This window comes from Molothrus aeneus, chromosome 28 (assembly GCF_037042795.1).
Source record: "Molothrus aeneus isolate 106 chromosome 28, BPBGC_Maene_1.0, whole genome shotgun sequence".
In the NCBI taxonomy this organism is placed as follows: domain Eukaryota; kingdom Metazoa; phylum Chordata; class Aves; order Passeriformes; family Icteridae; genus Molothrus; species Molothrus aeneus.
Window position 1 is genome coordinate 5,140,529 of NC_089673.1, and position 67,906 is coordinate 5,208,434.

At 49.4% G+C, this 67,906-nt stretch overlaps 5 protein-coding genes across 6 annotated transcripts; all 5 read left to right on the top strand.

Annotated features, from left to right (window-relative positions):
• Positions 1–9,284: 9,284 nt before the first annotated feature.
• On the top strand, positions 9,285–15,862 carry HOXB9 (homeobox B9). Its single transcript, XM_066566683.1, has 2 exons — positions 9,285–9,699; positions 15,627–15,862. Exons 1-2 carry the CDS (start codon positions 9,285–9,287, stop codon positions 15,860–15,862), a joined length of 651 nt encoding a protein of 216 aa, XP_066422780.1.
• An 11,599-nt stretch (positions 15,863–27,461) lies between these two features.
• HOXB8 (homeobox B8) lies at positions 27,462–28,847 on the top strand. Of its 2 annotated transcripts, none has more exons than XM_066566981.1 (2): positions 27,462–27,882; positions 28,540–28,847. In XM_066566981.1, exons 1-2 carry the CDS (start codon positions 27,462–27,464, stop codon positions 28,845–28,847), a joined length of 729 nt encoding a protein of 242 aa, XP_066423078.1. The 2 variants fall into 2 exon arrangements, with proteins under 2 accessions (XP_066423078.1, XP_066423079.1); XM_066566982.1 differs by having other exon boundaries at positions 28,543–28,847.
• Positions 28,848–31,421: 2,574 nt separating this feature from the next.
• Positions 31,422–35,480, top strand: HOXB7 (homeobox B7). The gene is made up of 2 exons (XM_066566983.1): positions 31,422–31,821; positions 35,227–35,480. The coding sequence occupies exons 1-2, from the start codon at positions 31,422–31,424 to the stop codon at positions 35,478–35,480; spliced, it is 654 nt and encodes a 217-aa protein (XP_066423080.1).
• Positions 35,481–48,873: 13,393 nt separating this feature from the next.
• Positions 48,874–52,823, top strand: HOXB6 (homeobox B6). The gene is made up of 2 exons (XM_066566944.1): positions 48,874–49,294; positions 52,564–52,823. Exons 1-2 carry the CDS (start codon positions 48,874–48,876, stop codon positions 52,821–52,823), a joined length of 681 nt encoding a protein of 226 aa, XP_066423041.1.
• A 3,281-nt stretch (positions 52,824–56,104) lies between these two features.
• HOXB5 (homeobox B5) lies at positions 56,105–57,872 on the top strand. The gene is made up of 2 exons (XM_066566942.1): positions 56,105–56,654; positions 57,625–57,872. Exons 1-2 carry the CDS (start codon positions 56,105–56,107, stop codon positions 57,870–57,872), a joined length of 798 nt encoding a protein of 265 aa, XP_066423039.1.
• The last annotated feature ends 10,034 nt before the right edge of the window (positions 57,873–67,906 follow it).

Here is a 67,906-nt window from a genome sequence, read left to right on the forward strand (position 1 = left end):
AGAGGGAGGGGAGGGCGGGGAACCGGCCCAGAACGGGGGTCCCGAACAACAAACCCCAATTTATTCCCCATTTTCCCTTCCCGAACTCCCCCGCCCTCCCACAAACCCGAATTTATTTATTTGTTCCCCATTTTCCCTTCCCGAACTCCCCCGCCCTCCAACAAACCCGAATTTATTTATTTGTTCCCCATTTTCCTTTCCCGAACTCCCCCGCCTTCCACAAACCCGAATTTATTTCTTTATTCCCCATTTTCCCTTCCCAAACTCCCTCAAGCTCCCACAAACCCGACTTTATTTCTTTTTTTCCCCATTTTCCCTTCCCAAACTCACACAAGCTCCAACAAACCCGAATTTATTTCCCCTTTTATCCCTTCCCAAACTCCCCCACCCTCCCACAAACCCGACTTTATTTCTTTATTCCCCATTTTCCTTTCCCAAACTCACCCACCCTCCCACAAACCCGACTTTATTCCCCATTTTCCTTTCCCAAACTCCCTCAATCTCCCACAAACCCGAATTTATTCCCCATTTTCCCTTCCCAAACTCACCCACCCTCCCACAAACCCGAATTTATTTCTTTATTTCCCATTTTTCTTTTCCCAAACTCACACAAGCTCCAACAAACCCGATTTTATTCCCCATTTTCCTTTTCCAATCTCCCCCACCCTCCCACAAACCCGACTTTATTTCTTTATTTCCCCATTTTCCCCTTCCCGAACTCACCCACGCTCCCACTCCCCAGGGGCGCGGATCCCGAGCGTTTTACGAACTGCCGAGGTTAAAAAATCTCATTTAAAATCGGGGTTTTTTTAGGTTTTTTTAGTTTTTTTTTTCCTCTTTTTTTCAAGCCAGGCTAAACTTTGGCTCCTTGGAAAATCGCCCACATGTGCAAGTTGGTTTTGCTTCTCCTCGGCCAAGGAATTCCCGCCCTCCTTCTCCTCCCTCCTTCTCCCTCCCTCCTTCGGGTTTCGAGCAGCCGCGCTCAGAGCCGGCGCAGGAAATGGCCAAGGCCACAAAAAATCGGATTTCGGGCTTTTTCCCCCCAAAGTTTTACCCCTCGGGAGGGAATTTCAGGCTTTTTTACCCCTCGGGAGGGAATTTCGCGTGTCGGGAAGGGGAGAGCCCCTGACTGAAGTTTCTTTCAGAGCCTCTCAAATGCTTAAATTTATTCATTAATTATGGTGGGGTTTGAATTCTGCTTCCTGACCCTTAAAAACCAAAAAAAAAAAAACCCCAAAAAAGCCCCAAAATTTGCTCGTTGTTGCGATTATAATGATAATATTGGGATGTTTAATACAATTTAAAATAAACGTTTTGGGGCTGAGTTATCAGGGATTTATCTCCACACACGAGAAGTTCACCCTCAGATTTTTATAATGATAATATTGGGATGTTTAATACAATTTAAAATAAACCTTTTGGGGCTGAGTTATCAGGGATTTATCTCCACAGATGTGAAGTTCACCCTCAGATTTTTATAATGATAATATTGGGATGTTTAATTTAAAATAAACGTTTTGGGGCTGAGTTATCAGGGATTTTATCTCCACAGATGTGAAGTTCACCCTCAGGTTTTATCCTCCCTTATCAGCTCCCAAACCCAAACCGGGCCAGGAAAAACCCTGAAATCACTCAGGTGGCCTAAAATCCTGAGAAATGCCCCCAAAATCCTGCCCCGGCTGCGCTTCAGGGCGGGGGGAAACCCAGATCTGCTCTGGAGCTCAGGAGGCGAAAGCGGCCGGGAGAAGTCGCCAGATTTAATAAAAAATAACCCAAAAAAAGCCCTTTAAAAAGAGGTTTAAAGGCGTTTCCGGGAAGAGGCAGCTGCGATTGCTCCTTCCTGAACCCAAAGTTTGTAAATTAACGAAAGGCTCGGGCCGAAAGTCGGAATATTTCAGGAATATTTCAGGAATATTTCAGGAATATTTCAGGAATATTTCAGGAATATTTCGTGTTTGGCAGCCGGGAAATGCCAAATCTGCCCGCCCAGGAGGGGCTTTGGGAGCCGGGAATTCCTGGGCAAAATTTTCCTTCTCTGCAGAGCCGAGAGAGAGAAATGGAACGGGAGAGAGAGAAATGGAATGGGAGAGAGGGAATTGGAATGGGAGAAAGGGAATTGGAATGGGAGAGAGGGAATTGGAATGGGAGAGAGAGAATTGGAACGGGAGAGAGGGAATTGGAATGGGAAAAAGGGAATTGGAATGGGAGATAAAGAATTGGAATGGGAGAGAGAGAATTGGAATGGGAGAAAGGGAATTGGAGTAAGAGATAAGGAATTGGAATCAGAGATAAAGAATTGGAATAAGAGAAAAAGAATTGGAATAAGAGAAAAAGAATTGGAATCAGAGAAAGGGAATTGGAATAAGAGAGAGAATTGGAATGGGAGAAAGAGAATTGGAATCAGAGATAAAGAACTGGAATCAGAGATAAGGAATTGGACTCGGAGCCCGGCCCCAGAATGTCCCGAATTTTCCCTCCCAGCCAAATCCGCCCTGCGCTGACTCAGCAAAGCCCGGGAGAAGTTTCCGCTCCGGATTTTATTTTATTTTATTTTATTTTATTTTATTTTATTTTATTTTATTTTATTTTATTTTATTTTATTTTATTTTATTTTATTTTATTTTATTTTATTTTATTTTATTTTATTTTATTTATTTTTAATCTTTTCCCTCTTCCTCTTCCCTCCCACACCTCGCGCTCACATCACAGTGAACCCCATTTTCGAGCCCAGCCAAACTCGCCTTTCCTGCCTCGTTTCTCCCCAAAATTCCGACTTTCCCACGCCGCTCCTTGAGTTTCCCTCCTCCAATTTTTTTTTTGCTTTGCGAGCCGAGCCTCTGATCCCATTTCTGACGGCTTTTAACGAAGGATTTCAAACCCAGGCCTCCGAGGCACCGCCTGCCCCCAGCCCCTCCCAGAAAAAGGTTAAAAAAGCGACGAAAATGGTAAAAAAGCGATGAAAATATTAAAAACCCAACTCCAGGAGGCGCGGACACCTCGGCAGGAGCGAGCGCCGATGGATTTCCCGGATTTCCTTGCGAGCTTTGGAGTTTCCCACCCGCGGGAGCCGAACCCCGCTCGGTTTCTCTCGCCAGGCCCTTCCTGGTGCGATTCATTCGCTCCACAACGCGGCTCCCTTATTTATGGGAGGGGTTTTATTATTGTCATTATTTTTATTAGTATTATGATTTATTTTTGCCTTGCCGGGGATGTATTTATTGCAGGTGAGACGGGGCCGGGCGCAGAACAGGTGTTCGCCTTCAGTTTGCCCCCAGTAATTCAATTTTTCTCGTTTTCGACGCCATTTATCCATCAGCTGGGTGAACACCGCCGAGTTCCAACCTTAAATCTGATTTTTTTTAAATTTATTTATTTTTAATTTTTTTTTTTTTTTTTTTTGCCCAGTTCTCACAGCGTTTGAGGATTTCCCCCCGAATCTCTTGGCGGAACGGCCGGGTTTGATTATTTATAAAATAATAATAATAGTAATAGTAATAGTAATAGTAATAGTAATAGTAATAGTAATAATAATAATAATAATAATAATAATAATAATAATAATAATATAAATATAAATATAAATATAAATATAAATATAAATATAAATATAATAAATATAATATATAATATATATAATATATATAAATAATAGTAATAGTAATAGTAATAATAGTAATAGTAATAATAATAATAATAATAATAATAATAATAATAATAATAATAATAATAATAATAATAATAATAATAATAATAATAATTTCTGAGGGGCGATAAAAGCCCAGGAATGTGACAGCCTCAGCCGCCCGCTCGTATTTCACCCCGGTCACACGCGGGGCTCTCCCTCCCCAAAGCTGCTGTAAAACGGGAAGGGGGAAATAAAAAAAAAATAAAATTAAGAAAAAAATGAAAATAAAATTCAGGTAGAAAAGTTGGAAAATTCAGGGCAGCGGGTTTTGGGATTAATTATTGATTAGTTATTGATTAATTATTATTTTGGAATAATCCCTGGAAAGGAGAGGGGGCCTCGCGGGTCGCTCACCTGGGGACGTTCCCCTCTCGGCTGGGCCCCAGAGTGTCCCCAAAGTGTCCCCAAAGTGTCCCCAAAGTGTCCCCATAGTGTCCCACAGTGTCCCCAAATTGTCCCCAGAATGTCCCAAAGTGTCCCCAAGATGTCCCCAAAGTGTCCCCAAAGTGTCCCCAAATTGTCCCCAATTTGTTCACAAATTGTCCCCAAAGTGTCCCCAAATTGTCCCAAAGTGTCCCCAAAGTGTCCCCAGATTGTCCCCAAAGTGTCCCCAAATTGTTCACAAAGTGTCCCCAAAGTGTCCCCATAGTGTCCCACAGTGTCCCCAAATTGTCCCCAGAATGTCCCAAAGTGTCCCCAAATTGTTCACAAAGTGTCCCCAGAATGTCCCAAAGTGTCCCCAAATTGTCCCCAAAGTGTCCCCACAGTGTCCCCAAATTGTCCCCAAAATGTCCCCACAGTGTCCCCACAGTGTCCCCACAGTGTCCCCAAATTGCCCCCAGAATGTCCAAATTGCCCCCAAATTTCCCCACAGTGCCCCCAAAGTGTCCCCAAATTGTCCCCAAATTGTCCCCAAAGTGTCCCCAGAGCTGACCCCGGAGCCCGCGGCCGGAGCTGCCAAAAATGAGATCAACCCCAAATTTCCCAAATTTCCCAAATTTCCCACATTTCCCACATTTCCCACATTTCCCACATTTCCCACATTCCGGCCGTTCCGCCCCGGCTCTCCCTCCCCTCACCCCGGATTTATTTCAGTTTTTAACCCAACGAGCCCCAAAATCGCCTCTTTTAGAGGAAATCTGGGCAGGGGGAACGCTCAGCTTTGGGGTGGGGGCTCTTCATCACCTTCATCATCATCATCATCATCATCACCATCATCATCATCACCGGAACACCTCAGGCACCTCAGCTCGCTCCGAGAGGCCGGAAAAGGCGAAAATGCGAATTTTCCCTCATTTTAGCGCAGGATTATTCCGGGCCTGGAAATGAAAATTTCTGTGCTGATTTATCCTTGGAAATGAAGATTTTTGTGCTGATTTTTCCTCAGAAATTGAGATTTCTGTGCCGATTTACCCTCAGAAATGGAGATTTCTGTGATTTATCCCGGCGGAAAATCTCGCCTGAAACAGCCCCGGCTGTGGGGTGAGAGGGGAAGGGAATAAAGGAGGCAAATTGAGCCCAAACGCAGGAAAAAAATGCTTTAAAAAATAAAATTATTTTCATTTTATTTTCCCCGGGGTCATGGGCAGCACCTTTCCCTTCAACCTCTGGAAATAAATGGATTTTTCCCCTCATGGTTTGGGAGCAACGGGGAGTAAAAAATGCCCTGAAATCTCAGGTTTTGGGGGAAAAATATGGGAAAAACAATGAGAGGCAAATTGAGCGCGACTGTGATGGCCCAAATCGGGAAAATCACTTTTAAAAAATATTTTTATTTTTATTTTATTTTCTCCAGGCTGCGGGCAGCACTTTTCCCTTCACCCAACATTTACGAGGCCACAGAACCCCTGGAAATAAATCGATTTATCCTCAGGGTTTGGGAGCACCAGAGAGTAAAAAAAAAACCACTCCAAAATCTCAGGTTTTGGGGGAAAAAAATTGAAAAAAAAAAGAGAGGCAAATGGAGCCCAGCTGTTAGAGCCCAAATCCAGGAAAATCACTTTTCATTTTATTTTTATCTTATTTTATTTTCCCCGGATCATGGGCAGCACTTTTCCCTCCACCCAGCATTTACGAGGCCGCAGAACCCCTGGAAATAAATCGATTTATTCCGGATTTAGGAGCACCGGGGAGTTCAAAACCTCCCCGAAATTCCAGATTTTGGGGGGAAAAAAATGGAAAAAAAGAAAAGAGCGAGGCGGGGGTGGCCTTGGCCACGGGGTCCCTTTTTTCCCCTTTTTTTTTTTTCCTTTTTTCCCCCTTTTTGTTTCCCTTTTTTTTTTCTTTTTTTTTCCCTTTTTTTCCCCTTTTTTCCCCCTTTTTTCCCCCCTTTTTTTTCCCCCTTTTTTTCCCTGTTTTTTTTTTCTTTTTTCCCCTTTTTTTTCCCTTTTTCCCCCCTTTTTTTCCTTTTCCCCCCTTTTTTTCCCTTTCCCCTCCTTTTTTCCCCCTTTTATCCCCCTTTTTTCCCCTTTTTTTCCCCTTTTTCCCCATTTTTCCCCCTTTTTTTCCCTCTTCCCCGGGCAATAAATCCGCGGCTATAAAAATCAAAGCTGCCCAATGTAAATTTGACGGAACTCTCGCAGCGTCTCGAGTTTGGGGCATCCCGGAACAAAGCTCAGCCTTTTAGGGCCTCGTAAACTCCGGGCAAAGCTCCCGAATTTCAGCCGGGCCCAGGGGAATTTTCCCGGCTTTTGTCCCTCCCCGGGGACATTTCCGAGTTTTAAATTTATTTCCCGCAAAATCCCAGCCCGAGGAAGGCGCTGGGGCTGCTTTGGGTTGAAATATTTGAAATTTTATTCACGGGAATATTTGAAATTTCGTATTCTTTTTCGGCGTGTTGGGCATCCCTCCTCCCGCGCCAGACGGTTCATTATTTATAATTATTTATAATTATTTATAATTATTTATCATTATTTATCATTATTTATCATTATTTATCATTATTTAGAATTATTTATCATTATTTAGAATTATTTAGAATTACTTAAAATTATTTGGAATTATTTAGAATTATTTGGAATTATTTAAAATTATTTAGAATTATTTAGAATTAATCATTTAGAATTATTTGGAATTATTTAGAATTATTTAGAATTAATTATTTAGAATGATTTGGAATTATTTAGAATTATTTAGAATTAATTATTTAGAATGATTTGGAATTATTCAGAATTATTTAAAATTAATTATTTAGAATTATTTGGAATTATTCAGAATTATTTAGAATTAATTATTTAGAATTATTTGGAATTATTCAGAATTATTTAGAATTAATTATTTGGAATTATTTAGAATTATTCAGAATTATTTAGAATTAATTATTTGGAATTATTTAGAATTATTTAGAATTAATTATTTGGAATTATTTAGAATTATTCAGAATTATTCAGAATTATTTAGAATTAATTACTTAGAGTTATTTAGAATTATTTGGAATTATTTGGAATTATTCAGAATTATTCAGAATTAATGATTTAGCATGATTTAGAATTATTTGGAATTATTTGGAATTATTTAAAATTATTTAGAATTCATTATTTATAATTATTTTTATCGCCCTCCCCAGCGCTCCGGGCGCGGTTTTGCTCCCCCAAAAATGCGAATTTTTGCTCTTTTTTTACCTCGCTGTGCGAGCATGAGGAAATCGCGGCCGGGAGGGGGCTGGGGGCTGTTTGTGTTTTTGTGTTTATTCCTTTTTTTATTATTTATTTCTTATTTTTTTCCCTCCCTGCGGTTCTGCGGAGCCCGAAATGAAGAAACGCCTTTCATCTCTATTCCCCCGCGCTCCTCGCTAAAGGCGGAGCCCTTTGGGCGCATCGGCACCGAAAATAAATAAATAAATAAATAAATATGTATTAAAAAAAAAAAAAATCCATTCCAAAAAAATCCCAAATCCCACCCCCATCCCCTCCTCCCGGAGCCCTCCCCGCGGGCCGGGCGAGAGGGAGGAGAGAAAAAAGCGGAAAAAAATCCAAATATCCAATAACCAATCCCCAAATACCCGCCTCGAGCTCCGCTTTGCTGCTCTGAGACGAGTCTTCATTTTTTCATTTATTTATTTATTTTTATTTAATTATCTTTATTTAATTATTTAATTTTATTTAATTATTTAATTTTATTTATTTATTTATTTATCTATTTATTTATTTATTTATTTATTTAATTTATTGTTGCTGTTGTTGCGGCGCTCCTGACGCGAACCAGCGCGGCCCCGACGCGGAATGCGGGGGCGGGTGACGGCGGCGCGCAGCCCCCGCGGCCCCGGTGATTGATTTACGCGCAGCCCCCGCGGCCCCGGTGATTTACGCGCAGCCCGGGCGCTTTATCAGGCGCGGGGAGAAAACTTCGGGCGCTCATTGCAGCGGCAGCCGCGCTCCGCAGCCCCCGCGGCGGCGGCACCTCCCGGGCTGGACACGGGCAAGGAGCGCGGAGCTGGGGCCGCCGCTCGCCCTCCGTATCCCTGCTCTTCATTATTTAATTCTTATTTCTCAATTCCTTTATTTCCCAATTCCTTTATTTCCCAATTCCTTTATTTCCCAATTCCTTTATTTCTCAATTTTTTATTTTTCCTTTTTTTTTATTTTTCCTTTTTTTTTATTTCTCCATTTTTTTATTTCTCCATTTTTTATTTCTCCATTTTTTATTTCTCCATTTTTTTATTTCTCCATTTTTTATTTCTCCATTTTTTTATTTCTCCTTTTTTTATTTCTCCAATTTTTTTTATTTCTCCATTTGTTTATTTCTCCATTTTTATTTCTCCATTTTTTTATTTCTCCATTTTTTTTATTTCTCCATTTCTTTAGTTCTCCATTTTTTTATTTTTCCCCATTTTTTCAGTTGTCCGGTTTTTTTAGTTTTCATTTCTTCTAAAATAATTTTTTTTAATGTATGTTTTAATTTTTTTTCCCTTTAATTTTTTTCTTTTGATTTTATGGTTTCTTCTTTTGTAATTTTATGGGGTGTTTTTATTTTAGGGTTTCTTGTCTTTTCATTCTAGGGTTCCTTTCCTCTTAATTCTAGGGTCTGTTTTTTTTTATTTAGGGTCTGTGTTGTTTTTTTTTTTAATTTTATGGTTTCTTTTCTTTTCATTTTAGGGTCTATTTTTTTAATTTTATGGTTTATTTTCTTTTAATTTTATGATTTCTTTTCTTTTCATTTTATGATTTCTTTTCTTTCAAATTTACGGTTTCTTTTCTTTTAAATTTACGGTTTCTTTTCTTTTCATTTGATGCTTTCTTTTCTTTAAATGTTAGGGTTTCTTTCCTTTAAATTTTAGGATTTATTTTCTTTTCATTTTAGAATTTCTTTTCATTTGATGCTTTCTTTTAATTTTAGGATTTCTTTTCTTTTAATTTTATGTTCCCTTTTCCTTAAATTTTAGGATTCCTTTTCTTTTGAATTTTACGCTTTCTTTTCTTTGAATTTCACGCTTTCTTTTTGAATTTTAAGAGCTTTTAATTTCAATTTTAGGGGGTTATATATATATTTTTTTTTTAATTTTTTTTTTAATTTTAAGCCGTTTTTCCCCCCATTTCCCCCCCCCCTCCCCATTTCCAATTTTCCCCCAAGCGCCGCCCCGCGCTCCGTACGATGCCTCACGATGTCCATCTCTGGCACCCTCAGCAATTATTATGTCGACTCCATCATAAGCCACGAGAGCGACGATTCCCCCTCCCCTAAATTCGCCCCCGCTCCGTTCGCGGCCCCCCGAGCCCCCGGCGAGCCCCTGGAGTTCCCCTCGTGCAGTTTCCAGCCCAAACCGGCCCCGTTCGCGCCCTCCTGGGCCCCGCTCGCCGCCCCCGCCGCCTTCCCCGCCTTCCTCCCGCAGCCCTGGCTGGAGCCCGGCTCCGCTAAGCCCGAGCCGCCGCTAGGCCGAGCTTTGGACGGGCCTAAGGGCGGCTTCGCCTTGGAGCAGCCCAGGGAAGCGCCGGGCATCGCCCCCAATCAAAGGCGAGGAGGCTTCGAGGATCGTAAAGTTGGCGAAGGAAGCGAAGACAAAGAGGGCCGAGATCAAAGTAAGTGATAAAAGTGAGGAAGCGGCGCAATAAAACTGGAAATAAATAATAATAAAAAAATAAAAAAATAAAAAAAAAATAAAAGGGATAATGGGGGGTGGGATGGGGATGGGGGAAAGTTGAAAATGGGGGCTTGGGAGGGAGGGGAAGGAGAGGAAAAGCTCAGCTGGAGGGGAGGGGAGGGGCAGGGGGGAGAGGAGGGCGAGGAAATCAAAATAAAATCGGAATTTGGAGCCGCCCGGAGCGCGAGTGCGGAGAGGAGAGAGCGCGGGAGGGACTGAGGCGCCCGGCGGCGGAAAACGCTGGAAAACGCAGGAAAATGGGGGGAAATGGGGGGAAAGGGGAGGAAAAAGGGAGGAATTTACGCGGTCGCGGGCGGAGGGGCAGCGGGCAGCGCGGAAACGCCGCGGGGGCGGAGAGAGAGAGAGAGAGAAAAGGGGGAAAGAAATGGAGGAAAAGAAAAAATTGACGGGAAAAAGTTCCCCGGGAGGGGAGCGCGGAAAGTCCGCGGGGGAGAAAAGAGAGCGAGAAAAAAGGGGGGAAATGGGAAAAAAGAGGAAAAATCCCCGGGGAAAAGTTCCCCGAGAGGGGAGCGCAGGAACTCCGCGGGGCCGGAGAGGGAGAGAGAAAAAGCGGAAAATAAAAAAGGGGGAGGAAAAGAGGAAAAAATCCCCAGGAAAAAGTTCCCTGGGAGGGAAGCGCGGAAACGGCGCGGGCGCGGAAAGCGAGAGAGAAAAAAGGGGGGGAAAAATGGGGAAAAAGAGGAAAAATGGCCAGGAAAGTGTTGACGGCGGAGGCTCCGCGCTCTGCCGCGCCGCGGAGTTCGTTCATTTATTTGTGCCGTTAATTGTTTGCTCATTAGCGGGTACGAATATCTCAGAGTCGCGCTCCTTCCCTGCTTTAAAAAAAAAACCCCAAAATACAAGCGGAGAAGGAGGGAGGGGGTGTCGGAGTTAATTAGCTTTTATATCAGCTTTTATATCGCTTTTATATCGCTTTTATATCGCTTTTATATCGCTTTTATATCGCTTTTATATCGCTTTTATATCGCTTTTATATCGCTTTTATATCGCTTTTATATCAGCTTTTATATCTGTTTTATATCAGTTTTATATCAGCTTTTATTCGTGGTTTAGTCCGACTGGGGAGACGCTGAGACTCCAGCCCGGGTTTTTTCCGCTAGAAATGTTTCAAATATTTAAAAGAATCCTAATCCTGGGCCCGGGGGGTGCTCGATGCCATTCACATTATTCAATTGTTATTTTTAATGATAATTTTTGCCTCGGCGCGGGGCAGCGGCGGCGTTGTCACCTCCCGCTGGCACCTGGTGCTGCTCCAAGGTGACCCCGGGCTGGTTTTACCCTCCCGGCAAAGCTTTTTTCCACAAAAACCCGATTTTTTTCCATTAAAACCCCGAATTTTTCCATTAAAAACTCGAATTTTCCCATTAAAACCCTGAATTTTTCCATTAAAAACCCCGAATTTTCCCATGAAAAACCCAATGTTTTTCCATTAAAACCCCGAATTTTCCCATTAAAAACCCAATGTTTTCCCATTAAGACCCCGAATTTTCCCATTAAGACCCCGAATTTTCCCATTAAGACCCCGAATTTTTCCATTAAAAACTCGAATTTTCCCATTAAAACCCCGAATTTTCCCATTAAAAACTCGAATTTTCCCATTAAAACCCCGAATTTTCCCATTAAAAACCTGAATTTTCCCATTAAAACCCCGAAATTTTCCATTAAAAACTCGAATTTTTCCATTAAAACCCCGAATTTTCCCATTAAAACCGCGAACTTTCCCATTAAAAACCCGAATTGTCCCAGCCTGCCAAAGCAGCAGCGCCCGGCCGGCTGGAAATTCCCATTTTTTCCTCCCTTCAAATGAACTTTTTCCCCTTATAAAAACACGGAATATTCTCTGCCCCCGTCGCGGTTTCCTCCCGTGCTCTTGCAGGACGTTCCAGTGGCGCTGCTTTCTTTTTTCCCTGTTGGTTGTTGTTGTTGTTTTTAAATTTCCTTTTCATTTATTTTCCTTTTCCCCTCTCAATGAACTCGCCCGCGGTCACCAGAAGTAAAAAAATAAAAATCCTTTTCTGCTGTGCTGGGCAGGGATCCAGAGCAAACCCCGGCCCATCGGGCCAAACAAAACACCCGAAAATGGAACTTTTTGTCCCAAAATAATCGCTCTCAGCGTGGGCGCTCCGTTTCCCTGCGGGTTTTTTATGCTTTCAATAATAATTCCATCCCGGCCCGGCCTCCAGGGCTGTTTTGCAGCCAGCCCTGATTCCGATTTTCCCAATTATTTCCCTTTTTTTTTTTGGTTGTTGTTGTTGTTTCTCCCCGATGAGTCCCTGCCTGGAAGTTCATTTTTTTTACTGGATTTTAAAGAAAAAAAAAAAAAAAACAACAAACCCAAAATAAAAGAAATGCCAGGGACCTCTCCCCCCATTCTCTTTCCTGCCCGGGGATTTGCGAGCAGCGAAGGAAGAAAAATCCATTTTAACGACCCCAAAATGCCCCGACCCCGCCGGTCTGGAGCGCGGCCATTAAAGGATGGCGAGCAGGATTAACAATATCAATTATTAACAGCTTTCCTCCTCTTTAATTATTAATTCTGCTTATTAGCTCCACTCAATTCCGGCGAGGAAACGGCCCCGCGAAACTCGGAAGGGGCAGGACTCGCACGGGAAGGTTCAGGGCTTGAGATTTTATATTTTTTTTTTTTAATTGGAAATGTCCAATATATTGAATTTTTTCGCAGCGTCCCGAGGCGCGTGTGGGGCTGTTTGTGGCGGCCCAGGAATTTCTGCGCGGGTTTTTGGCTCCAGCCGGAATTCCGGGCCAGAAAAGGGAATAAAAGGGAATAAAAGAAGGGAATAAAAGGGAATAAAAGGAGGGAATAAAAGGGAATAAAAGAAGGGAATAAAAGGGAATTTGTGCCGTGGCCAGAGCCCCGCGCGTTCCTCCCCGCCCGTCACCGATATTTGCACGTGATTAGCGAAAATCCCAATATTTACCCTAAAACCACTTCGCTTTCGGGTGCGATTTTCGCCGCCTCGGCCTCTGCCAGCGGGGCGGGTTTCGCTCCCAGCATTTCGCGCGTCCCTCCCCTCCCGCCGAGGAAAAAATTCCCCAAAAATCCCGAAAAAAATGCAAATTTTTTATTCCGCCATTCCCACGCAGCTTCTCCCACCGGCGAGCGTGGCAGGCAGGCCTTGATTTATTTCTCCTTTTAATTATTTTATTTATCTATTTATTTCTTTTTAATAGCATTTATTTATTTATTTATTTATTTATTTCCACGTCTTTATCTTCAAGTTTATTTCTTTTGTGAACTCGTTTCTTTTACTTTAAATGTTATTTGCTTTTCCTTAGTTGCAGTATGATCTAATTAAAAAAATAATTGCCATTTTTGTTTTAAAAAATTTATTTATTTATTTATTTTACTTTTATTTTTATTTTTATTTATTTGGGTTTTTTTGGCTGCATTTCCAGCCCTGCCCAGGTCTCTGGCTCGGGCAGCAGCTCCCAGAGGGTGTTGGTGGCAGCCAGAGAGGGATTTTGGGCCAGATTGTGCCAAAAAAAAATTTAAAAAATTAAAAAAAAATTAAAAATTGCCAGGATTTATTCAGGAAAAGCCCCTCCAGATCTGCCCTCCCTGCGTGATGGGGCTGGAGGAGCAAACCCTGGGGAAATGGGGAGAAAAGGGAATTTTTGGGGTCGGTTTGTTTGTGGGGAATGTGGGGGGGCCTGGGGCAGGGTGAGGCTCCAAAACCTGGAGAAATGAACCCAAAACCTGGAGAAATGAACCCAAAAACCCCGGGGAAATGAACCCAAAAACCCCGGGGAAATGAACCCCAAAACCCCGGGGAAATGAACCCAAAAACCCCGGGGAAAAGAACCCAAAACCTGGAGAAAAGAACCCCAAAACCCCGGGGACATGAACCCGAAACCTGGAGAAAAGAACCCAAAAACCCTGGGGAAAAGAACCCAAAACCTGGAGAAATGAACCCAAAAACCCCGGGGACATGAACCCAAAACCTGGAGAAATTCACCCAAAAACCCCGGGGTGCACCCCAAACCCACAGAAATTTGCCCCAAACCCCTCGGGGTGCACCCAAAACCCAGAGAAATGAACTCAAAATCCACAGAAATTCACCCAAAAGCCTCTGGGGTGAGACCTCAAACACCTCGGGGATGCACCCAAATCCCCCAGGAATGAACCCCAAACCCTCGAGGTGCACCCAAAAACCGGCAGAAATTCACCCAAAACTCACAAAAATTCACCCAAAACTCTCCGGGATGCACCCAAAACCCGCAGAAATGAACCCAAAAACCTTGGAGTGCACCCAAACCTCCCAGGGATGCACCCAAACCCTGCAGAACTTCACCCAAAACCCGCAGAAATGAACCCAAAACCCGCAGAAATGAACCCAAAACCCGCAGAAATTCCCCCAAAGCACTCGGGGTTCAGCCCGAATTTGGGGTGCGGGCACAGCGCCCCTCCCCCATCCCCCTGTGCCCCCAATCCCGACCCCCCCAATTCCCCCCACCCCGGGTGGATTTTGGGGATTTTGGGGATTTTTTGGGTTTGGTTTTTTTCAGTTATTTTTTGAGGGGTTTTGGAGTTTTTTAAAGTGTTTTTATTTCCAGGGGGTTTTTTGGGCCTGGGGTTGGGTTTTCCCGTTAGTTTCTTGTTTGTTTATTTGCAGGTTTTTGGGTTTTTTTGAGGTGTTTTGGTTTAGTTTGGTTTGGTTCGCTTGGGTTTGGTTTCAGTTTTAATTTGGGTTTGGTTTTTTGTTTGGTTGGGTTGGTTTGGGTTGGGTTGGTTGGGTTGGTTTAGGTTGGTTTGGGTTGGATTGGTTTGATTTGATTTGGTTTGGTTGGTTTGGGTTTGATTGGGTTGGGATGGTTGGTTTAGTTTGGTTGGTTTGGGTTGGGTTTGGTTTCAGTTTTAATTTGGGTTTGGTTTTTGTTTGGTTTGGTTGGTTTCATTTGGGTTTGTTTGGTTGGGTTGGTTTGGGTTTGTTTGGTTTGGGTTGGGTTGGTTTGGTTGGGTTGGGTTGGTTTGGGTTGGTTGGTTTGGTTTGGGTTTGGTTGGGTTGGGTTGGTTGGTTTAGGTTGTTTTGGGTTGGTTTAGGTTGGTTTGGTTGGGTTGGGTTGGGTTGGGTGGGTTTGATTTGATTTGGTTTGGTTGGTTTGGGTTGGTTTGGTTGGGTTGGTTTGGTTGTTTTGGGTTGGTTTGGGTTGGTTGGGTTTGGTTGGGTTTGTTTGGGTTGGTTTGGGATGGTTGGTTGGGTTTGGTTGGGTTGGTTTGGGTTGGTTTGGGTTGGTTGGGTTTGGGTTGGGTTGTTTTGGTTGGTTTGTGTTGGGTTGGTTGGGTTGGGTTGGGTTGGTTTGATTTGATTTGGTTTGGTTGGGTTGGGTTGGTTGGTTTAGGTTGGTTTGGTTTGGGTTGGGTTTGGTTGGTTTGGGTTGGTTGGGTTTGGTTGGGTTGGTTTGGGTTGTTTTGGGTTGTTTGGGTTGTTTTGGTTTGGTTTGGATGTTTTGGGTTGTTTTGGTTGGTTCGGTTTGGTTTAGTTTGGTTTGGTTGGTTTGGGTTGTTTTGGTTGTTTTGGGTTGTTTGGTTTGGTTTGGTTGGGTTGGTTTGGTTTGATTTAGTTTGGTTTGAATGTTTTGGGTTGTTTTGGGTTGTTTTGGTTGGTTTGGTTGGTTTGGGTTGTTTTGGGTTGTTTTGCTTGCTTGCTTTGTTTTTTGTTCTATTCCCTTTTATTTAATCTTTTTTATTTCATTCATTACCCCCCAACCCCCCCCCCACCACCTCCCTTTAAAAACCCCTACAAAACCCCCCCCAAAACCCCCCAAAACTCTAATTCCTCCCTTTCCCCCCCATTTTTTGGGGGGAAATCTCCCCTTTTCCAGCCAACCCCGCCGCCAGCTGGCTGCAGGCGCGCTCCTCGCGCAAGAAGCGCTGCCCGTACAGCAAATTCCAGACGCTGGAGCTGGAGAAGGAATTCCTGTTCAACATGTACCTGAGCCGCGAGCGGCGGCACGAGGTGGCGCGGCTGCTCAACCTCAGCGAGCGCCAGGTCAAGATCTGGTTCCAGAACCGCCGCATGAAGATGAAGAAGATGAACAAGGAGCAGGGCAAGGAGTGACCGGGACAGGCAGCGCCACCCCAAGACCGGAGATTTCCTCCAAACCACCCCAAAAGCGACACTGGATCCTCCCCCGCGCTGTTCTGGCTGAAATTTTGTTTTCCCTCTTTTAAAAATCTCTTTTTTCGTCTTTCGGAGCAACTCAGCCCAAAGTGTGGAGCAAGGAGTGACCGGGACAGGCAGCGCCACCCCAAGATCAGAGATTTTCCTCCAAACCGCCCCAAAAGCGGCGCTGGATCCTCCCCCAGTCTGTTGTTCCACCTGAAATTTTGTTTTCTTCTTTTAAAAAAATCTCTTTATTCATCTTTTGGAGCAACTCAGCCCAAAGTGCGGAGCAAGCGGGACAAGGAGCAGCGGGAGAGGCAGCGCCACCCCAAGACCGGAGATTTCCTCCAAACTGCCCCAAAAGTGGCACTGGATCCTCCCCCAGTCCGTTGTTCCAGCTGAAATTTTGTTTTCTTCTTTTAAAAAATCTCTTTATTCATCTTTCGGAGCAACTCAGCCCAAAGTGCAGAGCAAGGAGTGACCAGGACAGGCAGCGTCCCCCAAGATCGCAGATTTTCCTCCAAACTGCCCCAAAAGCGGCGCTGGATCCTCCCCCAGTCCGTTGTTCCGGCTGAAATTTTGTTTTCTTCTTTTAAAAATCTCTTTTTTTGTCTTTTGGAGCAACTCAGCCCAAAGTGCGGAGCAAGCGGGGCAAGGAGCAGCGGGAGAGGCAGCGCCACCCCAAGATCGCAGATTTTCCTCCAAACCGCCCCAAAAGCGGCGCTGGATCCTCCCCCGCGCTGTTCCAGCTGAAATTCGGGTTCTTTTCCTCTTTAGAAAATCTCTTTTCGCTTCAGCCCGGAGCGCGGCTCCTTCTGGGCCATGGAGTGACGGGACACAGAGGCAGCGGCCCCAAAATCTCCGCGTTTTTCCCCAAAAGCGGCGCCGGATCCTCGCCCGGTCCCAGCTCGGCTGTTCCGGCTGAAATTTTGCCGATTTTAAAGATTTCAATCTCTTTTCGTCTTTTGGAGCAACTCAGCCCAAAGCGCGGCTCCTTTTTGGGGCAGGGAGGATGGGACGCGGAGGCGGCAGCCCCAAATCTCCGCGGTTTTCCCCCAAACTGCCCCAAAAGCGGCGCCGGATCCTCCCCCCAGTCCCAGCTCGGCTGTTCCGGCTGAAATTTCCATTATTTGAAATATTTCAAACTCTTTTCGCCTTCTGGGGGTGACTCAGCCCAAAGCGCGGCTCCGAGAGAGGCAAAAGAGGAGGAGGAAGCGGCAGCGCCCCCAAATCTCCGCGGTTTTCCCCCAAAAGCAGCGCTGGATCCTCGCCCGGCCCCAGCCCCGCTGTTCCAGACGCAATTCTGGTTGTTTTCCTCTTGAAAAAAATCCCTTTCCGTCTTTTGGAGCAACTCAGCCCAAAGCGCGGCTCCTCTTTGGGGCAGGGAGTGAGAGGAGCCGAGGGCAGCGCCCCCAAATCTCCGCGGTTTTGCCCCAAACTGCCCCAAAAGCGGCGCCGGATCCTCCCCCCAGTCCCAGCTCGGCTGTTCCGGCTGAAATTTTGGTTCTTTTCCTCTTTAGAAAAATCTCTTTTCGCTTCAGCCCAAAGCTCAGCTCCTTCTGGGGCAGGGAGTGACGGGACACAGAGGCAGAGCCCCCAAATCTCCGCGTTTTTCCCCAAAAGCGGCGCCGGATCCTCCCCCAGTCCCAGCTCGGCTGTTCCAGCTGAAATTTTGCTGGTTTTTAAATTTTTCAATCTCTTTTCACCTTGCGGAGGTAACTCAGCCCAAAGCGCGGCTCTTTTTGGGGCAAGGAGTGACGGACACAGAGGCGGCGGCCCCAAATCTCCGCGTTTTTCCCCCAAACCGCCCCAAAAGCAGCGCCAGGTCCTCCCCCTGTCCCAGCTTTGCCGCTGTGCCTGAAATTTTGCTGATTTTCATTTTTTTTAACTCTTTTTCTTCTCCCGGTGCAACTCAGCCCAAAGCGCGGCTCCTTTTGGGGCCAAGAGTGAGAGAGGCAGCGCCCCCAAACCCCAGCGTTTTTCTGGAAACCACCCCAAAAGCGGCGCCGGATCCTCCCCCGGTCCCAGCTCGGCTGTTCCGGCTGAAATTTTCTGCATTTTAAACATTTAAATCTCTTTTCTCCTTTTGGTGCAACCAAGCCCAAAGCTCAGCTCCTTTTTGGGGTTCATTTCCCTCTCCTCGTTTCCTTTTTGGGGTGTATTTCCCTCTCCTCGTTTCCTTTCCCTTTTTGGGGTCCATTTCCCTCCCCTTGTTTCCTTTTCGGGGCTCATTTCCCTTTCCTTGCTTCCTTTTTGGGGCTCATTTCCCTTTCCTTGTTTCCTTTCCCTTTTTGGGGCTCATTTCCCTTCCCTTGTTTCCTTTTTGGGGCTCATTTCCCTCCCCTTGTTTCCTTTTTGGGGTGTATTTCCCTTTCCTTCTTTCCTTTCCCTTTTTGGGGCTCATTTCCCTTTCCTTCTTTCCTTTTTGGGGTTCATTTCCCTTCCCTTGTTTCCTTTTCCTTTTTGGGGTTCGTTTCCCTTCCCTTGTTTCCTTTTTGGGGCTCATTTCCCTCTCCTCGTTTCCTTTCCCTTTTTGGGGCTCATTTCCCTTCCCTTGCTTCCTTTTCCTTTTTGGGGCTCGTTTCTCTTTCCTTCTTTCCTTTTTGCCTTTTCTCCCCCTTTTTTTCCCCTCCCCAGTGCCGGACCAACTTTTCCCCTTTTTTATTGAATTTTCCCCCCAAAAAATAATAACAAAATAAACCAACCCGGACCCCAACCCGGCCACCCCCAAACCTCGCCGTTCTCTCTTTCCCCCGCAAACATTTTTGTGTTTTTTCCCCCAAATCCCCCAGCCCGAACCCTCCCAGACGCTCCCGGGGTGCCCGAGCCCCCAGACGCTTTAATTAAACTCCTGCAAGTCAGACACATTCATTAAGGCCGCCTTTAATTACACCCAACAAATCATTTACAGCTCCGGCCCGCGCCGGCCGCTCCCTGACAGCCCCAGTTTGGGGTCCCCCCCTTTTTTTTCCCCATTTTTCAGCTCTTTTTGCAATGCAGAATTTGAATTATTTGAATTATTTGAATTATTTGAATTATTCGGCGGGATTTGGATTCCGGCCGCGCTTTTGGAGGGAACTGGGACTCGGTGGAAAAGTTTTTGGTGGGTTTTTATTTTGGGGCAGAAGCGCCTGGATTTGGGTGTTTTGTGCAAAAAAAAATAAAAATAGAGAGGGAGAGAAAGGGGGGAGTGTGGGGCACCCCCCGAGCCCTGGAAATGATCGAGGAGGGAAAGGAAAGGGCGGAAGAGCCCCCGGCAACTTCCCCCGAACTTTTCAGAGAGGAGGAAAACCGGGATTTTCTGGTTTAAAAATTAAAATAAAAACCCCAACAGCAAAAAAAAAAAGGAACAAAACAGACAAAAAAAAGGAACAAAACAGACAAAGAAAAAGAGAAACAAAACAAAAACCACACACAAAAAAAAATATTGAAAATAAACTACCTTAGTGGAGCTTTCAGGGAGGGCCCGGCCGTTGGTAGCGCTCGATATTTATAATTTATTGAGGAATTTGGGGACTTTGTCCCGGAGCTGCTGCAGAGATGAAAGCGCCAACCCCAGCCCGGCTTTTTTTTTGTTTTATTTTTTATTTTTTAATTCTCATTTTTCAATCCCTGAACTCGCCGCGCGCTGGGCCCGGCGGGGCCCCGAGGGCGCTTTCGGGGGCTCCCAGCGCGGATTTCCCGAGGTTTCTCCGTCCTCATCCTCGCCCATCCAGGGCGGGGTTTGGGGTTGGTTTTGGGCTCTTTTTGGGGTGGGTTTGGGGTTCGGGGAGGGCAGGGGGGGTTTAGGGCTCGGTTCCGTGTGGGTGTTTGTGACCCGTGTTCGTGCTCGTGTTTCTGTCTGTGCTGTGGCTTTTGGATTCCTATTTTGAATAAATTTTTTTTTTTTTGGTAAATTTTTAAAAGAAAAGGAAAAAAAAAAAAAGTTTTTTGAAGAGTTCTGCGGTTGGCAGTGGCTGGAAAAAAAAAAAAAAAAACCGAAAAAAAAAATTTTAAAAAATCGAAATCAACTCCTCCAGTTGGCTCCGTGCGCGGAATTCGGACTCTGAGGCTTTCGAGGGGTTCCGGGCTGGGGAGAGGGGGCGAAAAAAGCAGGAAAAAGCCCCAAATTTGTGCATTTGTGCCGCAGTTTAGCGGGAGGAACCAGCCCGAATCTGTTCCCTCGCTCCGGGGAAGTTTTATCAGCGGGGCCGGGGCAGCAGCGATTGCGAAACGGCCCCGGGTTTGCAGCTCTGGAAACCGCTCCTGCTCCTTTTCTTTTTTCTGGGTTTTTTCCTGGTTTTTTTCCTGTTTTTTTCTCTATTTTTTCCTTCCCCTCCCTCCGCCACCCCCAGGTAAAACCCGCGGAGCTGCGCGGAAATTTCCGCCCCTCCAAAGCCTCTCAAAAAGGGTTAAAAAACCTCCCCCAAAAAACCTCCCAAAAACTGAAATTATCTCCCCCCATCGAAAGGAAAGCAGAGCTGAAGGGTTTCGGGCAATTCTCCCCAAATTTGTTTCGTTTTTGGGGTTTTTTTTGGGGTTTTTCTCGTGTAAAACTTTCCAGCCCCGAGCTGCTCCCAAATTTAACCCTCCCGCTGCCGGAGGGGCTGCGGCTCCACCCAACTTCGCTCCGGCTTTCAAACCCAGCCGCAAAAATAAAATAAAATTTCAATTTCCGAGGCGTTTGAGCTGCGGCCGGCGGGGAGGTTTCTCTAAATGCTGATTTATTAAAATAATAATTAAAAAAAAAAAAAGGGATTAAATGAATCCAAACGGGCGGGAGACGCGGTTTGAGCCGGGCGGGATTTCCCGGGTGGGTTCGGTTCCCCTCGCGTCCCCAGCGGAGCCCGAATTTGCCCAAATCCTCCTCGTTTTCATTTCCAGACGCGTTTTCCGCGAGTTCCTCGATGTTTTCGCGACCCCATCGGCCACGGGGATTTAGGAGCGGGTTTTGCTCACTTTCCTTAGAGTCGTGCTGAAGAGCGGATATTTTTAAGATGATGAGGTTCTTTGAGAATAGAGTGGAAGATGGTAGCTGATTTTATTAGGAAATACTCTTAAAAAAAAAAAAAAAAAAAAGAGAAAATGTTGGAAAATTTTTGTTTGTTTTCTGTAGCATCAGCCCGGATGTATTTTCCAGAGATGTTTTAATGCTCCAGAATAAAAACCGGTTTTAGAACAACGAGCCGCGCTCTGTCTTTGTGTTCCTCACCCCAAAGCCCGGGATTATTCCCGCCGTGGTTTTTCCTCCTTTTCATTTTTGGGTTCAGATCGCCGAAATTCAGCCCAGGAGAAGCGGAGACAATTCCAGAACGATCCCGCTCGGGAGCAGCGAGCGTTTGCTGGCTCCCACCCAAACTCGCTGCGCCCCGAATGTTCCCGAATCGAAATTGTTGATTTGATCTTGAATTCCGGCACCCGAGGCTGGGGCCGCCTTTCCCCCCTTTTCGCGGTTTAATCAATTTTTATATTTTTATTTTTGGAGCTTTCCTCTCTTTATTCCCGCCCCAGCCTGTGTGGAAAAGGCTCAGCCTGGATTTTCTGCCTTTCCTCGCTTTATTCGCCTCTCGCCCACGGAAAAGCTTTTCCCGAAAAGATTAAAAAACCCCCAAAAAACCCCCAAAAAGCCCCAAACCCCCCCCAAAACCCCAGCGCGTCTCCCCGCTCGGCGTCACCTCGGCTTTGACGCGCGGTTCCTTTTCCAGGGGCGATTCCTGCGATTCCCTCCCGAAATTCCTTTGACCTCGCTCACGGAGCCCCGCCAGTGCCCGGAGAGCGGTTTTATATTAAAAACCAATTAAAATAATAACAACGATTTAAAAGCGCCCGACAAGCCCCGCTGGCCCCGCAGGAAACGGGGAGCGAGGAGCAGAACCCAGAATCTCCTTCTCGGTAAATTTTAACAAAATGGGCCGCTCTAAAGGGCAATATTTCACTTCTTAAGGGGGGGAGAAAAAGGGGAAACAACAACAACAACAAAAAATCTCCATTCTTTGGGGCAGCTCTGAAAAGAAAACAAAAGAAGAAGAAAAGAAGAAGGAAGATTTTTGAGATTTTTGGAGCTCGCGGAGGGAAGGGAGAGAAAGGGAAGGAACTTGTCATAAAGAAAGGAAAATTCAGTGCAGTGCGCGGCCATAAAAGAATATGACCGCTATAAAACTTTATAGGGTATAAATTTCTGAAGGTTAAGGAACTGAGCGGCTGTAAAGGAAACAGCGCAAGAAAACTTTCAGGAACTCCTAAATTACTGCGAGGAGCGGGAGCGCGGGGAAGCCCCGCGCGGAAAAGCGCTCGGGCTGCTTCCCCTCCTTTTGCTTTATTTTTATTTTATTTTCCTTTTATTTTCTTTTTATTTTCTTTTTCTTTTTCTTTTCTTTTTTTTTTCCTGAGGGAGGGGCAGCTCTAAAAAAAATCAGAATTGGGAAGGGGAGAGAAAAAAAAAAAAAAAAGAAAAGCTTGGGAGGGACTTTCGCTAATTTATTCTTCTCTTGCAGATGCCGTGAAAATCCAGCGCTCGGGACGATTCCCTTTGTTCTTTTTTTTTTTTCCTTTCCTTTTTTTAAACCTTTTTTTCTTTTTTTTTTTTTCTTTTTTTCTTCTTTTTTTTTCCCCCTTTAAAGCAATTCCAGGCCTGCACACAACAACAACACGGCACGCACAGAAGGCAGCCCCAGCGCTCGCACACTCCAAGTTCTGGCGAGACGTCTGGGCTGGGGAAGCTCTTTATGACTTTACAGCCCCGGCCGTGCCCCCCCTCGCCTCCCGGGCAGCAGAATGACCGATTGTTTAGTCTCGGGATTTGAAACAATAGCGCGTTTCAAAAGCGAACCCACTTCGCCTCTTTTTTCTTTTGAAATTTTATTTTTTTATTGCCGCACTTTGAGGAAACTCCAGCGAGGCGAAGAGGCGACAAAAACCCCTCATTCTCGCTTTCCTCCTCTCTTCCTCCCTCTCCTCCTGTCCTTTTTGTGGTTTTTGCGCTGTTTCATCCTCCCAGCGAGGATGAAATTCTTTATTTTGATGTTTTTTCCCCTTTTTTCGGGATTTCCACCCCGCCGGGCGGGCTCCGGCTGCAGTTCCGCGCGCGGCCGCGAGGTGGCGCCGTTGCTCCACGCTAGAGGCGCCCCCCGGGCGCGAGCACCTTGATCCCATGAGGTAAAAGATTGGGTTAATTATCGCTGCTCTGCCCATTTCATCGCCTACATCTCCTCTTTTTTTCCCATCCACGCTAAATTATCTGAGGCTGGCAAGGGGAAAAACACCGCGGCAACGCGGCGGCGGAGCTGCGGCGAGAGCCGGGGCGCGCATCTCCGCTAAATGTTGGTTGCAAAGGGAATAAAAAAGCGCCGGGTTTTGTTTTCCGCCGCTCTGGAGGTGGGAGGACAGCTGAAATTACCCCAAGCCCGCAGATTTACGTTGGCGGGGTTGAAAAAAGAGAGAGGCTCGAAGATTTCGGGGGGCCGGGACAATATTTTTCCTCTCGGCCATTAGGATGATCTGCGCTTTCCCCGCTCGATATTTTATGTGTTTTATAATCCCAGCTACCGCAGGACCAAAAAGAAATAAATAAATAAAATTAAAAAAGCCCCAACTCAACCATGCAACCAAACAAGAGCATTTGTTCTGTTCCAGAAGTTGAACCACTCATTTCTGGCGTGGCCGCCCCATCTTTTGGCGCTGCTGATGCTCTTCGCTTGGATTCTTCACTTTAACAGCTTCAGAAATATTTTTTTTCTCAATGCCACAAACGAGCAAATGAACCCAAAATGCTCTTAAACCACGGCGGTTTGGGGCACATGTAAAGACACCCCCGATGCGGCGGCAATAATGTCAACTTTTAACTCCGCCAGTTCACTTTGATTTTGGCCTTTGATTCCTCAGAATTACGAGGCAAAAAAAAAAAAAAATTACTCAGATGTTGTAAATTCTTCCGCTACAAACGGCGGCAATAATTTCAAGATGGGTTTTCTTTCAAATCGGTACAAACGGGGATTTTTTTCCCCGACTGAGAATTGCTCCCAAGTTCCACCAGAAACCGCTCCAAAAAAAAAAATCAGGATTTGGGGTGAGGGCGGAACAATTCCAACCCACGCGCGGCAGCGCAGGGTGGGAAATCTGATTTTAAGAGGCAAAGTTTCGGCATCTCGAGGCTCCGTTTCACGGCCACGACGTGAAATACGAGCGCAAACAGAAATAAATGAGCGAAATGAAGAAAAATCTCGCCCCTGTGCATTGGGCGAGAGGCAGAGCGGAGCAAACTTGAGGTTTAGCGAGGAAAGGATTTGAGGCTCTTTCATTTCTTTATTATTATTTTTTTTTTCCCTATGAATTCCCAATAAATCTTTCCCTCCGCCGGGTGTTTATAAATTATCTCTCCCCGACACCCACCCCGCGCACTCGCTGGGTTTTCCTTGGAATGGAAACGTTTTCCTTTCATCGGGAGCCGGCGATGATTTAGGATCAGCCATTGATTCCTGGGCTTTGCTGCGCTCCCGGAGCGCCCGAACCCTCCCGCGCTTGGGCAAAATGTTCCATGCCCGGCCCAAATTCCCAATTCCTGCCCCTTTCCCCCTTCCCAAACTTCGGGCGCGCACGGGAGGAGAAACTTCGGAATTCCCTTCCCTCCGCCCCATTTTCATTTGATTTTTTTTCTCCCCTGAATATTCCAGAGTCTCCCCTTTGGTTCCAAAGCTCTGTTGACTTCTCCGCACCATTTTCGGGGCTTTTTTTAAAATTTTTTTTAGATTTTTTTATGAAACCCAAACCTGCTCAATGGGCAATAAAAGTGGGGGGGGAAAAGAAAACGCGAACTCGTCTTTGAGAGGGGCGAGCGAAGCTTTAATTATAGCGCTGCAAGTGCTCCGGCAGCAATAATTACCGGGAAAGGCTCTTAGGCTCGGCTGGAATTATCCCTGCACAAAATAAAGGAAGCGGATTTACTTAAATTATTTCTCTGAGGACGCCTTTAAAGTTTTATTCCGTTGCTATCTCGGTTTTCTTTCTTTTTTTTCCCTCCTGCTCCTCTCTGCCTTCCTTCGCTCCCTGCCTTTCCCCACTGAGGATTTTTAATTTTTGGTTTTAAACCAAGGTAGAAAAACTGAAATATTTCGACTTTTCCCTCTTTTTTTTTTCTTTCGTGCGGGGGAGGTTGAGTTTTGTCCTCCCAAAATTCAGGTTTTGCCTCCAGCCCCGCTCGGGCGGAGGCGATGGGGAAACAACACAAACCCAGGCGGGGCAAAGCGGGGAAAAAAAAAAAAAAAACCAAATGGAGACGGAAAAGAGAGGCTGGAAAGGCTGGAAAACCCAGCTGGGATTGCGGGGGGCTCTGGGGTTGGGATCGTTATTAACTGAGAAACGCCTGGGTGATATTTGCTGAGTGCGAGAAATGAATTTCCAAATCTACCCCCTGTGTGTTCCGGCGCTGCGAAATTGCAGCGCTGGCATCCGAGGGGCAACTTCGGCTCCGCTGTTACCAAACGCCAATAAAAGAGAAAATTTCTACGCTCTCCCCTCTCCCCACACGCCCCTCTCCTCGGGTTTTACCCTGGGAAGGATGGGGGGAAAAAATGAAATAAATAAAGATGAAATAAATTTAAAAAATGAAACAAATAAAGATGAAATAAATTTTAAAAAGTGAAATAAATAAAGATGAAACAAATAAAAAAATGAAATAAATAAAATAGAATGAAATGAAAAAAAGAATGAAATAAAAGAATGAAATAAAAAAAGAATGAAATGAAAAAAGAATGAAATGAAAAAAGAATGAAATGAAAAAGAATGAAATAAATAAAAATGAAATGAAAAAGAATGATATGAAAAATAATGAAATTAAAAAAAAGAAATAAAAATGAAATGAAAAAGAGTGAAATAAAAAGAATGAAATTTTAAAAATGAAATAAGAAAGAATGAAATGAAATAAAAAAGAATGAAATGAAAAAAATGAAATAAAAAAAGAATGAAATGGAGGATGATGAAATGAAGAAGTGGAAGTTGTGGGGGCGCGGCGGGGTTGGAGGGGAGGGGGCGATCGGAGCCCCAGATTTGGAGTTTTGAGTCAGCCCCGAGCGCGTCTCCAGCGAGGAGGAGGAGGAGGAGGAGGAGGAGGAGGAGGAGGAGGAAGAGGAGGAGGAGGAGGAGGCAGCGAAGCCGGCGCTGCAGATGAAAAACGGCGCTGATTTCAATTCAATCTCGGCACCTCCGCGGCCGCGCAAGGCTGCGCTGCGCAGCGCGGGGTTTATGGCGCTGGAGGAGCGGACTCGTAAAAGCCGAGCGGCTTTTATGGAGTGCGGCATAAACAACAACAACAGCCCCGGCTTGATGGCGCTTGATCGTTTGTTAAGCAGTTTACGGCCTTTTTTGGGGCTATTACAAACGCAATTCCCTCCGTGCGATAGTTAAACCTTTATCAATAATAAGGAAATTGATCATTAAAATGTTAAATATGACTACCTCGTTTGTTTTAAAATATGTTTAGGATAAGAAGCTGTATGATTTGATAACTTGTATTAAAATACCAATTACATTTATAGGACCTTTTAAAACTGGTAGCAATTAAATCGTGTTCTTTTACAGTTTTCCAAAGCGACCCTGACATTTAAAAAGGCTCAAACTGCCTCGTTAAAATTTCCAAATTAACGACTGCGAGCGCTCCTCTTTAATTTTCCAGCACTCCCCAAAAATCAATCTTTGGGGTGGTCCGGGTGCGTGATTTGTCGCGAGGCGAGCGGTATCTCATTAATGGAGGTAGTTAAACATATTTAATCCGTATATTCACCCCACCTCCTTCTCCCTTCCCCTCTCCCTCCCTCTCCCTCGCTCGCTCCCCCTCGCTCGCTTTTCCTCCTTTATTCTCCCACACTCTTCCTCTCACAATCATGCGGTGCGGAGTCCGTGTGGAGTAAGGAGAAGCCAATAGGATGAGGTTTTGGTAATAGATGCAAATGATCATGAAAAGACACTGCAAAATATGAAACAACTCATTTGCGCCGAAGTAAATCACTGAAAACTGTTTATGAACTGGCATCTCTTCTTGGAAATGTAAAGCGAGAACTCTTTAAGTGGCGATTTTTTTTTTTTTTTTTTTTTTTTTAGGGGTGGGGGGGGAGGAAAGAATTCAATATCATGCAGGCTTAGAGTTTTGATTATATCCTCCTTTTATATTCCTGGAAATCACAAACTGTCGTTGCTTAGCATCTTAGCGCTTTCTTTTTTTGCTAATAGATTCTCGCGCTCTGGTTTGTTTGTTGTGGGGGCGATTATTTTTTTTTTAAATATTTTTTTGTGATTTTTTTTTTCTCTCTCTCTCTCCGCCTGCTCAGAAAAAAAAGAAAAAAAAAGGACGAGGAAAAAAAATAACCATAGATTTTTTTTTTTTTTTTTTGCTATTAGATTCTCGTGGTCTGGTTTGTTGTGGGGGTGATTTTTTCTTTTTTTTTTTTTAATATTTTAATTTTTTTTTTCCGCCTGCTCAAAAAACAACAAAAAAAACAAAAAAAGAAAGAAAGAAAGAAAGAAGGAGGAAAAGAAAAAAAAAAAAACCAAAAAACAAACAAAACGACCCGCAATTGAAATTAAAATGAGCTCCTATTTTGTCAACTCACTCTTCTCCAAATACAAAACCGGCGACTCCCTGCGCCCCAATTACTATGACTGTGGCTTCGCGCAGGATCTGGGGGGCAGACCCACCGTGGTGTACGGCCCCGGCGCGGGGGGCACCTTCCAGCCCCCGCCGCAGCTGCAGGACTTCTACCACGGCGCCTCGTCGCTCTCGGGCTCCCCGTACCAGCAGAACCCGTGCGCCGCCGTGCCGTGCCATGGCGAGCCGGGCAACTTCTACGGCTACGAGCCCCTGCAGCGGCAGAGCCTGTTCGGGCCGCAGGAGCCCGAGCTGGTGCAGTACGCGGACTGCAAACTGGCCGGCGGCCTCGCCGAGGAGGCGGAGAGCTCGGAGCAGAGCCCTTCTCCCACCCAGCTCTTCCCCTGGATGCGGCCGCAAGGTGAGCCCCCAGCTCCCCGCCCGCCCCTCGGGTTTGTCTCGTTTTTTGGTGGTGTTGTCGTATTTTGCTTTTCTCTCCGTCCCCGTCCTTTCTCTTGGCTGCCTTTCTCTTTTATTTCGGGTTTTACTGCTTGATGGGGGTAAACTTTTGCACTTGTAAATTGCTTTATAGTTTAATTACCCTGAAGGAGACCTTTTCTTCTGGGGGCTGAGCGAGCCGGGCTTTCTGTGGGAGGAAGCGTCCTTAAAGTTTATGGCACTTTTATAGCCTTCAAAAGCCCCCTCGCTTCTGTTCGCCGCTCGCTCCGGGCTCTCGGCCGCGCTGCCGCCTCTCTCCGGGCTGCAGATCTTTAATTATTTGAATTTTTGGGGTTTTTTTTTTGGGGGGCGGCCGGGGGTGAGAATCAGTGCGCAAAGCGCAGCCCCAGCCGGGCTGCCGGGGCGGGCTGAGCGTGACCCCCTCCCTTCCCCTCCTCTCCGTCCCCTTTCCCTTCTTCCCTTCCCTTCCCCGAGCGCCATCTCCCCCCTGGAACTCGGAATTCCCTCTCCTGCCCTTCCCGGCGCTGCCGCCGCCTCCGCCCGAGCCTGGTTTATGTTTTTCTCAAGCTCCTTCTCTCGTTCCCCCCCTTCTCCCACCCCAACCTTTGCCATCCCCCAGCAGCCGCCGGACGCAGGAGGGGGAGGCAAACCTACAGCCGCTACCAGACGCTGGAACTGGAGAAGGAATTTCTATTTAATCCCTACCTGACCCGCAAACGGAGGATCGAGGTCTCGCATGCCCTGGGATTGACAGAGAGGCAGGTCAAAATCTGGTTCCAGAACAGGAGGATGAAGTGGAAAAAGGAGAACAACAAAGACAAGTTTCCCAGCAGCAAATGCGAGCAGGAGGAACTGGAAAAGCAGAAAATGGAAAGGGCCCAGGAGGTGGACGAGGAAGGGGAAGCACAGAAGGCGGACAAGAAGTAAAGGGGGTTTTGAGGACTGAAAGGCGAGCGCGGCTGGGGTGGAGGAGCCCCCGAGCCCCCCGTTAATGGCAGTTGGTGTGAGGGAGGGCTGGGGGGGACCCCCACACACACACACAGAGAAACAACAAACCAGAAAAACAAAGCCTAGAAAAGAGAAAAGGGGGAAAAAAACCCACAAAAAAAGAAAAAAAAAAGAGAAAAAAAAAAAAAAGAGAAAACCCACAAAAAAACCCCAACCCCGACCCCTTTTATTGCTGTCAAACAATAAAAACAAAATCGCTGCGAGCAGCACCTCGCCCGCGCCCCGCGTACAATGAGCGGCAGGCGGGAGGCACCGGGAGCTCTCGGCTGCCTTTGGCCAGTTATTAACTAGCGGTAGTGGAACGCAATAGCTTCTGTAAAACATGACTGTGAAATAAATCCCCGCTCTCTCTCTCTCCCTCTCTGTCCTTCTCTCTGTCTCTCTCTTCTTTCCGGGGGCCTGGCGGGTGGGTTGGTTACCATAGCTTTCAGCGCTAGACGAGTTATGTGATATTACATTCGTGCACTTTTTTTATTACCTTTTTTTTTTTAATTTTAATTTCAATTCGAGTTGATTTCCCAGCCCTGCTTTTTGTTGTGGTTTATCTGTATGTACTGGAGGTAGCTATTGAGACAAACATCCCAACAACATGAAACTGCCTATTTATGCTATAGTTATCTCTCTCTTTCTCTCTCCTCTTCTTTGCCTTGGTTAGGGTTTGGTGGTTTTTTTTTTCCTTTTTTTTTTTTTTCCAATTTTTCAATGTCTCTTCCATAAGGAAAAAAAAAAAAAAAAAAGGGAAAAAAAAAGCAAAAAAAAAAAAAGCGTTTTTCTCTCCTTTAGTTAGCATGCGCACAGTGAAGCAAGTTGTAAAGTGATCTTTAGGTTAACTGTGAAAAAGAATGTATACTGTATACGTGAATTACTTTATTGGGGGAACTAATGCTATATTTTGTTGTTCTTTCACCACTTTGTTCTATTGTCTAAACCTGGAAGCGGCGGAAGAAAAGTTACAATAAAGTTTACAAGCGAGCATTCCCTGACCTCGTTCCTTTCGCCCCGCTCCGCTTCCTCCCGCTCCGCTCGCACAGAAAGGAAATAAAAACCCAAAATTTGTGCGCGGACAAAAAGGCGAAAGCTCGGCCGGGCCGGGCAGGGCAGCGCTGGGGCCGGCAGGGGAAGGGCCCGGGGAGCTCCTGCTCCTCTTCCTCCCCTTCCTCCCCTTCCTCCCGGCTGCTGGCAGCTCCCGGACGCCCCCGCCGCAGGTAACCTCCCGTCAATTCGCGGCGGGGTTTTTCTTTTGGGGGGGGGGGGGATTTTTGTGGCTTTTTTTCGGCTTTTTTTCCCTTTTCTGCTGCGCCCGCCCTCCCCCGGCAGCCCGGGGCGCTCCTGGGGCCGCATTGTGAGGAGCGCAGCTGAGCCGGGGATGCTCGTAACCTTGGGGAAGGGGAGAGCAGCGCCGAGCCCGCACCATTGTCTGCTTTTCCTGCCTCGCTCGGTGCCTGCGGATTTCTCCCCGCGCCCCCCTCCCCAGCCCAGCCCAGCCCAGCCGGGGCCGCCGCCTCCTCGCCCAGAATTTAAAAAAAAAAAATAAAAAAGATTTAAAATAAGAGGGAGATCTTTGGGTTTGGGCGGTGTGCGCGCCTCTCCTGCAGGAATTGAAGCGGGGGCCCCGCGCCCCGCGGAAGCGCGGACACGCGGAACGAGCCGTCCCAGCGCTCTTGATTTCCTTTATTTCCCCCGACAAGAGCAGCGAATGCCGGCTCGGTGCGCGGCTCCCAGCCCGTGGCGCTGGAATAAATCAGCTCTGGAGCTGAATGGCATTTGGGGGCCGGATAAAAAAAGGGACGCCTGGAACTATTAGGGATCAATGAGACATTTGTCTTTTTTTTTTTTTTCTTTTTTCTTTTTTTTTTTCGGGGGGGGGTGAGGAGGGGGCGAGGGTCAGGGGGGGAGGGGAGGGAGGGAATTATGGACGAGTCCGCAGAAAAAGAGAAAAAGAGAAAAAGAGAAAAAGAGAAGAAGTAGCTCCGAGCCGAGGGAATGGTGCGAAGGAGGGAAATTGAGACGGGATCAATGAAGGGATAAATAGAACTCCCTTCCCTTTCCTCCAGCAGAGAGAGACCGAGAGAGCCTCGCTGCTTTGGCAGCACAACGTGCTTGTAACCCCCTCCCCTTTTCCGTGTATTTTCTTTTTTTTTTTTTTCTTTTTTTTTCCCCCCTCTCTTTCTCCCTCGCTCCGAGCCGAAAACTGATTACAGGTTGCTTATCGACCCCAGCACGGTTTCACCCCTTCCAGCGGCGATCGCGCGGGGTTTTATACGGCATCAATTATTTATCATATTTTATAAACCCAGCCGCACAGTCCCGTGCCCCCGAGGAGGGGGCGGCCGGCGATTGGCGCCGGAGCGGCCACGTGCCCGCGCGTCACCGGGGCCGGGAGGAAAAAGGCTCCTTTTTGGTGTAAATCTGGACTCTAATTCCGTAATATATCACGGTACCTCGTAAAACCGACACTAAAACGTCCCGACCTACAAATCACCCGGCCAAATTATGAGTTCATTGTATTATGCGAACGCTTTATTTTCTAAATATCAAGCCGCAAGTTCGGTTTTCCCATCCGGAGTCTTCCCCGAGCAAACTTCTTGCGCTTTCGCCTCCAACAGCCAACGCGCGGGCTATGGGGCCGCATCCACGCCTCCCTTCGCCGCCTCCATGCCCGGCCTCTACTCCGGGGGCAGCTCCGTGCACCCGCAGCCCCCCAGCGTGTACCCCTCGGGCTACGGGCTGGAGCCCGGCTCCTTCAACGTGCACTGCTCGCCCTTCGAGCAGAGCCTGCCCGTGATGTGCCCGGCAGACGCCTCCAAGCAGAGCTGCGGCAAAGCGGAGCAGAGGGACCCGGAGCTGCCCGGCGACAGCAACTTCCGAATCTACCCCTGGATGAGGAGCACAGGTAGGGCCGGGGAGGGGGCTGGGGCTCGCCGAGGAGGGGGAGGACCCCGAGAGGGGTTTGGGGGTGGGGGGAGTGTGAGTTATTCGCCGGAGGAGGAGGAGGAGGGTGCTGGTGGTGCTGGTGGGTGGGGGGGGGTCGTCCCCAGCTCCTTTCGTGACGTTTCACTCTCGGAAAGGGAGGGGGGGGCAGGGCCGCACCCCCCACCCCCCTCCTGTGCTCGCCCCCCCCGCCCCAAAGCCGCGCTCAGCTGTGAATATTCATCCGGGCTGCGTCTGTTTGTCTGCGGAGGGACAGACGGAGCCGCAGCGGCCGTGGCCAGCCCCTCCTGCTGCCGCTGCCGTGCGCGCAGGCCGGGGCCGTGCGGATGGACAGAGGGACTCGGGGGCCAAGCTCCGCACGGGGGGCGCTCTGAGGGCTCGGCGCGCTTCACTCGGGGCGGCCGGGAGCCCCCGGCGGTGTCCCGGGCAGCAGAGCGGCGCCTCAATCCCCGCTCCCCTGTGAAAACCCCGAGCGGTGACAGCCCGGCCAGGACCGGGACGGACAGAGGGACGGAGGGATGGATGGATGGATGGATGGATGGATGGATGGATGGATGGATGGATGGATGGATGGATGGATGGATGGATGGATGGATGGATGGATGCAGGGATGGATGGAGGGATGGATGGAGGGATGGATGTCAGATAAAGGGGGACGCGTTCTGCCCCCAAATCCCCGTGGAAATCCCTTAAATCCCTTTTGGAGCTGGGGGGGCTCCGGGGGCGGCCCCGCGCCCGTCCCGACCCTCGGGAGCCTCCAGGGCCCCGCGTGCTCCGGCTCGGGGCGTTACCGTCAATTAACGATTCATAAATATCCCTTTCATTAATTAATGTCCCTTTCATTAATTAATGTCCCTTTCATTAATTAATGTCCCTTTGCCCCGCGCGGGCCCGGGCCCGGGCAGGGCGCTCCCCCCGGCTGGCACTGCCCGTTCCGTGCCCGCCGTCACTCCCGGGCCAGTCACGGTGTCCATGGTCACCCCTCGGGCCAGTCAGGGTGTCCGTGGTCACTCATGGGGCCGGTCATGGTGCTCACGGTCACTCCTCGGGCTGGTCATGGTGTCTGTGGTCACTCATGGGGCCGGTCAGGGTGTCCGTGGTCACTCATGGGACCAGTCCATGTCACAGTGTCTGTGGTCACTCATTGGGCCGGTCACTGTGTCCACGGTCACTCATTGAGCTGGCCATGGTGTCTGTGGTCACTCATGGGCTGGTCACAGTGTCCGTGGTCACTCATGGGGTGGTCACAGTGTCCGTGGTCACTCATGGGCTGGTCACAGTGTCCGTGGTCACTCATGGGACCGGTCAGGGTGTCCATGGTCACTCATGGGACCGGTCAGGGTCTCCATGGTCACTCCTGGGCTGGTCACAATGTCCGTGGTCACTCATGGGGCTGATCACAGTGTCCGTGGTCACTCATGGGGCTGATCACAGTGTCCGTGGTCACCCCTCGGGCTGGTCACAGTGTCCGTGGTCACTCATGGGGCTCGTCAGGATGTGAGTGGTCACTCATGGGGCCGGTCACGGTGCCCGCTGTCACTCCTGGGGTCAGTCACTGTGTCCACGGTCCCTGTGTCCATGGTCCCTCCTGGGGCCGGTCACTCTGTCCACAGTCACTCGTGGGGCCGGTCACGGTGTCTCTGGTCCCTCCTGGGGCCGGTCACGGTGTCCGCGGTCACTCGTGGGCCGGTCACGGTGTCCGGGGCTCCTCACGCCCCTGGGATGCCCAGAACGGGTCCCAGCGGTCCCGCCTGGGAGCAGCACGGGTGGGACACGAGGCGCGGGCTCCCTTTCCAGCCACAGCTCCCGAGCACCATCCCCGCTCCGCGGCGGCGGAAAATGCGCGGCGGGGCCGGTGCGGAGCGCCGGGGGCCGGGGGGAGCGGGAGAGCAGCGCGGCCGCCGGGGCAGGGCGGGCAGGAGCTCCCCTCGCTCTCATTTGGTGCTCACCTCTTCCCGTTACCTGCTCCATCACTCACCCGCTTTTACAGTTGATTTATCAAAGCCCAAATATTTCTGCTCGTAAACACTTCATCCGTGCTTTTATCCCGCCTCAGATTTAAGGAGCCCCCGCCTCTCTCACTCCTCTGTCAGCTCCGAGGATCAGCACTGGAGAGGCTTTGGAGAGAAACAGCAAATCTCAAAATAAAACCCCCCAAACCCAGGATGTTCTGGGATCAGCTGAGCCTAAAAGCAGAAAATCTCCAAATCTCCACGTGGGGTGTAAGACGGGGGCTGCCGCCCTCGCAGCCCCCCCTTCCCTGCCGCTGCCGGTGGCCGGGCTGCGATCCCGCTGCTGGAACTCTGGAATTCCATCCCCGAGCGGGGATAGAGTTGTCATCCCCATTCAGCCTTTATGGCTCTCGCTCCTCAGCGGATTTTACAACCCCGCATTCCACGACCTGCACATTTTTACTTTACAGCTTAGCCAGGGCTATTTTCCCCTTTTTTTTTTTTTTTTCCTTTTTTTTTCTTTTTTCCTTTTCCTTTTCATGCCTGGATCTTTTATTGTTAAACAAGAAAAACACAAAAAGGAAAAGGGAAAAAAGAAAAACCCGGTTGAGTTTTGTGGGGGAAAGGGGAGAAGAAGCAGAAGAAGCGGAGCGCGGGGGCCGCTGCCCGGGGGAAGAGCACGTTCCGAGCAGAGTTTACACCCCGCGATCACAAACACCAGATTGTAGAATAATTCCCCATCAGGAATCCAGGAAATGTCGGGTGGAGGGGAAAATCAGGAGCTGGGCCCTTTCCAAGGCAGCGGGGCCGGCGGCCAAGGCGGGCCGGGAGCTGAGGCTCTGCCCAGCCTCGCACCCCAAAAAAGAGCGGCCTGGGCGGGGAGAAACCGCCCGAAAAGGGCCCGAAATACCCAAAAACATCCCCCGGAATGACTCAAAGCACCTCGCACCTTCCGGGGGGATGAGGGGCAGAACAAACACCGGGATTTGCGGGGGCAGCCGCGGTCTCCCCCTGTTTGTCCCTCTCCTCTCTCTGCCCGGCTGCTCCCGCACCCATTTCCCCTCCAAACCACCCCGAATTCCCGGGCTCTGCATGGAAACCGAGGCAGGAACGGGAGCCTGGGAGGGCAGAGAACTTTGTGAACTCTGTTCTTGGCTCGGAGGCTGCGCTGGCACCGAGGTGGAGGCAAATTAAATTTGGGGGCGTTTGGGGGGTGGGGAAAGCCTCGAGCAGCAGGAAAAAAATTTAATAAAAAAACCCCCTCAAAATTAAAGGAAATTCTGGCCCGGGCTGTGATTTTGGGTGGCACAGCAGAGGAGCAACAACAACACCAAAAAAAAAAAAAACCAAAAAAAAACCCAAAAAAAAACCCCCAAAACGCCCCGAGCTGACCCAAATCTGCGTTTTTTCGCCAGGGACGGACAGAAAACGCGGCAGACAGACGTACACGCGCTACCAGACGCTGGAGCTGGAGAAGGAGTTCCACTACAACCGGTACCTGACGAGGCGGAGGCGCATCGAGATCGCCCACGCGCTGTGCCTGAGCGAGCGCCAGATCAAGATCTGGTTCCAGAACCGCCGCATGAAGTGGAAAAAGGAGAACAAAAGCGCCTGCCCCGGCTCCGCAGCGCAGGAAAAGGCAGAGGCCGAGGAGGACGAGGAGGAGTGAGGTGGATGCAGGAAGCGAGAGAGAGAGAAAGGGGGGAAAAAAAGGGGGAAACCCGCAAAAAAACCGCATTAAAAACGGACTACGGATAAAAAGAAACGAGAAACGCGTCGATATTGAACCCCTAGGAGCGATACCTTGTGTTTGATGACACTGAGAAAATAAATACTACCTATATTAGAGCCTCTTTTTTTTTTTTGGTTTATTTTATTTTTGCTTTTTGTACGATAGGATATCTACCTATTAAATGTGGCTTTAGAGTCGGGATAGGCGCATTTCTCCTGTGTGAGCCTCCCTCTAGCAGCAGTAATTTGTAAATCGCTGTCCTTTGTACTTTGGCTGTGTACCGGGGGTTTTTGGGGGGGGTTATGCAGTAACGTGGTCGTGTTTAGCACCTTTAATTTAGAAAATGTGGCCCGAAAAGCCCGAACGCAAATGACATTTAGCGCGTAGAGTCTCTCCTGTACATAATAGGAATTATTATCCTCCTTCCTCCCCGGAACCTCGGCCGTTCTTTTCTCCTTGCGATGCTCTTTTGTCTGTGGATATTTTTACCTTCGTCGTTCGAGCCTCTATGGGGAGGGGGAAGAAAAAAAAAAAAAGAATTAAAAACACACAAAAAAAAAAAAAAAGAGAAAAAAAAGCAGAGGAATTAATATTGTGCCACGTCAAATGTTGTATATCAAAGTAGCAAATTTTATTTAATGGCGGCGCCTTGCTTTTTTTTGTTATTACTAATAATAATTATTATTATTATTGTTATTTTCCTTCGTCTGTGATTATTATTCTTGGAAATAAAAAGGAGATCTCCAGCAATCCGCAGCGCCTTGGGTGCCTCCCTCTTTACCTCGTTAAACCCCCACGTTTTTTGAAATAAAGGTGGTGAAATTTCCCTTTACCCCGGTTTTACCACCCGAATTTCTCTCCTTTTCCTTGGCGCAGCCAATCCCGCGGAGATCTGGGTGTTTTGCCGTGGATTTGCTCAGGATCCTGAGCAAGATTTGATTCTCGGGGCCCTGGGGGCGCGGGCTGGGCTCTGGCCCCTCTCTCCCCCTGTTCCTGGGGTTATCCCTGAGGAAAGGAAAAGCAGAAAGAAAAAAAGGGAAAAAAAAGGAATTGAAAGAACCCGGACTGGCCCCAAACAATCCCCCCGCTCCCCGCTTCCATTCTCTGCCTCTCCGAGCCCATTTGCGCTCCATTCCGCCGCGCCTTTGGCCATTTTATTTATTTCTTATTTTCTTTTTTAAGCTTCTCCCTCCGCCCTTCAATTACTTCAGCGCGGACTGGAACTCTTTCATTAGCACCAAATAACGCCGGGCATCAAAGCGCGCATAAAATAAATTAAAGCAATTAAAGGCGCGCGGGGGAAGAAGGGGAGAGAAAGAGAAAAAAAAAATATTTAAAAAATCAACAAGGCAAAACAAAAGGCGAGGAAATTGGAAATTGAAGCATTTGCGCCTCGGCCGCGCTCTGCCCCTTCCCCGCCTTCTTTTTTTTAATTTTATTTTTTTTTTTTAATTTATTAATTTATTTATTTCTTTATTTCCGCCTCGCGTAAAGGCGCGGAGGCTCGGCGGGATTTTTTGCTCGGCGAGATGCGGAGGGAAGGGGATTTTTAAAAAATAAAAAATAAAAATAAATAAAATTAAAAGAATCGTGAAACGAGCAAAATAAACGCCAAATTCAGGGGGCTCGGGGAGGAGCTGGCGGTGGCAGCCCCGCACCTTCCTCCTCCTTCCTCTTCCTCCCCTCGCTCCTTTTCCACCTCCCACCACCCCCGGGTGATTTCGTGCCCCGCCGCATCCTCGGCCACGTTTGATTTTTAATTTTTTTTTTTTTTAATTTTTTCCCCCCAAAATCCGGCGCCACCTCAGGGAGCTGCGCGCCCCCAGATTCGCTGCTGGCCCTAATTATGGAAATCCCGTAATTAATAAATGAATAAAGGATCCGCCCGCCCGCTTTTCCCCCCAGATTCCCGTCTGGAGGGGAAAATCCGGGGAAAACCAGGGGGAAAATCCGGGGAAAACCAGGGGGAAAATCCGAGGAAAATCAAGGGAAAAATCCAGGGAAAATGAGGGAAAAATCCGGGGAAAATCACGGAAAAATCCGGGGAAAATGAGGGGAAAATCCAGGGGAAATGAGGGGAAAATCCAGGGGAAATGAGGGGAAAATCCAGGGGAAATGAGGGGGAAATCCAGGGAAAATGAGGGGAAAATCCGGGGAAAATCCGGGGAAAATCAGGGACAAATCCCCTTTTCCCGCAGCAGCGCTGGGTGCAGAGCCAGGCTGGGCTGTGGGGGTGAAATAAATAAAAAACGGAGCCATTCCAGAATTTTCTGGCCCCTCTGCTGCTCCCGGAGCCCCCCCCTCCCGGGGCGAGCGGGAATTGAGGCCAATTCCAGGCAAAAAGGGCAAATCCGGGCTGGGGGCGGCCCGGGACACCCCAAAATCCCCCCGGGGACGGCGGGGGCACAGGGCGGGGTCCGGGGGGTTCGGAGCCCCCCAGGCGCCGCTCCCGAGGCTTTTCCTGCCTCCCTTTCACCCCCCCGGGCTCCTTTCAGCCCCTCTCAGCCCCCGAGGTGCCAATTGCGACCCAAAAAAGGGGAAACCAGCCCAAAATCGCCAGCCCCGCTGTTTTACTGCGCCTGTCCCCGCTCCCGTCCCTCCCAAAGCTGCAGCTCTTTATTCTGGGGGGGTTTTATTGTTCGGGAATTTCAGGCGCTGTTTCATTTTATTTTATTTTTATTTTTTTTTTTCTGTCCCAAACGATCCCCCCCCATACCCAAGCCATGTTTGGGGTGACGGGGGGGGGGGGTGTGTGAAAAAAAATAAAAAATAAAACAAAAATTCCCTTTTTTGCCCTTTTTTGATAATTTTTTTTTCCTTTTAATATTTTTTTGTGTTAAAAAAAAAAAAAAGAAAAAAAAGATGGCGGCTAAGAAAAAGCCTGCTGTTAAACCGGTCATGAAGAAATGCAATAAATTCCTTGTTGTTTTATGAAAATTTACAACTTTGTGATAGAACTTTATGAGTGGCTGGGTTCTGGGATTGGCCAGAGCCGGTCATGTGGACTGCTAACCGTGAACATGAACTTTTTATTATTTCCCATGTGGTTATATTGCACCATTCTTCTGTCCGCTGCACCTTGGGTCGGATCAGTGTCCTCCGTAGGGCTCTCGCCCTCTCTCTTTGCGTTTTTTTGCTCTCGCGTGCGCGCTCGGCGGGGCCGGAGCGGGGCAGAGGCGCGGGGGGGCCCCCGGAGCCGCTCGCACCCCCGGGCTCCCCCCTCGGCTCCATCCCAGCACCTCCGGCCAATTCCGCTTTTTCATTATTTTTATTTTCTCCCTTAATTATTACCACCGCTTTCCCCGCTATTTTTAATATCATTTTTTAAAATATTTTAATTTTTTTCTCTAATTTTTTTTTCTCTAATTCTTTTTTTTAATTTTAATTTTCAAATCCCACCCCCCCCACCACCCACCATCCCCACACCCACCCTGAGTTTCCCCCGCTGCTTTTGGGATCTCGGTGCTCACGGAAGGGCAGAGGCGACTCTGCGGCACCGCCAGCGCTTTTTGCTCCTTTTTCCGCGCAAGTGACGGGAAAATGCGAGCGGCCCCGAGGAGCCCGGGGGGCGACGGACGGCGCTCAGCTCGGGACAAGCCTTGGCAGCCGCCAGATAAGCCCAGGCTTATCTGGGCTGGCCCAAAATCCCCACCCCTGCCGCAGGAAAGGACGGCAAAAGGTAAGGGCAGAATGCGTTTCTCTTCCTTTATTGTGATGTATATAACTCTATGTGGTTTATATTTTAATTTTTCCAATGTAAAAATGGTTTTGTCGAGATGCTTTTATGTTTGTTTTTCCTGTTTGGTCCTCATCTCCTGCCTGGGGAGGAGGTGTTGGAGGGGGGGGATGGAAAAGGGTGGGGTGGTGAAGAAGGGAGGAATGAAAGGCTTTGGAAATTTTTGGAAATCTGCTCCAGCGACAATTGCAGCCGGGGGAAAAAAAAAAGCGGAGATTAGAGGTGAGGAAAAGAGAGAAATAAAGGTGGAAAAATAATAAAAAAAAAGGGAAAAAATCATCGAGAGAGAAATAAAGGTGGGGAAAAAAAAGGGAAAAAATAATCGAGAGAGAAATAAAGGTGGGGGAAAAAAAATTGAAAAAATAATCGAGAGAGAAATAAAGGTGGGAAAAAAAAGGGAAAAATTAATCTAGAGAGAAATAAAGGTGGGGGAAAAAAAAAATTGAAAAATTAATCGAGAGAGAAATAAAGGTGGGGGGAAAAAAAGCGGGGGAAAGAAAGAAACCGAGGGGAGGAAAGGAAGAAATAATGGGGGGAAAAAAAAGGAAAAATAAAACGAGGAATGAAAGGGGGAGGGAAAACGAAGAAAAGAAACAGAAAATAGGAAGGGAAAGGCAACGAGGGGCTGGGAGGAGGAGCAGGAGCCGGGCGAGGGCACCTGGAGGCAGCGGCCGAGCGAGGCTGGGCTCGCTGGGCAGGGCTCGGACCCTGCCCCGACCCTTGGTGCCACTGGTGGCGTTCGCTTGGTTCTGTCGCTCTGGGCTTGGTTTGGGGTTTGGGTTTTTGTTTTTCCCTCCCCCTGGCAGAATCCGGTGCCAGTTCCGCCGTCTCGGGGCGGGTTTGGCGGAGGTTCCGCGGGAGCCGCTCGGGGTTTGCGCGGCTCTCCAGGGGCGTTCGTTGTGCGCGTGGTTTTTCCCTTCGAGGAGAGGGCGGCTGGCGGAAACCTGAAAAATCAGCCTGGGGAAAATAAAAACAAACCGAAACAACAACAACAACAACAAAAAATTAAATAAAAACAACGAAAAAAGGAGGGGGAAGGAGAAAAAAAAAAAAAAGAGGAGGAAAAGAATTAAGAATGGAGGAATGGAGGCAGCGCAGAGCGCAGCGCTCTCATTATTGTGATTTCTCTTTTCCTCTCCCCAAGCCCCAGATGAAGCTGACGTTGGGAAGCAATAAAGCTCCTCGGGTTTTAATTGCGTTCTGCAGCTCGAAGGCGCCTTCGGGGCCGGGGTTCAGCCCTGGCTCTTGCGGGGCTTCCCCTTCCTCGCCAGGTTCCGCGCAGGTCGCGCTCTCCTCCCGCGCCCCGCGCCCCAATCCCCGCTGCTCTTCCAGGGGAAAATTCGCCCCGAGGAGATGCCGGGTTCAACCTCATTCATTTCATTGGCTCCCCTCGGCATTTCGAGGGTGCGTTGTGAAATATCCGCGTGGAGGTGGCTGTGAGAGGGGATAATGAAGGAGAGGGAGGGAGCGAGGGAGGGGGAGCGGATCCGCGATTTCAGCCGAAACCGCCCCGTGAGGCGAGGGTCGATCTCAGCCCCGCCGCGATGTCGTGCGCGAGGGGTCAGCGATGGCGATAAACACAAAGACGGTTTTAAAAGCGATTTCTCCCCCGAACCTGTTCCGTTTTTCATCAATCCCCGGCCGAGGGGGGCAGAAAAAAACCCCACGCGGGTTCAACCTCCTGCCCTCCCTTTCCCCCCCCATCTTTTCCCTGCGGTGCTTTTGTTTCTTCCCGTTCGCGCAGGGGACGGGAAACCGAATGAGAAACAAATAACTGAAGGCAGGAATCTGGATTTTTATGCCGATTCTTCCACACCTCGCGTGGGCAACCACTTGTGGAACCCCGAAGGATTTTCAACCATTTCCCAGCGGAGCCGAACGAGACCAAATCCCGGGGCTGGAGGGGGGGGATTTGGGGGTGATCCGGGGTGATCCGGGGGTGTCCCCGCCGGTTCATTTGGGGAGAAGTGAATTCAACGTCCCGCGGGGGCCCCGGTGCGCGGCTCGCCCATTCCCCGCCGTCTGCTGCCATCTACCGTCGGCGGCCGCGGGCACGGGGGGCACCGGGGGCACCGGGGGGGCTCGGGGAGCTCTCGGGGGGCTCCCCCAGCACCGAGACCCCTCCCGGGGGGTCCCCACCCCGCCTGGCCCCGCCCGGCCCCGCCCGGCCCTGGGGGCGCGGAGCGTTCGCCTCCACCCGGAGCCCCCGCGGGTTTTGTTCCGCCTGGAGCGGGCGGGAATTCGGATTGGGAGCGAGCTGAGGATTTTCTCTGTCGCGACAGCCCCGAAGGTGCGCGCGGGGATGGGAAATCCCGCCGGGATGGCGGCGCTCGGTGCGCGGGTGCGGAGGGGACGCGGCGGGGACGAGGCGGGCGGAGCGAGGCCGGAGGGGCCCGGGGGGTTTGGCAGCACAGCGTTGGATAAAAAAGGGGAAAAAAAATAGGAAAAATAATGGGAATAAAATAAATAAAATTAAAAAAAAAGAAAAAATAAAGAAATAAGGAGAAATAAAATGAAATAAAATGAAATAAAATGGAATAAAATGAAATAAAATGAAATAAGATGGAATAAGATGGAATAAAATGGAATAAGAGGAAATAAAATGGAATAAAATGAAATAAAATGGAATAAAATGAAATAAAATGGAATAAGATGGAATAAAATGGAATAAGAAGGAATGGAATGAAATAAAATGGAATAAGATGGAATAAGTTGGAATAAAATGAAATAAGATGGAATAAAATGAAATTAAATACAATAGAATGGAATAAGGTAAAAAAAAAAGAAAAAAAAGAAAGAAGAATAAATAAAATGAGAAAAAAAATAAAATAAAAAGAAACGAAATGAAATGCAATAAATTAGAATGGAAAAAAAAATAAAGAGAAATAATCCGCAATAAAAAGCAATAAAATGTAATAATCCGCAATAAAGTGCAATAAAATGCAATAAAACGCAATAAAACGCAATAAAACGCCAGGCAGGGGAGCCTCGGCCCCTCTCTCGTGGCAGCGGCCGCTCGGGGCCGGGCCCGGGCGGGGTCCGGGGGGGCTCGGGGGTCGCTGGGGACAGGGGCAGCCCAGGGGTCACTTTTAAGTTCCTGTAGGCCCGGCAGGACAATGCGCGCCTGTTATTTTAAAAGGTTCCTCCCTCCCGCTCCTTTTCCCCCTTCTCGTTTTCCCCTCCTGCCCCGCAGTTTCCTGGCAACTGTTTGGCCCCCGAATCCTCCTGCTTTTCCCCCAGAAAGCGCCGCGCCCGGGGGCTCCGCGCCGCCGCGAGAAACCCCCAAAGTGAAAGCAGAGAAAGGAGGGGAAGAAATGAATTTCGAGCCCGGAGCGGCCGCGGCCCCGCTCGAGCCGTTCCGTGCCGCAATCCCGGCCTCTCCCTCCTCTGTCCCCCCTCATTTCACCGCCCCTCCCTCCCCAGGGGGGAGCCTTGGGGTCCGGGCGCCTTTGGGTCCCCTCAAGGTCCCCTCGTTCCCCGCTCCCCCCGCTCGCCCCCGCGCCTTTTCTGATTTTCGCGTTAATAATTAGCCGCGCTGCTTAATGGAACAAAGGCGGGTTATTAGTGCTGCTTTTCCGAGCTGCCATTAACCAGGTTATTATGCACGGCACGGGAAGTCAGGTAAATTAAACTTCAATTGCTGGAAATTAACTTTCAGGCCGTTTTGCGCTGCCAGAGAGGCGATTTATTTTATTATTATTTTTCTTTTTTTTTTTCTTTTTTTTTTTTTTTTAATTTTTAATTTTAACACCTTCGGGGCTCGTTGTTTTAAACGAGCAGCTCGGGTTTATTTTCCGAAGCGGTTTTGGGTGTGCAGGGCAGGCTCGGCGGCCGCCAATGGGTTTCTGTGTCTGACTTCCAAGAACAAGGGGTTTGTTCAACTCTTTTTCCTGCTCCGGGCTTGACTTTATGGCCGCAATAATTCCCTCGGTGGGGAAACCCCCGCTGCGCTCTCACTTCACAAGGGCCGGCAATTCCAGCTCTCCCCCGTGAAAAAATAAAAGGGGGAAAAAAATAAATTAAAAAAAAAAAAAAAGAAAAAAGAAAAAAAGAGTTTCATTTTTTATTGGAAGCAGCAGCACGGAACTTTCCCAGCGGCTCCAGCTCCGCACAAGCCGCGCTCTGTTCTGCCGGCCTGGCCAAATATTTGGGTGTTGTTTTAATGCCCTCATCCCCCCCTCCCCTGCTCCGCTCCGGCTGCGGGCCAGGAAAAACCACGCGACAAAAAGGGCGAGGGGAGCTCGGCCGAGGAGCCCCAGAGGCTCCTCTCGGCCCGGGTTTGTCGCTGTTTGTGCCCCGAGCCGCGGCTGCCACCGGGGCTGCGCCTTCCGCCGCCCCCGCTCTGCTCCGCCGCCCTCCCGCGCGCACCTCGAGCCCGGAATTTGGGGCTTTTTGGGGAAATGAGGCCAAAAGCGGGATGAAGATAACCCCCCCTCACCCCGTTATTGCTGCCCCTCCTGTTGCTGGAGCCTGGAATTTTGGGGGTTTTGTTGGGGGGGAAATGAGGCCAAAATCTGATTAAAGCTGAGCCCTCTCCCCGCTTTATTGCTCCCCCTTTGCAGACCGCGCGCACCCGGAATTTGGGGTTTTTGGGGAAATGAGGCCAAAAGCGGGATAAAGATAACCCCGCTCACCTCGTTATTGCCCCTCCTATTGCTGGAGCCTGGAATTTGGGGTTTTTGGGGGGGAAATGAGGCCGAAATGTGGCTAAAGATAAACCCTCTCCACTTTATTGCTGGAGCCTGGAATTTGGGGGTTTTGGGGGGAAATGAGGCCAAAATCCGGCTAAAGATAAACCCTCTCCACTTTATTGCTGGAGCCTGGAATTTTGGGGTTTTTGGGGGAAATGAGGCCGAAATGTGGCTAAAGATAAACCCTCTCCCCGCTTTATTGCTGGAGCCTGGAATTTTGGGGGTTTTGTTAGGGGGGGAAATGAGGCCAAAATCTGATTAAAGCTGAGCCCCCTCCCCACTTTATTGCTCCCCCTTTGCAGACCGCGCGCCCGGAATTTGGGGTTTTTGGGGAAATGAGGCCAAAATCCGGCTAAAGATAAGCGCCCTCCCCGCTTTATTGCTCGAGCCTGGAATTTTGGGGATTTTGAGGAAATGAGGCCAAAATGTGGCTAAAGATAAGCGCCCTCCCCGCTTTATTGCTGGAGCCTGGAATTTTGGGGTTGTTTTAACAGATGAGGTCGAAATCTGATTAAAGCTGAGCCCCCTCCCCACTTTATTGCTCCTCCCATTGCTTGAACCTGAATTTGGGGTTTTTCAGGGGGGAAATGAGGCCAAAATCTGATTAAAGCTGAGCCCCCTCCTCGCTTTATTGCTCCTCCTCTGCAGACCTCGGGTCTGAATTTTGGGGTTTTTGATTTTTTTTTCTGTTTTGTTTTTTTTTAAGATTAAACCAAAATCTGATTAAAACCGAGTCCCTGCCCACTTTATTGCCCCTTCTCTGCAGACCTGGAATGTGGGTTTTTTGTGGGTTTTTTTTGAAGAAATGAGGCCAGAACCCGGCTAAAGATAAGCCCCCTGCCCGCTTTATTGCTCGAGCCTGGAATTTGGGGTTTGTTTTGAAAAGATGACGCCGAAATCTGATTAAAGCTGAGCCCCCTCCCCGCTTTATTGCCCCTTCTCTGCAGACCTCGAGCCTGGAATTTTGGGAGGTTGTTCTGAGGAAATGAGGCCCAAATCTGGTTCAAGCAGAGCCCCCTCCCCGCTTTATTGCTCGAGCCTGGAATTTTTGGGGTTTTTTTTGAAAAGATGAGGTCGAAATCTGATTAAAGCTGAGCCCCCTCCCCACTTTATTGCTCGAGCCTGGAATTTTTGGGGTTTTTTTTTGAAAAGATGAGGTCGAAATCTGATTAAAGCTGAGCCCCCTCCCCACTTTATTGCTCTCCCTTTGCAGATCTCGAGCCTGGAATTTTTGTTTTTTTGGTTTTTTTTGGGGGGGGGAGGTGAGGCCAAAATCCGATTAAAGCCGCGCCCATGGGAGCCCCCAAAGCCCGGCTTAAGTCCAGGGCTCCTGTCTGAGCCCGGCTGCCCCCGCCCGAGCCGGGGCGGCCAAAAGAAACAGAAGCGGCCCAAACCCAGCCTGGCCCGGGACTGGAGGCGCTTGGAATTTAAAATTCCGCCTTTGGAGAGCCTCGGACGGGGAATGGGATGGAGCCACCCCTGAGCCGAGCGCTCAATTCCGGGAGATTTAGTGCGCTTTAAGCCCTCGGCTCGAATTTAAATGGATCATAGGTGGCAAATCAATTACAGCGCGGGCCTGACCCTCGCCAGATGAAAACTGCCCCGGCCTTCGGCGTTTTCGTGGGGATTTTTTCCCACCTTGGCAGTCAAGTTTGTGCCTTTTGCCGCCCCGAGCGAGCCCCGCCAGGGTCGAGTGAGAGGAAAGATTTTTTCTTTTAATCTCCAGAGACGTCAGCGACGCGCAATTAGCGAGCGGCCGGCTTCAATTAGCGCGGTTTTATTTTCTTTTTAAAACCAAAAAAAAAAAAAAAAAAAACAACAACTCAGCCAAGAGCCCCTTTCGACCGCAAATTATCGCAACGAGCAGCGCTGCGAGCCGGCGGCCGTGAGAAATTTGAAATTTTCCCCCCCCCCCTTTTTTTTTTTTCCCCCCCCTGCTTTCCCAAACTATTTCGAGGGATTTATTGGCCAGGAGCGGCGGAAAAACCCCAGGCAAACATTTTCATTGCGGCGGATCGCTGCTGCCCACGAGCTGCGCTTGCAGGACATCGCATTTCTGTGCCCCTTTGCAGGAAATCCCATTTCTCTGCCCCTTTGCAGGACATCGCATTTCTGTGCCCCTTTTCAGGACATCGCATTTCTGTGCCCCTTTGCAGGAAATCCCATTTCTCTGCCCCTTTGCAGGAAATCCCATTTCTGTGCCCCTTTTCAGGAAATCCCATTTCTCTGCCCCTTTTCAGGACATCGCATTTCTCTGCCCCTTTTCAGGAAATCCCAATCTCTGCCCCTTTTCAGGACATCGCATTTCTCTGCCCCTTTGCAGGAAATCCCATTTCTGTGCCCCTTTGCAGGAAATCCCATTTCTCTGTCCCCTTTTCAGGACATCGCATTTCTCTGCCCCTTTTCAGGAAATCCCAATCTCTGCCCCTTTTCAGGACATCCCATTTCTCTGCCCCCCAAAAAACCAAAACCTGCGTGCGGGGCTGCAGGCGCCCGATAATCGCCGGCGTTTCGCGGAGCCACAGAAATTGCGTAACTCATCCGCCGCCCCATCCGCCCGGCTCCTGCTAAGCCCTTCAGCCTCTTATCCCACTTTTCTTTTTTTCATTTCCCCCCTTTCCCTCCCCCCCTTTTTTCCCCACTCATCGCGCTCCCTCTCGACCTGATTTTATTTATTTTATTTTATTTTATTTTATTTTATTTTATTTTTCCCGAATTTTTTTTTTTACTTTAATCCTGGCAACTTGGGGCGCGCTCGGCGCACAAAGGGGAAACTCTGCAAGGAGAAACAGCAGCGCTATCGCGGGGAGGGGGCGGCGGCCGCGCAGCCGCTTCCTGCTCCTGTTATTTCCTTCAATTCTGGCATCGCCGGGACGCTCCCGCGGCACGGAGCGCTCCCAAATCCCCGAGCCGCGGTCCCGGCCGCCTCTCGGAGCCTCTCCGGGCGCTGGCAGCTCGGCGGAGGCTGTGCAACCGTAGGTTTGTGGCACAGATTTCATTTCGGGCCCCACAGACAGATGGTTACAAATTCGGACAGGAAACAACCCCTTGATAAACGCTGCGGATCGGGGGGATGGTGCCGGGCGGAACTGAGGTGGATTCGCTTTTCCTTTCTTTTAGTTTTCTTTTCCCTTTTTTCCTTTTCATTTTCCCTTTTTCCTTTTCATTTTCCTTTTTTCCTTTTCATTTTCCTTTTTTCCTTTTCATTTTCCTTTCTTTCTTTTCATTTTCCTTCCTTTCTTTTTTTTTTCCTTTTCGTTTTTTTCTTTTCCTCTTACCTTTCTTTAATTTTATTTTTATTTTCTTTTTTTTTTTTTTGGTAATTTTTGGATTTTTTTTATTGGCCACGTCTGTCCGCTGCCTCGGCTGATTTTCCCCTTCGAAAAGCCAAATCAGAAAGAAAAAAAAAAAAACAACAAAAAAGCGGCGAGAGGAGCCTCAACCCCACCTTGAGCCAGCGAGGAGCTCGGGGGGGGATGCGCAGGTAGAGCCAAGCCAGGAAATCCGGGCGAAGCAAAAATAACAAAAAAAAAAACCCCAAAAATAATTAAAAACCCCAGCGCAAAGCGGAGCTTTCAGGGGCACGGGGACTTTCGGCGTCACCTTTGGCGGGGTTTAAATGGGCGAAAATCGGTGTTTGGTGGTGCGGAGGGGCTCGAACGGGGGGGCTCCGCTCCCCTGCACCCCCCCTCGATAAATTCCGCTTTTCCCCTCGCCCCGAGCTCGGCTTTGGCCATAAAAGGTCGGGCGCGGGTCTGGCATTAACAAAAAACGCAAGAGGGCACAATGCGGGGGAGAGCGGCTCCGGCCGGAGCGCGGAGGAAACATTCCCATTATTTTCCAGTGTTTTCCAGTGTTTTCCAGCGTTTCCCATTTGCCATTTCTCTCCCGAACCGCGGAGCTTTTCCCACGAAAGCGCGGAGCCGCGGCGGAGGCTGCGCTGGGGCCGCGCGGAGCGGGCGGCGTTAATTAGCGCTAATTAGCGCGGCGCGGAGCCGCCGAACTTGTCCAAAGCCCGGCGCAGCCCCCGCCGCGGGGTCTCGTCCTTGCGAACTTGGCACAGAGCAACTTTTGAATTTCATTTCTCTGCTCTTTCCCCGCCCCGTCCCCCTGAGCTCATTTCGGGACCGGGGTTAAAGTTTGGCCGCCGCCGGGAATGAACTTTTTAAAAATTTTTTGTTCTTTCTCTCTTTACCCCCCCCACCCCCCCCCGCTCCGCACGGTTCCGCCGGGGACCCCGCGCGCGGGTTTTGGGCGCAAATACGAAAATTTCGGCGCTCGCAGCGCCATCCGCGCGGACGGGCGCGCTCCGGGGGAGGGAGAGGAAGAGGGGAGGGCGAGGAGGAGGAGGAGGAGGAGGAGGAGGAGGAGGAGGAGGGGAGCGGGGGCACCGCGCGTTTATTTATTTATGAAGCTCGCGGAGCGCCGGGAGAAGGCTCCTTTCGGCAGAGGTTTTCTATTTGGTTAAGGGGGTGCCTCTCTGTTGTTTAAAAGGGAGGGAAAAGGGGGTGGACGGTTTGTTCTTGGGGGTCCCTGGTGCAATCTCGGCTCCTCATGGGTGCTATTTTGCAACCTCAGGCGCCTGCTATTGGTCAGCCCGTGATCAGATGGTTGTATTTCCTTGTGTCCCTCGCTGGCACCACGCCATCTCCCTTCAGCTAAAACCCAATCTCCGATATACCGCTAATAGCTAAACCACTTGGACTATAAAACACAACAAATCATAAAGCCCGGGCAAAAAAAAGGACGGCACGCACACGCACACACACACGCGGCAAAAAAAAAAAAAAAAAAAAAAAAAAAAAAAAAAAAGGAAAAAAAAAGGAAAAAAAAGGGAAAAAAAAAAAAAGAAAGAAAAAAAAAAGGGGGGAAATCTCTCTCCTCTCTGTCTCTCTCCTTTCCGATGAGTTCTTATTTTGTCAACTCGACCTTCCCGGTGAGCCTGGCGGCGGGGCAGGAGCCCTTCCTGGGACAGCTCCCGCTCTACCCCTCGGGCTACGCGGACCCTTTGCGGCACTACCCGGGCACCTATGGAGCCGCGCAGGACAAGGGCTACTCCTCCTCCTCCTCCTCCTCCTCTCCTTACTACCAGCAGAGCTCCGCGGCGTTCGGCGGCCGCGCCTCCGCCTGCGACTACGGGCCCGGCGGCTTTTTCAGGGACAAGGAGCCGGCGTGCGCCCCTCCCAGCCTGGACCAGGTGCCCTCCTTCGGCGCCGAGGCGCGCAAGGACTGCGCGCACGGCAAAAGCGCCTTCGGAGAGAGCGAGGAGCAAAAGTGTTCCGCGCCGGTTTACCCCTGGATGCAGCGGATGAACTCTTGCAATAGTGAGTTTTCTCTTTTCCAGCAATAAATGCATCAATCTCCTCCTCCCTCCCCTTTTTCTTATTTGTTACCGCCAGGGAGGGGGAGAGAGAGAGAGAGAGCGCGAGCGAGGGGAGCAGGAGGAAGGTTCGGTTTTAGAGCCCAAACTTCCAGCGGGGGAACTCGGGCTCCGAACACGCAGCAAAACTTCCGAGCGCTCCGAGATCCCCCCCGCTCCACCCCGAGCTAGAAACGCTCCCACCCCAGAACTGAATTATTATTCCTGAATTCCTGAATTCCTGAATTCCTGAATTCCCGAATTCCTGAATTCCTGAATTCCTGAATTCCTGAATTCCTGAATTTCTGAATTCCTGAATTTCTGAATTTCTCTCCCACTCCCTCCCTTGGTGTGTTTGTTTGTTGGGGTTTTTTTTTTTTTCTGGTTTTCCCCCTTTTTTTTCCCCCTCTCTTTTTGCCACATTCCTGTTCGCGTGTCACTCAGCGACAGCGATTTGTCTCTGTCTGTGCCCCACACGCACACGGAGATCTCTCCTCTAAATCAGATCTGGATGGCTTTACACACACGGCCCCGGCCCGCGCCCCTCGCAGCTCCTCTCCCTCTCTCCCTCTCTCTCTCCGAGCCAGAATTAAATGATGGAAAAAGTGTTTAAAGGCAGACGGTTGCATTTGTAATGCGGCTCGCACGTAATGAAAAGTCTGCCTGGGGAGGATTTTCCTGGTTTTCTTTCCCCCCCTCCCCGGTGATAGATGGCTTCTTTAAGTGCTGTTTCCTCAATCAGAACTGCAATAATAATTTTTTAAAAATTAGATAAGTGGAGGCGGTGGGGTACGGGGGGACGGGAAAGAAAAATACCAGCAGCCTCCCTGCTCTCCTTGCCCATGTTTAGACGCATTTGTTGCCTTTTAAGTTCCAAATTGGTGTCCATTAGCGCGGGGACATCGAGTGTTGCGTCCTCTTTAACGCGGGCTTGGGGCAGATCGATTCACTTCATTATGGCTTAAATGCCCCCATCTATTCCGGCCCTGCCGCGGGGCGGAACGGGCGCGGGGGGGCCGGGAACACCTTGAGGTGCCTCAGGACCCCGAACGAGATGGGTCTGGCCTTGTCTGCCTGCCCTGAGCCCGGCTCAACCCCCCTGCCCTGAGCCCGGCTTAAACCCTCCCTTTCCAAAGCCCGGCTCAAACCCCCCGTGCCCTGAGCCCGGCTCAAACCCCCCTGCCCTGAGCCCGGCTCAAACCCCCCTGCCTAAAGCCCGGCTCAAACCCCCCGTGCCTAAAGCCCGGCTCAAACCCCCCTTTCCAAAGCCCGGCTCAACCCCCCCTTTCCAAAGCCCGGCTCAACCCCCCCTTTCCAAAGCCCGGCTCAAACCCCCCTTTCCAAAGCCCGGCTCAACCCCCCCTTTCCAAAGCCCGTCTCAAACCCCCCCTGACCTGAGCCCGGCTCAAACCCCCCCTTTCCAAAGCCCGGCTCAAACCCCCCGTGCCCAAAGCCCGGCTCAAACCCCCCCGTGCCCAAAGCCCGGCTCAACCCCCCTTTCCAAAGCCCGGCTCAACCCCCCGTGCCCAAAGCCCGGCTCAAACCCCCCCTTTCCAAAGCCCGGCTCAAACCCCCCGTGCCCAAAGCCCGGCTCAAACCCCCCCTTTCCAAAGCCCGGCTCAAACCCCCCGTGCCCAAAGCCCGGCTCAAACCCCCCTGCCTTGAGCCCGGCTCAAACCCCCCGTGCCCAAAGCCCGGCTCAAACCCCCCGTGCCCCAAGCCCGGCTCAAACCCCCCGTGCCCAAAGCCCGGCTCAAACCCCCCGTGCCCAAAGCCCGGCTCAACCCCCCCTGCCCAAAGCCCGGCTCAAACCCCCCCGTGCCCAAAGCCCGGCTCAACCCCCCCTGCCCGGCCGGGCCGCCCCGAGTGCCCTCCTGGAGCTGCTCAGGGCCCCCTCCGCACCGTCTCCAAAATCGAACTCCGTGTTCCTCCTTCCGCCCTCCTCTATTTCCCTCCATTTTTCTCTGTTTCCCACTTATTTCCCCCTATTTCCTTCTATGCCCCCTTATTTCCGCTGTTTCCCCTCATTTTCCCCGAATTCCCCGTATTTCCCCCTTATTTCCCCTGTTTCCCCCTAACTCCCCCTATTTCCTCTCTTTCCCCCCTATTTCCTTACATTTTCTTCTATTCCCCTCTTTCCCCCCTCTTTCCCCATATTTCCCCCTAATTCCCCCTATTCCCCCTACTTCTCCCTTAATTCCCCCCATTTCCCTTTATTTCCCCCCAAATTTTCTTCCATTTTCCCCTTATATCCCCCATTTCTCCTATTCCCCCTGTTTCTCCCTTAATTCCCCTTTATTTTCCCCTTAATTCCCCTTTCCCCCTTATTTTCTTCTATTTTTTAATACTCCCCCTTATTTTCTTCCATTTCCCCCTATTTTCTTCTATTTTTTTTATATTTCCCCCTCTTTCCCCCATCCCCCCCTATTTTCTTGTGTTCCCCCCTATTTCCTTACACATTTCTATATTCCCCCTATTTCCCCCTATTTTCTTGTGTTTCCCCCGATTTTCTTCTATTTTTTTAATATTTCCCCCTATTCCCCCCCATTTTCTTGTATCCCCCCTATTTCCTTACACATTTTTATATTTTCCCCCTTTCCCCCCCTATTTCCTTACACATTTTTATATTTTCCCCCTATTTCCTTACACATTTTTACATTCCTCCCTATTTTCTTGTATTTCCCCCTATTTTCCCCCTATTTTCTTGTATCCCCTCCTATTTCCTTACACGTTTTTATATTCCCCCCTATTTCCTTGTATTTCCCCCTATTTCCCCCCTATTTTCTTGTATCCCCTCCTATTTCCTTACACATTTTTATATTCCCCCCTATTTCCTTGTATCCCCCCCTATTTCCTTACACATTTTTATATTTTCCCCCTATTTCCTTACACGTTTTTATATTCCCCCCTATTTTCTTGTATCCCCTCCTATTTCCTTACACATTTTTATATTCCCCCCTATTTCCTTGTATCCCCCCCTATTTCCTTACACATTTTTATATTTTCCCCCTATTTCCTTACACATTTTTATATTCCCCCCTATTTCCTTGTATCCCCCCTATTTCCCTACACATTTTTATATTCCCCCCTATTTCCTTGTATCCCCCCCTATTTCCCCCCTATTTCCTTGTATCCCCCCCTATTTCCCTACACATTTTTATGCTTTCCCCCGCATTCCCCGGGCCGTTTCCTGCGGGGTTTTTTGGCTGATTTTCCCCTCTCCGGCTCCCCCAGGTTCGTCCTTCGGGCCGAGCGGCCGCCGGGGCCGCCAGACCTACACGCGCTACCAGACGCTGGAGCTGGAGAAGGAATTTCACTTCAACCGCTACCTGACCCGGCGGCGCCGCATCGAGATCGCGCACTCGCTGTGCCTGACCGAGCGCCAGATCAAGATCTGGTTCCAGAACCGCCGCATGAAGTGGAAAAAGGAGAACAAACTGCTCAGCTCCGCGCAGCTCAGCGCCGAGGAGGAGGAGGAGAAAGCGGCCGAGTGATGCGGGAGAAAATGTCAAAATTAAAAAAAAAAAATTCAAAAAAAAAATTAAAAAATTAAAAAAAAAAGAGAGAGAAAAAAAAGCAACAACGACAACAAAAAAAAAGTTATTTAAAGCTCAGAAAACGCTAAAGAATTGGAATTGAGGAGGGAATGTGTGAGAGGAGGGGATGAGGGCCGCGGGCTCCTGCGGGGAATCCCCGCTCCTCGCTGGGGCAAATCCCGCAAAGTTTGGGCCGCAGCCGCCCCGGGCTCCGATCCCCGCTGGTTTTGTCCAGGAACAAACAAAAAAACGCGAAATTAATCGGGTTTCTAGCGGCGTTTTGAGGGGTTTTGTTGCCCTTTCCCTCCCGCTCTGCCCCCCCCCTTCCCTCCCATTATTATTCCACGAAATGGAATAATAACAATGATAATAATCACAAGAATAATAATGAAAAAGTGAAGAGACGGAGAGAGAGAAGGAGGGAAGGGAAGGGAAAGAGAAAAAAGGGGAAAAAAATTTAAAAAAAAATTAAAAAAAAAAAAAAAAAGGACTCCTAGCCGTGTTTCTACCCTTGGTGTCACTGTTAGTAATCCGCTAACTCTTGTATTTAATGGAAGTGCTGCAATATCTGTCATTTGGGGTGTTTATTGTCCTAATTTTGTACAAATGGTTCATGCACGGTTGACATAAGTTGGGGTTTCTTTTCCTTTTCTTTTCTTTATATTTTTTTTAAATTTTTTTTAAAATTTTTTACTCCTTTGGTAAATTAATCCAACCCTGAGGTTCTTTGTAATTAGTTTGGGGGTGTTTGTTTTTGGTAGGGTTTTTTGGGTTTTTTGTTTTTTTCCTTTTTTGTTTTTTTTTTTTGCCTTTTTTTATTTTTTATTTTAAAAAGGAGAAATCTACTGAAAGAACTGAGTACTACCTACGAGGCTGCAGGAAAAAAACAAGAAAAAAAACAAGAAAAAAAAACCCGAGAAGAACAACGACAGAAAGTTCTATTTTATTAATTTTTGTACGTGTTGTGTTTGGAGTTTGTCTTAGGTATGAACATGGAATTCTCTAATAAAAGCCAAGGCTTCGATCTCACCCCACAGCCCTCCCCTGTCGTTCTTGGCGCTGCTTGGAGGGGAATTCTCCCTTTTCCAGGGGGTGAAAAGGAGAATTTTCGCCGCCCTCTGGGTGACGATGTCCCCTGGCCCTGCGCGGGATCGCAGAAAATTCTGATTTTCCCCCCTTTTTTTGGAGCCCTCTGGCCAGGAGCATTTCCTGGCTGACATCTCTGCCTCAGCACCGCTCCCTCTCTCTCTCGTTCTCTCTCTTTTTCTTTTTATTGTTACAGTACAAAGAGTTATGACGAAACGCCCGTCCCATCTCCACAATAAATCAAGGGAACGGGCAAAAACGCGCTCTCATTTATCCGCCGAAGCCACCCAACATTTGCCCAGCATCTTTCAAACATCTGCTCCCCTCGCTCCGTGCCCCCGAATCAAAGAGAGATGTGGCGCAAAAAAAAAAAAAAAAAAAAAAATTAAAAATATTCCAGCTTTCCAAGGAATTTACCCCCGGAAAAAAAAAAAAATTCTCATTGAAAATTCTCATTGAAAATTCGCGTTGAAAATTCGCGTTGAAAATTCGCATTGAAAATTCTCAATGCCAGGAATGAGCGCCCGTTTAAACTGGAGGAAAGAAGTGGGGGAAATCCTGAATTGCGCTCCTTGGAAAGGGCAGATTTTTATTTTCTCCGCCCAGCGGCTCCTTGCCTTGGCTGGGGATGGGACGGGGAAGGTTTCGCGCTCCTCAGCGAGGAATTTCCTTGCGAAATCCCCAACTTTTGGTGTGCGCGTGTGGGGGAATGGAATGAGAGGAGAGGAATTTTTTTTGCGGTTTTTTGCTGTGATCTGCTGAGGGATCTGGGGCTGGAAAGGCTCCGGGAAGGGGCGAGCGGGGCGCAGCTCGTGGCCACCAGAAAGCCCCGGGTGGGAGCGCGTCCCCCCCGCGCCACGAGGCGCTTTTAATGCCAGCCACTCTTAAAATCAATTCATGCAGAAGCTTCACAGCTGTAGGACATTTGCTATTATTGCCACGCTTTTCATTGCCCGTAATTATTATAATTATATGTCACTTTCAATATGGCGCATAATTCCCAACGAGTTGCAGGCGAGCGCACGAAATTCCGAAAGTGCCTCGGAAGGAGGGAAAGGAAAAAAAAATTTAAAAAAAAAAAGGACAAAAAGAAAGAAAAGAAAAATTAAAAAAAAATAAACAAGGAGAGAGACGGAGAAAAGAGAAGAAGGAGAGGAAAAAGAGGAAAGTAATGCCTAAAAAACTCCAGCTCTTTCCCCACGCTCTCCCCGGTTTCCGAGCGCTTTTGCTCCCCGATGTTCCTTGCAGGGCAACAAACGGGGAGGGAAAACCTCGCAGCCCAAGGCTCAAAGAGGACCTGGAGACGCTCAGGAGCAGGAACATCCTAAAAACCAACGCTGCCAACCACTCCAGCGGCCGGATTTCGCCTCTTTTCCCTTTCTCCCGCCCGTCTTTCCCCCCAGTTTCTTTTCTCCCCTCCAGAACTGAGGTGCGAGCTCCTGGCTGGAGGAACCTCGACTTTTCCACGGAGAAACCGCCCCAAAATCTCCCGCAGCTCCTCCTCGCCACTCCTTCCAACTGCGGACCCCCCAGAGGCCTCCCAGGCACCCAAAACCTCATCCCAAACTTCTCCAGCGCTTTTCCAACACCGAGACTTCTCCAGGAAAACCCCGAGCCCGGGAACGCGCCGCACCCTCTCCTCACTCCCCTGCTTTTTTCTTTTTAAATACATTTTTCTCCTTTTTTCAAAAAAGCAAAACGGAGCTGAACCGAGTGGGGGCGAAGGGGATTTTTTGAATTTTTTTTTTGGTTTTTTGATTATTTTTTTTTTTTTGGGGAGAGGAGGAGGAGGAAGGGGGGGGCGCAGGCTGCAGTGGCGCGGCGCGGCCGGCAGGTGGCGCGCTCCGCCCAGGCGGGGGGCGATGGCGGCGGCGGATTTGGGGCGACTTTGGGCCTAAAGCGGCTCCGCGCTCGTCATTATTTGTAACCATAGAGCATGAATTACCTCTTGAGGTCATCAGCGAGAATTTACGACTGGTCAACAAAAGCACGTGACGCCCAAACGCACCCCCCACCCTCCCCCCATATTTGGCCGCATACATAGCAAAAACGAAGTACAGTGCATTGCTATAATTCATTAATACATCATAAATCGTCAAGCACGGGGTTATAACGACCACGAGCCACAAATCAAGCCCTCCAAAATAACCCAAATGAGCTCTTACTTTGTAAACTCGTTCTCAGGGCGCTACCCAAATGGCCCCGACTATCAGTTACTAAATTATGGGACCGGCAGTTCCATGAACGGTTCTTACAGAGATTCAAGCACCATGCATTCCAGCTCTTATGGCTACAACTACAATGGGATGGACCTTAGCATCAACCGCTCAGCCTCCTCCAGTCACTTTGGGGCTGTGGGCGAGAGCTCCCGCGGTTTCCCTTCTCCAGCTCAGGAGAGCAGGTTTAGACAGGCGTCCAGCTGCTCCTTATCTTCTCCCGACTCCCTGCCCTGCTCCAACAGCGAGAGCCACGGAGGCAAACCCGCCCCGTCCCCCTCCGAGCCGGCTCCTGCTGCCAGCAGCACCAACACAAATTTCACAGAACTAGACGAGACCAGCGCGTCCTCGGGAGCCGACGAGGGCACTCCAATAAGCAGCAGCATCCCCCGAGCGCAGGCAGAGCCCATCGCGACCTCCACGGCAGCGACAGAAGGGCAGGCACCTCAGATATTCCCTTGGATGAGGAAACTTCACATTAGCCATGGTACAGCTCCTTCTTTTTCCGTCCTTGTGCCTGTTCATTTCTTGCCGCACATCCCCCCCACCCCACCTCGCTCCTTTTCTCCGCTGTTTCTTTCTCTTTTTTCCCCCCCTTTCCCCTCTTTTTTTCCCTCCCCCCCCCCAGCCCCGCTCGCTTTTTTCTTTTTTTCCGCTCTCTCCTTCCCTTTATTCGGCGGAGGCGCTTGCTTTGATCAGAATCGCAGCTATTTATTGCTTTTGTATTTCTCGCTCTAAAGCTGCCTCTGGCGCCTGCGGAGGGCCGGGGGGGGGCTGCGTGTGTCCGTGTGTTTGTGGGGGCCGATTTTATTTTCCCTTTCGCCCTCCCCGCCGCCAAACCGGCGCTTTCCCGAAGCCCTCGGCACCGCGCGGGTGCTGGGAGAAGGTGATTCAAAAACCGAGGCCGGGGAGGTTTCTCGGGGTGGGTGGAAAGGGAAGAATCGAGCATCAAAATGGAGCTGGAGGCGCAGATGGGGCTCGCAGCCCCGTCCTGCCCCGGTTTCCTTTCGAGCCGCCCTTGCCAAAGCCCCAAAGCCGCCAGGAGAGCCCCGGCAGGGGCAGAGCCGCCCCCGAGCTCGGCTCTGAGCTCAAAAATCCCCGATTCTCTGCCCCAAAGCTGCGAGGGCGCAGCCGGGAGGGAGAGCAGAGCGAGGGCAGCGGCGCCCGGGGCTGCTCAGTGATGGACACGAGTGGGGAATCGGGGTCTGGAGGGGCCGGGGGGCTCCACACGTGGGCGAGGTGGGGTGGGAGAAGAAGGAGACACGGGAGGAAGGGGGGGGGTGCTGTTAATTGGGGGCAATTCGCAGCTTTCTACTGTTAAAAAAAAAAATTAAAAATTAAAAGCGCGAAAAATAGGCCTGAAAATTTAAAAATAGGCGGAAAAAATAAAAATAAAAATAGAGGAAATGCGAGCAGAAAGAGCAAACCCCAACCCCGGTGTTGTCCGTGTTACCCAGACATGACTGGACCAGACGGGAAGAGGGCGAGGACAGCGTACACGCGCTACCAGACCCTGGAGCTGGAAAAGGAATTCCACTTCAACAGATACCTCACCCGCAGGAGGCGAATCGAGATCGCCCACGCGCTGTGCCTGAGCGAGCGCCAGATCAAAATCTGGTTCCAGAACCGGCGCATGAAGTGGAAGAAGGACAACAAACTGAAAAGCATGAGCCTGGCCTCGGCCGGCAGCGCCTTCCAGCCCTGAGCCTCGCCGGCCACAAACCGCGGCCGGAACGAGCAGGAGGCGAAGAGGAAGGAGAAGAGGAGGAGGAGGAGGAGGAGGAGGCGAAAAAAAAAAAAATAGAAAAAAAATTAAAATAAAAAAACACAAAACCCCAAAACCACAGCGAAAGCCCCGAGCGAATAATGAAAAAAAGCGAATAATGAAAAAAAGCGAATAATGAAAAAAAGCGAATAATGAAATAAAGCGAATAATGAAATAAAGAAAGGAGCGGCAGATGCGCGGTTTGGGAGGACGGCGCAGCGAGGCACCCTCGGGGCTGATCGCCCCCCAAAGCAGCTCCTGGGGGTGTCCTCAGCCCAGGACTGAGCTCCCTTCCGCAAGTTTTTGTGGGGTTTTTTTTGTTGTTTGTTTGTTTGTTTAAAAACAAGGAAAAAAAAATATTAAATTTTATTTCCAGATGCTCCTCCTGCTCTCGTTGTTCTTCTAAATGTGTGTGTCCGTGCTCTCTTGGTGCTTTCTGGAAAGCTGGCATGTGTTCTGTGAGCCCTTGAATGTGATAACTTATTTATGAATCCAGAACAGATACGGTTCTCGCTTTATTTGTTGGGATTTTCTTCTTTTTTTGTTTTTTTTTTTTAATTTTTTTACCCCCCCTCCGCTTTTTTTTCCGAGTTTCCTGCTCTCGGGTGAGTTTTTCTCTGCCTAAGCGAAAATCGGGGCTTCCTGCACTACAGTCGCAGAAAAAAAAAAAAAAAAGTCTTTAAAAAACCCAACAAAAATGGAAAAAAATAGAAAAAAATATATTAAAAAAAAAAAAAAAAAAAAGAGAAGCAGCTCTTGTATCTTTCTGTCTTAAAATTGTCCAGTCTGTGTTTTAGTCCAAACTCCAGGCCGGGATTTCTAATCCCAGCCTCATTCCAAGGCGTACTCTTAGACGTGGGTGAACTTCACTATTAAAAATTGATAATGATACCAATAATTAATAACTCAAAAAAACCAACAAAAAACAAAAAAAAGGAAAAAAAAAAGAGAAAAAAAAAAGAAAAAAAAGAAAAAAAAATGTACAAAAGCGGAGGGCGACGCTGGAGTGCTCTGGTGTTTGTAAATATTAGAAATATTTCTGCCGTGAGTCATAGCCGGGTCGTAGTGGGCAGAGTGGATGCGGTGTTCTGTGTAAAAATGGCCTCTGTCATGTCTCGCAGCCGGGCACTGCTCGGCCAAGCAGCTTTTTGTATTTGTTTGTAGCTTTACTCGAACTCCAATAAACGTTTCCCCGACTCTCAAAGGCTCCCGGTCGCCTTCTTGTCCCCTGCGAGCCCCCCGAACCCTCAGCCTGCCCCGGCCGCCGGGTGCCCGGCAGCCCCTCAGCCTCCGCTGGGCGTCAGGAACGCCCCAAAATGCCCCAAAATGCCCCAAAATGCCCCCAAACCCCCCGGGTCTGCCCCGAAATCCGCCCAGGATCGCCAAACGCCGGCACCGCGCGGGCTGCACCGCGAGCATCGCCCCCAAAAGCGCCGAGCGCGCCCCGAGCGCCGCGGCCGAGGGGAATTTCCCTGCCCCGAGCGGCCCCGGCGCCATCCCCGAGCCCTCGGGGGCGCTCGGCCCGGCCGGACCCCCCGAAATCCGCGCTGGCATCGGCGGAGGCGGCAGAGGCCGCGCCAGCAGCGCAGAGCCGCGGTTTTGGTAGAGCGGGCTTGGAAATCGGATCCTTCCTGGCTGGAGCTGAGCCCTGCGCTGCTGCTCCGGGCGGGTTTTACCTCTTAGTCCCGGCTTAGCTCGGAAACCGCGGCCGCCGCCCCCGCGCACCGGCAGCGATGGCCAAAATCGGCCCCTGGGCCGGCCCAGAAAAGCTCGGTCTAAAGCCGAGCTTAGCGCGACGCCTCTGGCACCTCCGCAGCCCCGCTCAGGCTCGCAGCAAGGAAAGTTGAGCTCGGAACTTACCAAACTTAATCTCTGCCACTGTTTGGGTACTTCTTAAGTGATTTTGAGAGGGATGTGAAGTGGACTGTCAGATCCCAAACCATTTGCTCGCCTTCCCCTTGGTAATCATTATTTTTTTCCTTAATTTTTTTTTTCCTTTTTGGTTTTTTTTCCTTTTTTTTTTTCCTTTTTTTTTTTTTTGGTTACCGATCGCGAACTCTCCCAAAAGTGGCTCCGTGACATTTAAAGATGTCAAAATGGATAGGAGGGGGATTTTATCTCGAAGTTAGATCATAAAACTCGCCCGGAGCTCAGCCAGATACCCCTCACTGGCTCCCCGCGGTCACGTGAGCCCCATAAAGTTTAGTTTTATGGTTTTGGGGAGTTGACAATGTCCAATATATTTCACATTCTCCAGAATGTTAAGTGACACTTTAAGCGCTCGCTTTGCCTCGTCGGGGGCAGCGCCGGGTGAGCGCTTTTCCAGATGAGAGGTAAACGCTGCAGCCGCGGGGTGACCAATGTTGTGCGCGGCCCGGGGACTGCAGCGCTCCGAGTAAGTTCCTCAAATATTCTCTGCTTTGAAAGACAAACCCCAAAAAAAAACCCCAAAAAAAACCTCCAAAAAACCCTAAAAGATCTGTTTGCGAACGTTGGCGGGGCTTGGTTCGACTCTGGCAGTTTTCATCCCGGTTTTAAGGAGGGGTTTCCAGCCCAGCTCCCAGGCCCGCCTGGGAACTCGGGCTGGAAAATGGGGGAAAATAGGGGAAAAAAATGAGAGAAATCGGTGAAAATTTGCTGCAAATCCCTTCTGCGAGGCCCGGCAGGGACGCGAGGCCAAGTTTGGGGCTGGCGCTGTCCCTGAGAGGGGACAGGAGGCGGCTCGGGGCCATTTGCATCTCAGTGCCCTCCGGCCTCACCTTCCCTGCTCACCTGCTCGCCCGGAAAATTCCGCTTTTCCCTCCTCTTCCTCCTCCCCGCCTCCCCTTGGCTGCCTGGGCTCTTTGGGCTTTCTTTGCTTTATTTGCGGTGCTTTTTGTGCTTTGCTGATTTTTTGTGAATTTTTTTTTTAATTTTTTTTTTTTTTTTGCCTCAGGCCTTTATTTATTTTTTTTCTCTTTTTTTTTCTTTTTTTTTCTCTTTTTTTTCCGTTCCCCCTTGGGTTTCCTCCCCCCGAGCAAGCGCAGACACTGAGCAGGATCGAGTGTCCTCGCATTTCCGCGCTCCGGCCCTGCCATCTGGAGACCCTGAATGACCGCTCTTGTGTCTGGGGCTTCGAGTGCTACAGAAAAATAATAAATAACCCCAGGAGCTGCTGCTCCTGCATCTGGAGCCCCCCGAGCCGCCTTCGCCCCTCTCCCTTCCCCGCCAAAAAAAAAAAAAAAAGAAAATTCGGGAAAATTTGGGGCCATTGGCTGAGCCGGGCAGGTGGCCCCGCAGAATTTGGGCAGGTGGAGCAAAAAAATGGGGGAAAAACCCCAAAATTCCCAGCCTGGAGATGCTGGAGGTGCCGCTGTGGGGTTTTTTTGGGGGTTTTTTTTTGGTTTTTTTTTTTGGGGGGGGAACTTCAGTTGTGGCATCTTCACACCTGAAGCGGCTCCTCCCTCCCTCCCTTGGTAAAAATCCAATTAAATTTAAAATACGAGCTCGGAGCCAAAGCGCTGCTGGGGCTTGGGGCGGGTCTGGGATTCGCAGCAAACTTTGCTTTTTTTTTTTTCCCTTTTTTTTCCCCTTTTCTTTTGTTTTTCCTTCTCCTTCTCCCTTTTTCTCACCCTCGTGCCACATTTGGTGGACACATGTCCTTCTCCTTTTGTATTTTTTGTCATTTTTTCCCCCATTTTCGCGCACTTTGGAGATCGTTTTTCCTCCCTCGGGCTCTTTCTCCTCTCCTGCTCCATGTGGCTCCCAAAATCTCCGGCCCCACCAGCAAAATTCGGGGCCGAGCTCCCCCAGCTCTGGAAATTGGGGAATTTGGGGCCCTCCCCAGGGGAAAAGGAAGAGATTTGTGGGGTTTTCAGGCCGAGTTGCTGTTTGAAGGGGATTTCGGCCTCAGAATTGAGGATTTGTACCCAATTTTGGGAAGGTTTGGTGCTGTTGGGGTGGGATCGGCCTTGGCCTTGGCCTCCTTCACCCTCCCCGGCCCTTCTGGGGTTAAAAATGGAATTGTCCTGATCCCAAATCCCGTCCTGATCCCAAACCCCATCCTGATCCCAAACCCCATCCTGATCCCAACTCCCATCCTGATCCCAAACCCCATCCTGATCCCAACTCCCATCCTGATCCTAAATCCTGTCCCGATCCCAAATCCCATCCTGATCCCAAATCCTGTCCCGATCCCAAATCCCATCCTGATCCCAAATCCCGTCCTGATCCCAAACCCCATCCTGATCCCAACTCCCGTCCTGATCCCAAATCCCGTCCTGATCCCAAACCCCATCCTGATCCCAAATCCTGTCCCGATCCCAAATCCCATCCTGATCCCAAATCCTGTCCCGATCCCAAATCCCGTCCTGATCCCAAATCCCGTCCTGATCCCAAATCTTGGCTTTCGTGGGGATTTGGGATGTGCCTGGACCCCAAAACCCTCGTGTTCCCAAAATTCCAGGACCATCCATCCATCATCCATCCCTCCATCCATCCGTCCGTCCGTCCGTCCGTCCCCACTCCCAAAGTTTCGTTTTTTGGGGATTTCTGGACAAAGTTCCCTCTCAAACCCGCTCGTCCCACAGGAGCCCCAGTTTGGGGTTTTTGACCTTGAATCCACCTCGTGCCTGCAGCCACTGTGGGGTTTTGAGGGGGAAAAAGCAGAGTTTGGGGTTTTCCATGGGGTTTTTGGCTGTGGGGTTTCCCAATGGGGTTTTTGGCTGTGGGGTTTCCCAGTGGGGTATTTGTCTGTGGGGTTTTCCATGGGGTTTTTGGCTGTGGGGTTTCCCAATGGGGTTTTTGGCTGTGGGGTTTCCCAATGGGGTTTTTGGCTGTGGGGTTTTCCAGTGGGGTTTTTGGCTGTGGGATTTTGCAGTGGAGTTTCCCTATGGGGTTTTTAGCTATGGGGTTTCCCTATGGGGTTTTTAGCTATGGGGTTTCCCTATGGGGTTTTTAGCTCTGGGATTTTTCAGTGGAGCTTTGAGCTATGGGGTTTTTCAGTGGGGTTTTCCAGTGGGGTTTTCAGCCATGGGATTTTTCAGTGGAGTTTCCCAGTGGAGTTTTCCAATGGGGTTTTGGCTATGGGGTTTTTCAGTGGGGTTTTTGGCTATGGGATTTATCAGTGGGGGTTTTTGGCTATGGGGTTTTTCAGTGCTGTTTCCCAGTGGGGTTTTTAGCAATGGGATTTTTCAGTGCTGTTTTTGCCATGGGGTTTTTTACTGGGGTTTCCCAATAGGGTTTTTAGATGTAGGATTTTTCAGTGGAGTTTTGGCCATGGGATTTTTCCGTGGGGTTTCTCAATGGGGTTTTTAGCAATGGGATTTTTCAGTGCTGTTTTTGCCATGGGATTTTTCAGTGGGGTTTCCCAATAGGGTTTTTAGCAATGGGATTTATCAGTGGGGTTTTTGGCTATGGGGTCTTTCAGTGGGGTTTCCCAATAGGGATTTTAGATGTAGGATTTTTCAGTGCTGGTTTTGCCATGGGATTTTTCAGTGGGGTTTCTCAATGGGGCTTTTGGCTATGGGGTTTTTCAGTGGGGTTTCCCAATAGGGTTTTAGCAATGGGATTTATCAGTGGGGTTTTTGGCTATGGGGTTTTTCAGTGGGGTTTCCCAATAGGGTTTTTAGCAATGGGATTTTTCAGTGGGGTTTTTGGCTATGGGGTTTTTCAGTGGGGTTTCCCAATAGGGTTTTTGGCTATGGGATTTATCAGTGAGGTTTTTTGCTATGGGGTTTTTCAGTGGGGTTTCCCAATGGGGTTTTTAGCAATGGGATTTTTCAGTGGGGTTTTTGGCTATGGGGTCTTTCAATGGGGTTTCCCAATAGGGATTTTAGATGTAGGATTTTTCAGTGCTGTTTTTGCCATGGGATTTTTCAGTGGGGTTTCTCAATGGGGTTTTTAGCAATGGGATTTTTCAGTGCTGTTTTTGCTATGGGGTTTTTCAGTGGGGTTTCCCAGTGGGGTTTTCAGCCATGGCACGAGCTCCTTGCTGGGGTGACCCCGGGTCCCACCCTGTGCTGTTCCCTTCCTTGCCTGGAGCATCCCGGCTGCAATTCCCGCCCCACCTCTCTGCCCCCCACCCCAGGATCTCTGATTTCTACCTGCAGCGTTTCTGGGGCTGTTCATGGAGGTTTTCCCACCCAAAAAGCTGCGGTTTTAGGGATTTATTGGGGTTTTTTATGGGGTTTTTTTTGTGTGTGTGTGTGTTTTTCTCGGCCCAGCCTCCCTCTTCCTGTGAGGTGTCACCGGCTCCCATTTCCCACCCTGCGAGGGGTCAGGGGCTGAGCGCGGGCCCGGCCCAGGCTTCCTTTTCATAAAGGAAAAAAATGAATCCCGACCGCCGCAAAGAACCAAAAAAAAAAAAACCCCAAAAAACCCCAAAAAACCCCGCCCGTTTCGGTGCGAAAGGAAGCGCGAGGAGAGTAAACAGGAAAGCGCAGCTCTGACCGTGCAGGTAGGCGGGGATTTGCATTTTCCTGGGCATTTTTCATCCTTTCTGCCCCTTCCGTGGCACACGTCAGGCACGGGACAATCGCTCCTTCCGCAGCTGCAGAGCACAGGACAAACACAAAGCGGTTCAGGCTCGGGCCGCACCCCCGGGACAGCCAAATCCTGGGGCGAAAACCGAATATTTGTGCCAAGCTTTCCTGCTCCAGGCTTTCAGGGTCCTGGGAACGCCCAGCGCTGAAATTCGGGGTTTTTTGCCCCAAAAAGGCCGCGTGAGGACCCTCGCTGGGAGCTCACCTGGCTCTGTCCCTAAAAAAGTCCCATTAGAGCAAATTCCCCTTTTTTCTGTCCCCTTGTCCTCTGTGCTCGCCCCGAAGCTTTCCTGTCATCACCAGGGATTTAAAGGAGGGAAAAACCCCTAAATCACCTTCTTTTCCCCCAAACCCGAGGTTCCCCAGGCTGCCAGAGCCCAGATGAGGATCTGCATTCATTACAACCCTCATCAAGCCGCCTCTATTGGGGGCGCTGGGCAGGACGGGCCCCCCACGCCCAGGGTGCTGCTGAAAGGTGAAAAAAAAGGCGAAATTTCGCCCATAAAATTCAATTCTTGGGTTTATTCAGCAAGAACTTGGGGATGGGGGGGAGAATTTGTGAGGTTCGGGGGTGCAAAAAGCAGCTCGAGGTCGCGATGCCGTGCTGGGGCCATCTTGAACGCCATTGATTTATTTTGTTTTATTTTATTCTTTAAGGGTTTTTTTTATTTTCGAGCTTTCGCGCTGTTTAGGCCTTTCCCCGCTCGCTGGGTGAGGTGCGACGTTAAATTCCGATTGAAATTCGAATTAGAGCTAAAATTTCAGGTAAAATGAGAATTTCCTCCCACCCAAAAAAATTCCACCCAGGAAGCCTCGGTTGGCACTAAAACCCCCCCCAAAAAAAAACCCCACCAGAGCCGCCTCATTTACACACCCAGAAAAAAACCGATTAAAATCACTTACAGCGTTTAATTAAGAGAATTAAATGAAAACGGAGGGGCACAAATGAGAAAGAGAGAGAAGAGAGGAGGGAGAGCGCTTAAAAAAAAAAAAAAACACAAAAAAAAAGGGAAAAAAAAGAAGCGCTCAGCAGAGCTATTCTAAGCGATTAAATCGCCATTTGAAGGGCAGAATGGGGTTTGCATTCTGAGCAGCGGGCGCAGCTCATATCTCATCAATAATTCATCGCGGGATCACGCCGAGGTCAGCGCGCCGGGGCCGGGCCCGCAGCGGCTCCAGAGCCCGGAGCGGGGCCGGGGCAGCTCCGCGGGCCCGCAGCGCCTCCAGCCCGGCCTTTCGGGGCTTTTTGGGGCTTTTTGGTGGCTTTGTTGGTGGTGTTGGTGTTGGTGTTGGTGTTGGTGTTGTTGGTGCTGCCGGCGGAGCGAAACTCGGCCCGCGGTGCCGGCAGGGAAGGGAAGGGAAGGGAAGGGAGGGAGGGCGAGCTCCGATCCACGGAGAGAAACGGCAAAACCAGCAGCGAAAAACAGCAGCGAAAACAGCAAAAACAGCAGCAAAAACAGCAAAAACAGCAACAAAACCAGCAAAAACAGCAACAAAACCAGCAAAAACAGCAACAACACAACAGCAGCACCAGCACCAGCACCGCGCTGCTCCCGCTGCAGGCACCGCGGGCACCGCGAATTCCCCCCTCCTTCTGCTCCTCTTCCTCCTTCTGCTCCTCTTCCTCCTTCTGCTCCTCTTCCTCCTTCTGCTCCTCTTCCTCCCCCTCCTCCTTTTTCCCCCTTTTTTTTCTGTTTTCCCCATCCCCTCCTCCCTATTTTTCCCCCTTTTCTGCTTTTCCTCCCCTCCTCCTTCTTTTTTTTCCCCCCTTTTCTGCTTTTCCCCCCCCTTCGTCCTCCTTTCCCCCTCTTCTCCTTTTCTCCCTTTTCCCTCCTTTCCCCTCCCCTCCTCCTCCTTTTCCCACCACTTTTCTGCTTTCCCCACCCCCTTCTTTCCCCCTTGTCTCATTTTCCCCCTTCCTCCTCCTTTCCCCCTCTTGTTTTTCTCCCCTTCTCCCCTTTTTTCCCTCTTTTTCTGCTTTTTTTCTCCCCCTTTTTCTCCTTCCCCTCCTTTTTTCTTCCTCCCTCCTGATTTTCCTCCCCTTTTCTGTTTCCCCCCGTTGTTTCTCCTTTCCCCCCTTCTTCCTTCTTTCCCCTCCTCCTTTTCTGCTTTTTCCTTCTTTTCCCCCCTTCTGCCTTTCCCCCTTTCCTTCTGCTTTTCCCCCCCTTTTTTCTTTTTCCCCCCTTTTCTGCTTTTTCCCCCTTTTCCTCCCTTTCCTTCCCCTCCCTTTTCATTTTTCCTCCCCTTTCCATTTCCCTTTTTCCTTTTCCCCCCTTCCCCAATTTCCCCCCTCCCTTTTTCCTTTTCCCCCCTCCTCCTTCTTTCCCCCCTTTATTTTTCATCCCCTTCATTTTTTATTACCACAGCACCAAAGCTCAGGGGAGCCCGGGCTGCAATTCCTGAATTTCACTTTATTTACCCCGATTATTTTATTTACCCCGATTTTTTTTTTTACCCCGATTATTTTTATTTACCCCGAGTATTTTATTTCTCCCGATTATTTCTCCCGATTATTTTATTTACCCCGATTATTTTATTTACCCCGATTATTTTATTTCTCCCGATTATTTCTCCCGATTATTTTATTTACCCCGATTATTTCATTTCTCCCGCTTATTTCCCCCGATTATTTCATTTCTCCGGATTTTTTCTCCCGGTTTTCGCCCCGGTTGCCCCGGCCGAGCCCGGCCCCGCCGTGACCTCCCCGCTCCTTTCCCAGCGGATCCTTTCCCTCCCCCACGGGCCCATGGCAGCCCCAGCGCCGCTCCCAGCCCCTTCCCTCTGCCGCTGTTTTTCAGCTTTCCCCCCATTTTTAAATATTTTCCCCCTCTTTTTCCCTTTAACCCCCCCCCGTTTTCCAGGTTTTCCCTCCTTTCCTCCCTCTTTTCCTGCTTTTCCCCCATTTCCCCCCCCTTTTCCCTCTCTTTCCCCCCTTTTCTTTCCTTTCTCCCCTTTTCCCCCCATTTTCCCATTTTCTCCCCTTTTCCCCCCATTTTCCCATTTTCTCCCCCGTTTCCCCCTATTTCTTTCCCTTTCCTTCCTTTTCCCCCCTTTCTTTTCCCCCTTCTTTTCCCCCTTTTCTTTCCTTTTCCCCCTTTTTTCCCCATTTATTCCATTTTCTCCCCCTTCCCCCTATTTCTCCCCGTCTCCCCACTTTTATCCCCCTTTTATCCCCTTCTTTTTCCCCTTTTTCCCCATTTATTCCATTTTCTCTCCCTTCCCCCTATTTCTCCCCCTCTCCCCCCTTTTATCCCCCTTTTCCCCCCTTTTTCCCCCTTCTTTTTCCTCTTTTCCCCCATTTTCCATTTTCTCCCCTTTTCCCCCTATTTCTCCCACTTTCTCTCCTTTTTCCCCCTTTTTTCCCCCTTCTTTCCCCCCTTCTTTTCCCCCTTTCCCCCCTTTTTTTCCCCCTTTTCCCCCCTTCTTTTTCCTCTTTCCCCCCCATTTTCCATT

Coding starts and splice junctions, on each gene's coding strand:
- HOXB9 (XM_066566683.1), top strand. CDS start 9,285: ATGTCCATCTCTGGCACCCTCAGCAATTATTATGTCGACTCCATCATA. Junction 9,700..15,626: donor CAAAGAGGGCCGAGATCAAA/GTAAGTGATAAA, acceptor CCCCTTTTCCAG/CCAACCCCGCCGCCAGCTGG.
- HOXB8 (XM_066566981.1), top strand. CDS start 27,462: ATGAGCTCCTATTTTGTCAACTCACTCTTCTCCAAATACAAAACCGGC. Junction 27,883..28,539: donor CCCCTGGATGCGGCCGCAAG/GTGAGCCCCCAG, acceptor GCCATCCCCCAG/CAGCCGCCGGACGCAGGAGG.
- HOXB7 (XM_066566983.1), top strand. CDS start 31,422: ATGAGTTCATTGTATTATGCGAACGCTTTATTTTCTAAATATCAAGCC. Junction 31,822..35,226: donor CCCCTGGATGAGGAGCACAG/GTAGGGCCGGGG, acceptor TTTTTTCGCCAG/GGACGGACAGAAAACGCGGC.
- HOXB6 (XM_066566944.1), top strand. CDS start 48,874: ATGAGTTCTTATTTTGTCAACTCGACCTTCCCGGTGAGCCTGGCGGCG. Junction 49,295..52,563: donor GCGGATGAACTCTTGCAATA/GTGAGTTTTCTC, acceptor CGGCTCCCCCAG/GTTCGTCCTTCGGGCCGAGC.
- HOXB5 (XM_066566942.1), top strand. CDS start 56,105: ATGAGCTCTTACTTTGTAAACTCGTTCTCAGGGCGCTACCCAAATGGC. Junction 56,655..57,624: donor GAAACTTCACATTAGCCATG/GTACAGCTCCTT, acceptor CGTGTTACCCAG/ACATGACTGGACCAGACGGG.